Source organism: Eleutherodactylus coqui, chromosome 1 (assembly GCF_035609145.1).
Source record: "Eleutherodactylus coqui strain aEleCoq1 chromosome 1, aEleCoq1.hap1, whole genome shotgun sequence".
NCBI lineage: Eukaryota > Metazoa > Chordata > Amphibia > Anura > Eleutherodactylidae > Eleutherodactylus > Eleutherodactylus coqui.
The window spans coordinates 315843659-315915747 of NC_089837.1; the positions used below are offsets into that span (position 1 = coordinate 315843659).

The window sequence follows — 72089 nt, forward strand, 5'->3', positions numbered from 1 at the left end:
AACAGACGAGCGTGACGGCCGCAAAACCTGAAGAAACTAAACCTTCATTTCAATAGTTTAGTTTTAATTAGCGTGATTCTCGCCGATATTACTACATACGAGAACAGATAGGTCTTGCCTGATCTTTCTCACACATAGATAACAGGACAGAACCTACCTTTCTGCTTTTTTTTTTAACCGCACGCAATAGCACGAAATTTAAAGGGTAAAGTAGAAAACTTTCCACTGGTTCATGGGTAAAGACTCTCCGCAGCGGCGAGCGTATTTCTGCATGCGCCTGTGTGTTTAAGCCCTCAGAAGCAGTAGCTGATATTTTTGTCCAGCACAATATGTCTAACCTGTCCGAAGCTACCCCGGCCGAGCACATGATGGAAAGTGAGTCTACTGATGTCATCCGAGGTTGTGCTGCCGGGGTGGGGTGGCCGAGCACCGATGTCTCCTACAAGGAACAGAAAAGGGACACATTAAGATTAATGGAAAATCTGCCATACAAGAGTCACGATGAGGAGAATTTGGGGGGAAATTTGCAGGCAGCTACAATAATAATATCACTGATGTAGAAGCATTGTAAACCCGGATTATTGGGATAAAGTGCCAGTTCAAGGGCTTATTCAGATGTCTGTATATCGCCCGGGTTTTCATGCCTGGCCGATATACACTGACCCTTTCTCCAGGGGTAGGAGGCGGGTCTGGAGCAATGCACTGAACTCTCACCCCTTTTCCACCCTTTTTCCACCCCTCGCCACTATTTGCAATGGGAGGGGGCGGGACAGGGGGGAACTTATCTCTGCCCCGTCCAGCCCTTCCATTGCAAACAGTGGCGAGGGGCGGAGAGCAGGTGGAAAGGGGGTGGGAGCTCAGTGCACTCTGCCTCCTCCCCCTGCAGAGAGGGACAGCGTATATCGATTCGAGCGTAAAAACCTGGCCGATATACGGACGTCTGAATACGCCCTTAGGTTTATACTGAGAAATGTTGGATAAAATACATAATACATTTTACTGATTAGGACACATACTTTGTTCCACAGGTCTTTTTCTTTTACATTTGATGAATCCTTAACCATTAAATATCCTTAAATATATGCCATGCAATCATAAAGGGTGTATAAAGCGGGATCAGAAGCCAAGTATGTGCCATACCTGCCAGCTATCAGCTGTTTTGGACAGCTGTCAACCATCACCAACTGTTTAGACCCACACTCAACTTTGATTGCAGCATCTAAATAGTTAATTACCAAAGCTGACCACGCACCCAAACAGTCAGCCAAAAGAAGGCCACCCTATCGTCTCCCCACCCCATGGAATGCAATCATTGGTACCAATGGGCTAGCATTGCAACATGGAGACCGTTAGTCTATACTGCAATACTGAAGTGATCATAAGTTCAAGTACCCTGTGGGGCTATATGAAATATAGAAAAAGGTTTGATAACATTTTTAAAACAGTAAAAAAAGGTTAAGGTTCAGAAAAAACTCTTTTTTAATTTTTCCAATAAAAATCTAAATAATAAAAAAAAAACAGTGCTGACAAGATTTTTCATGGCTTCATATGAGTGGAGTTTTAATTAGGGACCATTGCCCTGAACATATTCACCCCATACTCATCAGCCATGTAATATCTTCTGGCTTCACTGATACTGAAAACAAGCACAACATTTTGGTGGAATCTCCTGAAGACTGGCATCTTCTGCCCATCTTATGCCATCTTTAGCAGCAGTAAGCTGTAAAAAGATGTACCAGATTTATTAGTAAGTGAACGCGTCTTAATAACTTTGGTCCATCTTTGACTGTTCGCGCCCCAGAAATGCTAATTAAATTATTCTCCCTGCTAAACCAAGGCCCCGTTTTTGCTTTCCCCATTTAAAAAAATGCCAAAAGTGCAACTGTGTATCAAAAGCCTGTAACTGGCAAATGTATCAAATAGTAAACGGACAGGGTTATAGAGAAGAAAGCCAGTCTATAAGTAACAGTGGGGTAAAGCAGCTTCCCCTTGTAGTTAGTTGTGTCTGTGTATGTGCATCTATAGCTATTATGGCTCTCCATGCCCCCCAATCTGTATTCCTCTACCTGAGTCCCGGGGGTCTTCCTTCTTTTCCTCTTCTTTCTTGATTGCAGGGTTCTCCTCCTCACTTGAGTCCAAGATAAGGATCACCTCCGCTTCTCCACATCCTCCTCCTCTCCGGTCTCCATGATGTTTCTCCTGCCAGATGTTCTGTCCTGAGCCAATCCTCCTCTTCCTCCCATGGCTCTTCTTCAGAGACGTCTCCTCATCTTCCGATGAATCAATGACGTCTCTTCTCCGCTTCTCTCCTCTTACAATCTCCTCCATTTTTGATCGCTGCTGCATAAAGCTGCTGTGCATCCAGTCTCTGACAAGTGTCACCTGGACTGCCAACTGCCACTCAAGATTCCAACTGCCCGCATGCCGCTGGTCATGTGACTGATAACTGACCAATAGCATTCACTTATATGTGCTATATACTGTATACATCAGCCATCATTTCATCTCTACAGGAATTATAAACAGTCTTCATGTATTAATATAAACTTTATGGTCTTCATTTGTATTTCTCCATCCATTTGGTCTTCATTTCTATTTCATTATTGATTAAATCAGCTGGTGTTAGCAGAGACAAAACGAGTTGTTCATTCTTCTGCCCTTATTACTGACCTCTGATAAGATAACAAAATGAAAAACATTTCAGTAAAAAGGTATAAAAATAGCTCTATATGGGATGAAAAAAATGCTGCAAAAATAGGCCAGAAAACAAAATCGGGCCATAAAACCACCACATGGGTAAAATCGCTTAGATGTGTCAATTGGACACTTGTGCACATGTCAATGGGACTTTTGTAATGTTTAAATCGCATCGCACAAAAATCGCAATTTTGCGCTTTTGCGTTTTTTGTGCGATTTTAACATTAGAAAGTCCCATTGACATTTGCAGTTTAAGAAAATGCAGCGATATCGCAGCGTTAACAAAACGCTAGTGGGTAAAAGCCCTTCTGGTGACCTTCAAGGGGCCGATAGTAATTGTAAGACGGTATAGTGAGGGCCTGTTCACACAAGTGTATTTGCGTACATAATATGCAGTGAATAGAAGCCATTGGTTACAATGAGTTCTTTCACATGATGTATATTGTCACACAGCATGACCTATGTTTTTGCGTACTACGCACCGCAATAGGCCATTGAAGTGAATGGGTCGCGCAAATACATGGTGAATGCGTAGGAAACCTGTTGATTCACTGCATATTTGTGCACCATTTCAGTGTGCCCATCTGCATTCTTTTTTGCGCGCCCACATACGTAGGCATAAGCGATTTTTGATTGCGCAAATACGCATAGTATTTGTGCAACCAAATAACTATTACGCCTGTGTGAATGAGCCCTAATAGGGATCCCTATTGTGGTCGCAGTAGTAATAGTGTCCCTTATAATGGCCCCAGTAGTAACAGTGATTCTCATAGTGTCCCTACTAATAATATTGACCCCCATAATGGTCCCAGTAGTAACAGGGTACGCCATAGTGGCCCAATTAGTAATAGTGAACCCCACAGTGGTCCCAGTAGTAATAGCGACCCCCAGGGTGGCCCCAGTAGTAATAGCGACCCCCAGGGTGGCCTCAGTAATAATAGTGATGCCCACAGTGGCCCTAGTAGTAATAGCGACTTGCACAGTGGCCCCAATAGTAATAGTGACCTTCAAAGTGGCCACAGTTGTAATACTGACCCCACAATTGCCCCAGTAGTAATAGTGACCTCCACAGTAGCCCCAGTAATAATAGTGACCCCAAAGAGGCCCCAGCAGTAATAACAACCCCACAGAGAAGTTTGCTGTGGTCACTTGTGCAGTGTGAGTGGAGGCGTTGTCTTGTAGAAACAAGACTCCTTTGGACAGCTTCCCGCACCTTTTGGCCTTCAGAGCTGCCTTCAATTGGTCCAAAAGTTCAATGTAATACCTTGCATTGATGGTGGAACCATTGTGAAGGTCATCCACTAGCAGCACGGCCTCCTTATCCCAGAACACAAAGGCCATGGCCTTAGTGGCTGAACTTCTTTGGGTGAGGAGAACCACTGTGCCTCCACTGTTTTGACTGCTCCTTGGTTTCAGGGTCATGCAAATAAATCCAGGTCTTATCCATAGTGACCAGTCGATCCAGGAAGTTCTAATCAGTCCGGAAATGCTGACAAATGGACAGGGGAGTTTACTTTATACAAGTTTGGTATCTTAGTTATTGTACTGATCCATAGAATAAAGTTATCAGGGCATTTTTGTTGCAGTTTGTGCACCGTATAAACAAGACGCACTGAAAGATGGTGGAATGTTATTTTCTTTTCAGTTTACTCCACTCAGAATTTTGTAAAGGTTTCTCAGTACATTATATGGTACTTTAAATAGCACCATTGAAAAATACAACTCGTCCCGCAAAAAACAAGCCCTCATACAGCGACGTTGATGGATAAATAAAGGAGTTATGATTTTTTAAACGGGGGAAGGAAAAAAAGAAAAGGGGGAAAAAAGGGGGGGGCACGTCAATAAGGGGTTAAATAATGTACTAACTTCCTTCTCTGGGTCATAACGATGCAGGGATATCACATGTGTAATTTTGTTTTTAATTTTTTACAAAGTTAAAGGGAGAAAAGTGTTTTTCTTTTTTTTTTCTTTTTAAAAACCTTTTCTTCCTTTAGGAGACTTCCACAGAGACTCATCAACACCCCCTGATCACATTGCAAGAGTCCGATGGTGACAGCCCCATTACATGCTGCAGTCGGATAGACTGTGGCATGTAAAGGGTTAACACAGCAGAGATCAGAGGTTTTCTCCATTCTCTGCTCCCTCTGTCAGACATTTACATGCTGCGGTCTCTTGTAGATCGGAGGTTTTCTCTATTCTCTGCTGTAAGAGCAGGTGCCTGGCTATCCTCTGACAGCCAAGCACTAGCTCTCCCTGCCACAGAGACCATGGGCTGGCTTCTGACAAGCCGATGGTCTCCATGGCAACCTGTAAACAAAGCAGTGCAGGAGTTTGAAATTAGAAGCGGGAGATTGCCGGCAGATCGGAAATATCTTCTGCTTCTTATTTCAAAGTCCTGCACTGCTCTGTATGGGTCTGTGCAGGCAGAGCACACTGCTACAGCTTATAGCAATGTGCTCTGCAGGTCCCATAGTGAAACATAGCCCGGAAATTACTATGGGCAGTGGAACTCGTCCCGGAAAATTTCCGGGCGTGCCACTCAAGGGGTTAAATGGGCAATTTTTTACATGTGGATTGGAATAGCTTTAGGTCTTTAATAAATGCTAGATGCAGTAATAGGGGATGTCTATGTGGAGGGGTAGGAAGTCACGCCTTAGTAACACAATTGTAGGTTGTCACAGGGCACATATGATTCTGAGGTGTGTCAATGTTTATCACAGCCCACGCCTTTAGAGAAGTTGATTTAGTGGATTATAGACAAGTGAAGCAAGTTTATAATAGAAGAGAAAAACTGAAGCATTGTGATTAACATATAACCTATGACAGTTTTAGAAAGGAATTGTGTATTCAATGGGTGAAAATCGTGTATTGCACATGTAATTTTAAATGGACTAGAAACATAAAATTGATTACTTTATATGGTGATTCATCATATTGTAAAGCTTTTTTGATTATAAGTATATGCTCTTAAATAGCAAACTATGGATAAATCAAAAGTACTCGTGAAATAACCACAAATCAAAAGACTGAATTGCACACACTTCTTGAATTTGCAAAACGTCACCTTTCACACCTCACCATTATTCTCCAGTAGACTCAATCACCAGCCCCTTTACTTTAATCACTCTATGCCAGACTGATGTTTTCACACTTTGATTGGTAAAGACTAGACTTCCCGAAACGTTGCTTGGATTTACTGTGAATATCTGATACATCTACAAGGCTAAAGGCCCTTTTACATGCAAGGATTATCGCTAATAAATTTGTTCAAACGGCCAAAAGTGAGAGTTAATTGTTCTGTGTAAACATGGGCAGTCGTGCACTTTTCTTTCAACGATGGATTTCAGCCTGCACAAAATCCATCGTTGAAGCCACTGGTAGACTGTGCGAATATCTGCAATTATATGCATTTCTCTCCATCTTTCAAAAGACTCCATGATGGATTTGTTTATCTTGCATACACAATGAGTTCATTGATTATTATGAAAGGCAAATAGATGACTGCAGAGAACAATGGAATCTCGCTGGGCAGATAATCCCTCACAATAAAGGCCCATTTACCCGTAACGATTATCGCTCAAAATTTGCTCATAAGCCATCGTTTGAGCAATAATTGTTGTGTGGAAATGCTGCCTTCTTTCAATCTTCGTCTGAACAATGATATTTAGCTGAGCATAAAATCCATTGTGCAGCTGGAGAGAATATAACACAGATTGCATGCTGTGTTTACTTTACATGGTGCTGTATTCACCACAGGAGCGCTGATTACATTGTATTCAGCTTGCAGCCCCATGGCAGAACACAGGAGCTGAATGCAGAGAGCAGACCACCTGTTTTTATGCATACAGGTCCGGAGGAGGCTCATTTACATGCAAATGAAGGTGATAAGCTGCTAATGGACATAAGCATCCTTTAGCAGTTTATGCAAAGCAATCACTTAAAACCTATGTTTTGAATGATTATCTTTGTATGTAAATGGTCCTTAACCCCAAGTCCAGGCTGCTACTGAATTTACTTAGCCAATGAGAGTAATAGAGTGATAATGTGTGTGTAATTTTATGCAAAATCATTGCTAAATCTTTCAATCTTTTGTCAGTTTGAGCAATTATCTTTGCGTGTAAAAGGGCCTTTAACTTCACACAGGCGAGCGCGATATGGGGCTGTGAATCTTGCCCCCACATCACACTTGTCATTCATGTGAAATCTCTGGGCACTAGGTGAATCTGGACACTAGGTGCCAGTCAGTTCCCAGGGATGCATGGGAATTTCCACTGAGCACCAGGTGAGTGTATATCCATTTTTGCTTACTGCAATCGTTTAAACCTGACACAAGGCGCTGATAGAGGTCAACCTGTTTAGAGTGGGACACAGATACTCCTTTCCCAGTAACTGATGATGATCACACAGCTCCTGTCACACAGGTATAATAGAGGAGATCACAGCTCATCCTCCTGAGTGTATACTTATGGTCTGTAGCATATTTATGTGAATAATGGTATATCCCCTAGCTAATGCTGAGGTGATGCATCATGGGATAGATGTAAAAGTGAAAAAAATCTCACACTATCAAGATGGTGCATGATATCATCAGACAAGGAGCCACACTGCATGGAAGTGGCTGCAATAAACAGAGGAGACCTCCAGCATTTGACAAGCAATCAGGTGAGAGGCGTAGGGATGGAAAAACGTGTTTTCGCTGGAGTGACTCTTTAACAGTTTGTGAAATCAATGAGAGCCGTGCCTGCAGTTACAAACGCTGGCCACTACATATAGGTCGGTTCGGAGGCTTCCGCTCCAAATACACAAAGGGCCTTTTAGTGGCAGGTGCTTGTAACTGCAGGCACGGCTCTCTTTGATTTCATTGAGATCCATGCCTGAAGTTACAAGTGGTGGCCACTATACAGAGGTCGGCGTGGAGGCTTCCGTTCCAACCTCTGTGTTATTGTGGCACTGACAGTTTGTGCCCGCACAGCTGATCGGTCTGGGTCCCGGGCAACAGACCCCAGATGATCAATTGTTGATGACCTATCCGGATGATAGGTCATCAACAGTATTTCCATGGAAAACCCCTTTAATGTGTTACCATAGGGGCCATGGGCTGCTTCACTGCAATACGCAACATTGCTCCATCCATGTGCATGTGGCGGTGTTTAGCAGTGCAGAGATACAGTATCAGAAACTGGCAAAGGAGTGCCCCAGGGCCCTATCATGTGTCTTACTAAATATTGATCTTAAAGAATAATTACAGCTGCCTATACTATTGCTTAGTATTTATTACAATATTGTAATCTATATACTTTCATTGTCCCCACACATTACTTCAATATGCTGTGCTGATATATATATTTACATCTACGTTTATGCATGAGATTTGTAACTCTGTATCAGAAATAAATCAAGGCTACATATAAATTTAGTGGTTGTAGCTTTGATTTATTACTGATACAGAGTTACAAATCTCATGCGCAAACGTAAAAATTAGCATGTAAAGGCCCATTTACACGAAGCGATGATCACTAAAAAAATATTGCTAAAAGGCGATCGTTTTAGCGATAATTAGCATTGCGTCTAAATGCGCGCCCATCGTGCACTGCTAGCTGATCGTTCAATTCAGTTCAACCTAAAAATAGTTGTTCAGCCTTATCAGCAGTTCTCCACGGGGAGTGCTGATAGCATTGTTTCCCGCTGGAAAACAATGGAAAAAGGAATCTGAGCCCTCAGGCTATTAACTGCTTTCAGCTAAGGCTTCATTGGCACACTTAATTGCTCTTAAGTAGCTGAGTAGCTACTTAATAGTTTATGCAAAGCGATCCCTCAAAGCAGTCACTCAAACTGTCGTTTGAGCGATCATCGGGCCGTAAATGGGCCATAAGCTACCTGCAGCAACCACTAGGAAGATAAATAATTCTTGTTATTTGTATAGCACCAAATTATTCCACAGGACTTTCAGGTAATTATTACCCCCCCACCAAGCTGGGTACTTATTTTGCCCAACCTCAAGCCACCTACCTGAATCACGCAGGGATTGAACGCCGAACCTTCAGGTCATGAGCAAGAGCTTAGGACTGCATTCTGCTACCTTAACACTGCACCACACAGGAGCTTGCTGCATACCATCTCATGGACTTTAGTGTGCAATATCTTATAAACTATACCTATGCAAGGAATTTGGAACTGTGCACAAGAAAAACAAAGCACTAACCATTATAAGGTCGGGCTCACATGAGCGTAATTTCCCTGCGTATTAAGCGGTAAATGGATTTAGTGAAAGTACATTGATTTTCATTGACCCATTCACAATGATGGGTTCTTATTGCACATACTACACGTGTAAAAAAGAATGCAGCATGTTGCGCGCGATAGAGCCCTATTTTTCCCTATGAGCAAGTAATAAAGGCTGCACATATGCAGCGATTGTCAGCATACCGCTGGCTCACACAGCGGTAAAACGCTGCAGGTATAACTCCTGTGAGCCCGGCCTAAGGCCTCATGTCCACTAGGAAATTCGGGCCCTCTGTGGATTCTCCATGCAGAATCCCGCAGCGGGACCCTCTTTTCCCGGGGACATGAGGCCTGAAAATAGATTTTTCTTACCTGTCCGGACGTTGCTGGTTCCCGTTCGCTGCGGCCAGATCTTCTTTCTTTCTGCCAGGTGGACGCGCTCCGCATGCCGGAAGCGTGCCGCGCGCATGTGCCGTGCACTCACTTTTTATTTTTTATTTTTGAACTCCTGCTCTCCCGTGCCGGAGAGCAGAAATTCAGCTGCACTGAAGTGCTTTGCACACCATCTCCTGTATTGACTGAATGTGACTGTCGTGGTGGTAGACTATTTCAATATTTGGGGCGCTACTAATAATTTTACCCATGGCCGCACTTTGCCTAAAACCAGCCCTGATTACAGTTCCTCTTAAAGTAACAGTGATCAAAATTTCTTGTGCACTATTGTATTTGCAGTTTTAGGGCTTATTCAGATGAGCGTATATCGGCCGCATATTCATGCCGGCCGATATACGGCGTCCCTCTCTGCAGTGGGAGGAGGCTGGAAGAGCCGGGAGCAGTGCTCTGAGCTCCCGCCCCCTCTCCGCCCCTTGGCACTATTTGCAATGGGAGGGGTCTGGAGGAGGCAGAGCCAACTTAGCTCAGCCCCGCTCCCTCCCATTGCAAATAGTGCCGAGGGGCGGAGAGGGGGCGGGAGCTCAGTGCACTGCTCCCGGCTCTTCCAGCCTCCTCCCCCTGCAGAGAGGGATGCCGTATATCGGCCGGCATGAATACGCGGCCGATATACGGTCATGTGAATAAGCCCTAAAACTGCAAATAGAATAGTGCACAAGAAATTTTGATCACAGTTACTTTAAGAGGAACTGTAATCAGGGCTGGTTTTAGGCAAAGTGCGGCCATGGGTAAAATTATTAGTAGCGCCCCAAATATTGAAATAGTCTACCATCACAACAGTCACATTCAGTTAATACAGAAGATGGTGTGCAAAGCACTTCAGTGCTGACCTCTACCACATCCAGGGCCATTGCAGGGTTCCCAAGGCGTACTACATGCCTCCCCCGTCATACACACACAAATTATCCATATACAGTTATCAAATATTACCACTATACCAGGGCCAGATATTACCAACATACAGTGACTACATATTACCTCAAGGCCCCCTTCACACAAGCAGAAACGTATTTGCGTACACCTGAGCGCTGCGTATTTGCGGAATAAATGATGCTTTTTTGCACACGCATCAGCATATCTTACTGTACTTTTCCCGCCTGCAAGGCATGTCCACTTGTACGCGGCAAACAAAAACGCACTGATTGAAATGGCTAATTAGTCTAATGAGTTCCAGAGGTGTTCTTTTTCCTGTGCAATTAAACAGTGTTTCAGGCATCTCCTAGCGTATTGCATGCTTATTTGCACGTCCCCATTGACTTCTGTAGGATCCGTAAATGTGCAGGAAAAAAACAGCATGCTGCATTTTTTTTTTGCATGAAATAAATGCGTAGGAAAAATACACACGTGATTAACGTTATTGAACAAGAGGAGACCCCCAACTACAAGGAGGCATGGGCTCGGGAACTGGGGGAGGACATCACGGAGGAGGACTGGTGTAAAATCTGGGACCTAACTCACAAGCTATCTACAGCTGGTAAAATACAAAACCTCAATTATAAGATAGTCTCAAGGTGGTACAGGACCCCTGACCAACTACAGAAGATCTTCCCCCAGTCCTCCCCCGAGTGCTGGAGATGCGACGGGAGCCGAGGCACTATGACCCACATTTGGTGGGATTGCCGACCAGTCGCTCACCTATGGGACGAGGTGACAACCCTATATATTTACATCAACCATGCAGGGGTGAGAATGACCCTAGCTCTGCTCTCACTGTTCCAGGGCAGCAAGAAGGCTGCAAAAGTAAGTCTTCTAAAGCATTTCATATTTGCAGTGAGACGACTCGTCCCAAGGCTCTGGCGCTCGCCGACAGTCCCGACCTGGGGTATGTGGGTAGAGGAACTCCATACCCTCATGAGGTTTGACGAATTGGGGGCAGAAGACCCTATGTCGTGGGAAGCCTACTACAGGACATGGCAGCCTTGGGTTGCGTTCAGAGGGTCGGACGCCCTTAAACGCTGGGTAGAACGAGGCTCACCAAACTGATCCACCATCCGGGTCGGTACATGGTGGACCTCCCACTCAGAGTCAAACAGTTGCATATACCTCCCCTCCCCCATCAATGCTTGTCCCCCCCTCTCCCCCTCCCCCTCTCTCTCCTCCCCCCTCCTCTGTCTACGTCTGAGTTTTTGAGTTTTAGATAAGACAAGTTTTCACGAAGCGGAAGATGGACACACATTCCCACAAACGCAACCGAGTTCGGGGCAAGTCCCGCGTCTCGAACTCTAGATTGATGCTGGGGAGAAGAGTGGAGGACGGGTGCCGGAGCAAATCGTGAGTGTTAACCATTACCAGATTAAGATGGTGGCGACGGACACGTCCTCTACCCTAAACCCTCCCCTCTCCCATCTTCCCTCATCTGTTCTTCCTTCTATACAGTTTTCACTAAAAGATTTAATTTTACTGATGCAAGGATTGAAGCATAACCATTATCTGTTTGAATGTAATCAATAAAAAAATTATTTGAACCATAAAGTTATTGAACAAAACACTATATAAAGACCAATATTACCACTATACAAGGGTGAAATATTACTGCCACACCTCACTATACACTAAAGGCTCATTCACACAGACGTAGGTGATTTTTGGTCAGCCGTGACACGACCACAGCGCGACCGAAAATCACGTGAACGGGGGCACAAGTCTCCCATTTGTGCACCCGTTTAGACGGCCCGAGTGCTGCAAGTAAACGCCGAGCCCAGGATACCATCAGCCAGGGGGAGACAGTATAGCTCTGCTAAATTGCTTCCCCCTTTTAGTTCCCTCGCCGGCTGTCAGCAAGGAGAGGGGGCGGGAGTTAGTGTGCTAAGCCCCTGCCCCATCCTGCCCCCTCCAATGGTAAACAGCTGTCAAGGGGCGGAGAGGAAGAGGGAAGGGGGTGGGAGTTTAGCTGACCTCCCTTCTCTGGCAGCTACCATAGGCTTCCATAGGAGTCTATGAGAGCCGCCGCAGTATTCCAGCCAGAAGATAGTTCCTGAACTATTTTTCCTGGCCGGCATAAAAGCGCTCGGCTGAAATGCGCTCCTATGCACTATCTTGGCCAGCCGGGCGCTTTTACGTAGCGGCAAAACACCCATCTGAACTGATGCATTGTAAACCAATGCATCAGATGGGCAGTGTATATTGGTTGGCCATGAAAACGGGTCCGATATACGCTAATGTGAATGAAGCCTAGGGCTGCTTTCACATGGAGGAGAAAATCATGCAAGATCTGTGCGTTGTGAGACGCACAAATATGATCCCCATTCTTTTGGGGTCATACACATGAGCGATGCTTTCCTGCATGCGATGCTATGCGAGAAACAAATCGCAGCATACTCTATCTTTCTGCGTGCTCTTGCATCGCAGCACCATTGTTGTCAATGTGGCCGGTGGCAGCATCTTGTGGTCTCCCATTGAAAGCAATGGGGAAAACTCTGCAATTCTCATGCCGCATCTGTGACAGCCGCGACAGAAGGATTGCTTCTTCCCTGAAGGGATGCAAAGCTGTCTTGTTTTGCATAAAAACGCCCCGCATTATCTGTAAATTCATATGCTGGGGAGTGTGATATGGGGGCGGGATTCACGGCTCCATATTGCACTCGTCAGTGTGAAGTTAGCCTAAGGCCTCCTGCACACGGGCGGATTTGCATTGCAAAGTGGGATTCCGCCTCCGGATCCTGCAGCAAATCAAGCCCATAGCATACTATGAAAAAATGTGATTTCCAGCGCACGAGCGGAAATCAATTGCGATTTTCCACTTGTGGGGGAGAAATCGCAGCATGCTGTGATTTTGTGCTGGCTACGCACAGCCGGCTTTAATTAAAGTCAATGGAGGCCGTCCGTCCAACGGCCATTGTGCAATCATCATCATATGCTCCAACCGGTACATTCGCAGCAGAGGAGAAGACTGGGGGAGCGGTTAGCTGGGGGTCACCAGCCGGGCACCGGGTCAAACTCCGCTGCGGTAATCCCGCATGCGGGGTCCGACCCACCCGTGTGCAGGCGGCCTAATACTGTGAGAACATAACGGGGATGGGGATATAGAAGAAAACAAAAGCAGCTCGATGGATTCAAAAGAAAGCGTTTGTTTTCAAGTCACAATTTAACTTTGTAGTCGGTCACACGCATACTAATTAACGTTAAGAAATTAGGGAACCTACCGTAGTAATACAAATGCAGTAAGCCTCTTTCACCACTAGATGGTAGTATTTGATCAATAAAACATGCCTTGCCAATTTCCAGCTGTATTTTTTCAGTTCATATGCAGCTAAGGCCGCATTCAGATGGACGTAATTCGCTGTGTGCCGCCGTCGGGAGCCATGTTCGCGGTACGCAGCAAGTATGCAATGACATTGCTTTAAACTTCATGCACTATTTTGGCTTGTATGCGTGTGTAATACTCTCCAAGATAGTGCATGCTGCCATTTTCCTTTGCACAATTCGTGTAAGCGGCAACATGGCTGCCTATCGGAGATTAGTACCGCGTATTTCTTGCGCAAAACACGTGAGACCGCCCTAAAGAGGCACACAAAGTGTTTTCATACAGTGACTATTTGTGTATGTTTCCACTAAATAAAGAACAGAAGTAGCCAGTATTTACACACAACCATGTAAAAAGGCAACTAAGGAAGACAAGGATACACAGATTAGAAATGTCAACTAAGGGCCCTTTTACACGGGACGACCTGTCCGGCTCATCCCTGCGATAATCGTTCTTGTAGTATTACACAGGAACAAGCATTGCTTAGTGAATGGAGATACAGTGGGCTGAGGATCGTTCCGGCCCGTCCGTCTGTTAACACGGGCCGATCTGTTGTTCAGTTTTCTGGATGCATTTACACTGAAAGATGATTGTTCAGATTCCCGCTGAGCCCTAAAGCAAAGCCTCTGCTAAAAAGGGAGTAGAAAAATCTAATGTAAGAGCTTCTTATTTGGTGAATGATAAAAGATGTTTTTTGAGTTACCTTGTACCAACTCAGGCCGGTTCGACATCTGCAATGGAAGCAGATGTGGACGGCCATGCAGCTGGGCCGATAGCGGGCGGACTCCATTATAGTCAATGTGGTCCGTCCGGTGCTGTTTGGCTCTGTCCAGAGACAGAAATGATCGGTGGAGCAAAATGGAGCAGGAAAGCGGATTCTCTGCCACGGATGTGAAACCACTTATAGCCTGTTAGTGTTCATCCGCATGAACATGGGATCATTTCCACTGCAAATATCTGTAATGATATCTGCATGTTTTACAAGCGGTGATATCCTCAGTGAAAATTTTCAGAAAGAATTGACATGCGACGGATTTAGAATCCAAAGTATGCCAGTCTCCACGCAGATATTTTACTACAGCGTGTGGATGAGTTTTGCTGCTTCCGTATTGTTTTACATGTTACAGAATTTGTACAAACCCAGACAGAAAATCCAATGTGTATGTGACGCCTGCGGACATACTGTGTCATTAGGCTTGCCTCACACGGCCGCTTAGCAATGACGCGGATACCCGTGGCACATACGCAATGTTAATTGCATACGGGCTGCGCGTTGTATCGCCTCCATTGGCTTTAATGGAGGCCGTCCGTGCGGAATCCGCTGCAAAAAAGAGCATGCTGGGATTTTTCCTCCTCTCGCAGAATACGCAATAAGTATACAAGAGTGTGAAGGAAGAATCAAAAGTTCATGCCTTTAAATGCCCGAGTTTTGCCGTGGATCCTCCTTGCGGTTTCCACAATTGGAACACACCCGTGTGAAGCCGGCCTTACAGTTAGATAACCAACACTTGGCAGGAAAGTAAAAAGTGTCGTCTATATAGCATGATTAATGCCAGTGCCTGACCGCTAACATACAGTTATCACTGCATCACCGTACCTGGTGCTTGTCAGGTGAACTGCATATTTCTCCCTTGTCACCATAATGAGGTGTAATGAATAGAGATGAGCGAACGTACTTGTCCGAGCTTGATACTCGTTCAAGTATTAGCGTGTTCGAGATGCTCGTTACTTGTAACGAGTACCACGCGATGTTCGGGTTACTTTCACTTTCCTCTCTGAGATGTTAGCGCGCTTTTCTGGCCAATTGAAAGACAGGGAAGGCATTAGAACTTCCCCCTGCGACGTTCAAGCCCTATACCACCCCCCTGCAGTGAGTGGCTGGCGAGATCAAGTGTCACCCGAGTATATAAATCGGCCCCTCCCGCGGCTCGCCACAGATGCGTTGTGAGATAGCTGATGGATAGTGGTATCGTGTTGGAGCTGCTGTAGGGAGAGTGTTAGGAGTTAGTGTAGGCTTCAAGAACCCCAACGGTCCTTCTTAGGGCCACATCTAACCATGTGCAGTAGTGTGGAGGCTGCTTTTAGCAGTGTTGCACATTTTTTTTATTTTGGTATATCGGCCGTGCAGAGCATTGCGCCCTGCAGTAATAGTCCAGGGACAGAAGTGTGGAGGCAGGGAGAGTGTTAGGAGTTAGTGTAGGCTTCAAGAACCCCAACGGTCCTTCTTAGGGCCACATCTAACCGTGTGCAGTACTGTGGAGGCTGCTTTTAGCAGTGTTGCACATTTTATTTTTTTTGGTATATCGGCCGTGCAGAGCATTGCGCCCTGCAGTAATACTACAGGGATAGAATTGTGTAGGCAGGGCCAGAAGACATATATTATAGATTGAATATACGCAGTGGTCCTTTTGAAAAAAATATTGGAAAAAAATCTATTTGGCCTGCCTGTCACTGTGCTCAGTGTTCTGGGTCCATGTCTGCTGGGGGTAGTATTTCTCCAAATAAATACGCAGCCAGCTAAGTGTTACAGCAGGCTTGCGCCAAATTATTTCCTGGTTCTGAAATCACCGGTCTGTTGCAGTTAATAACAGTGCAACACTGCAGTTCCGTGACACACACATCAGGGACAGAATTGTGTAGGCAGGGCCAGAAGACATATATTATAGATTGAATATACGCAGTGGTCCTTTTGAAAAAAATATTGGAAAAAAATCTATTTGGCCTGCCTGTCACTCTGCTCAGTGTTCTGGGTCCGTGTCTGCTGGGGGTAGTATTTCTCCAAATAAATACGCAGCCAGCTAAGTGTTACAGCAGGCTTGCGCCAAATTATTTCCTGGGGTTCCGTAAACGAAGTGAGCCTCCAACCACAGGCCAATAAGTGGCACATTTAATTACAGCGTTGTGTTTCTGCATTCCTGGTAATACAGCATGTTGAGGGGTAGGGGTAGGCCTAGAGGACGTGGGCGCGGCCGAGGACGCGGAGGCCCTAGTCCGGGTGTGGGCACAGGCCGAGCTCCTGATCCAGGTGTATCGCAGCCGATTGCTGCGGGATTAGGAGAGAGGCACGTTTCTGGCGTCCCCACATTCATAGCACATTTAATGGGTCCACGCGGTAGACCTTTATTAGAAAATGAGCAGTGTGAGCAGGTCCTGTCGTGGATGGCAGAAAGTGCTTCCAGCAACCTATCGTCCACCCAGAGTTCTGCGCCGTCCACTGCTGCAACTCAGAATCCTCTGGCTGCTGCTCCTCCTTCCTCCCAGCCTCCTCACTCCATGAAAATGAGACATTCTGAGGAGCGGGCAGACTCCCAGGAACTGTTCTCGGGCCCCTGCTCAGATTGGGCAGCAGTGGTTCCTCTCCCACCAGAGGAGTTTATCGTGACTGATGCCCAACCATTGCAAAGTTCCCGGGGTCCGGGGGATGAGGCTGGGGACTTCCGGCAACTGTCTCAAGACCTTTCAGTGGGTGAGGAGGCCGATGACGATGAGACACAGTTGTCTATCAGTGAGGTAGTAGTAAGGGCATTAAGTCCGAGGGAGGAGCACACCGAGGATTCTGAGGAAGAGCAGCAGGACAATGAGGTGACTGACCCCACCTGGTTTGCTACGCCTACTGAGGACAGGTCTTCAGAGGGGGAGGCAAGGGCAGCAGCAGGGCAGGTTGCAAGAGGCAGTGCGGTGGCCAGGGGTAGAGGCAGGGCCAGACCGAATAATCCACCAACTGTTTCCCAAAGCGCCCCCTCGCGCCATGCCACCCTGCAGAGGCCGAGGTGCTCAAAGGTCTGGCAGTTTTTCACTGAGAGTGCAGACGACCGACGAACAGTGGTGTGCAACCTTTGTCGCGCCAAGATCAGCCGGGGAGCCACCACCAGCAGCCTCACCACCACCAGCATGCGCAGACATATGATGGCCAAGCACCCCACAAGGTGGGACGAAGGCCGTTCACCGCCTCCGGTTTGCACCGCTGCCTCTCCCCCTGTGCCCCAACCTGCCACTGAGATCCAAGCCCGCTCTGAGGACACAGGCACTACCGTCTCCTGGCCTGCACCCACTCCCTCACCTCCGCTGTCCTCGGCCCCATTCACCAATGTCTCTCAGCGCAGCGTCCAGCCGTCGCTAGCGCAAGTGTTTGAGCGCAAGTACGCCGCTACGCACCCGCACGCTCAAGCGTTAAACGTGCACGTAGCCAAATTTATCAGCCTGGAGATGCTGCCGTATAGGGTTGTGGAAACGGAGTCCTTCAAAAGTATGATGGCGGCGGCGGCCCCGCGCTACTCAGTTCCCAGTCGCCACTACTTTTCCCGATGTGCCGTCCCAGCCCTGCACGACCACGTCTCCCGCAACATTGTACGCGCCCTCACCAACGCGGTTACTGCCAAGGTCCACTTAACAACGGACACGTGGACAAGCACAGGCGGGCAGGGCCACTATATCTCCCTGACGGCACATTGGGTGAATTTAGTGGAGGCTGGGACAGAGTCAGAGCCTGGGACCGCTCACGTCCTACCCACCCCCAGAATTGCGGGCCACAGCTCGGTGGTGGTATCTGCGGCAGTGTATGCTTCCTCCACTAAAGCACCCTCCTCCTCCTCCTCCAACGCAACCTCTGTCTCGCAATCAAGATGTGTCAGCAGCAGCAGCACGTCGCCAGCAGTCGGTGTCACGCGGCGTGGCAGCACAGCGGTGGGCAAGCGTCAGCAGGCCGTGCTGAAACTACTCAGCTTAGGAGATAAGAGGCACACGGCCCACGAACTGCTGCAGGGTCTGACAGAGCAGACCGACCGCTGGCTTGCGCCGCTGAGCCTCCAACCGGGCATGGTCGTGTGTGACAACGGCCGTAACCTGGTGGCGGCTCTGCAGCTCGGCAGCCTCACGCACGTGCCATGCCTGGCCCACGTCTTTAATTTGGTGGTTCAGCGCTTTCTGAAAAGCTACCCATGCTTGTCAGACCTGCTCGGAAAGGTGCGCCGGCTCTGCGCACATTTCCGCAAGTCCCACACGGACGCTGCCACCCTGCGCACCCTGCAACATCGGTTTAATCTGCCAGTGCACCGACTGCTGTGCGACGTGCCCACACGGTGGAACTCTACGCTCCACATGTTGGCCAGGCTCTATGAACAGCGTAGAGCTATAGTGGAATACCAACTCCAACATGGGCGGCGCAGTGGGAGTCAGCCTCCTCAATAATTTTCAAAAGAGTGGGCCTGGTTGGCAGACATCTGCCAGGTCCTTGGAAACTTTGAGGAGTCTACCCAGGTGGTGAGCGGCGATGCTGCAATCATTAGCGTCACCATTCCTCTGCTATGCCTCTTGAGAAGTTCCCTGCAAAGCATAAAGGCAGACGCTTTGCACTCGGGAACAGAGACGGGGGAAGACAGTATGTCGCTGGATAGTCAGAGCACCCTCCTGTCTATATCTCAGCGCGGTGAGGAGGAGGAGGAGGAGGAAGATGAGGAGGAGGGGGAAGAGACAGCTTGGCCCACTGGTGAGGGTACACATGCTGCTGGGCTGTCATCCTTTCAGCGTGTATGGCCTGAAGAGGAGGAGGAGGAGGAGGAGGAGGAGGAGGAGGATCCTGAAAGTGATCTTGCTAGTGAGGACAGCCATGTGTTGCGTACAGGTACCCTGGCACACATGGCTGACTTCATGTTGGGATGCCTTTCTCGTGACCCTCGTGTTACACGCATTCTGGCCACTACAGATTACTGGGTGTACACACTGCTCGACCCACGGTATAAGGAGAACCTTTCCACTCTCATACCCGAAGAGGAAAGGGGTTCGAGAGTGTTGCTATAGCACAGAACCCTGGCGGACAAACTGATGGTAAAATTCCCATACGACAGCGCTAGTGGCCGAAGGCGCAGTTCCGAGGGCCAGGTAGCAGGGGAGGCGCGGAGATCAGGCAGCATGTACAGCACAGGCAGGGCAACACTCTTTAAGGCCCTTGACTGCTTTATGGCTCCCCAGCAAGACTGTGTCACCGCTCCCCAGTCAAGGCTGAGTCGGCGGGAGCACTGTAAAAGGATGGTGAGGGAGTACGTAGCCGATCGCACGACCGTCCTCCGTGATGCCTCTGCCCCCTACAACTACTGGGTGTCGAAGCTGGACACGTGGCCTGAACTCGCGCTGTATGCCCTGGAGGTGCTTGCTTGTCCTGCGGCTAGCGTCTTGTCAGAGAGGGTGTTTAGTGCGGCTGGGGGAATCATCACAGATAAGCGTACCCACCTGTCAACCGACAGTGCCGACAGGCTAACAATCATCAAGATGAACAAAGCCTGGATTTCCCCAGACTTCTCTTCTCCACCAGCGGACAGCAGCGATACCAAAGCAATACGTAGGCTGCACCCGCGGATGGAAGCATCGTTCTGTATCCCCATCAAAAACGGGGACCTTTTCGCTTCATCTATCTGTGTATATTATTCCTCCTCCTCCGCCTGCTCCTCCTCCTGAAACCTCACATAATCACGCCGGACGGGCAATTTTTCTTAGGCCGACAAGGCTCAGTCATATAATTTTTCTAAACAATTTTTATACGTTTCAATGCTCATTAAAGCGTTGAAACTTTCACCTCAACCAATTTTTATTTTAACTGGGCTGCCTCCTGGCCTAGTTACCAATTAAGCCACATTAACCAAAGTGATTAATGGGTTTCACCTGCCCTCTTGGTTGGGCACGGGCAATTTTTCTGAGGTACATTAGTACTGTTGATACAGCAATTTTTGTGGGCCCTCGCCTACAGTGTAATCAAATTAATTTTTAGCCCACCTGCATTACAGCTGACGTTACATCAGCTGTGTTGGGCAATGCAATGGGATATATTTATGTACCGCCGCTGGCTTCCTGGCACCCACCCATGCTGTGGGTCCACAGGGAGTTGTAAATGCATCTGTTTCCACTTCTAAAGAACCCCAGTCTGACTGGGGCATGCAGTGTATGCCGAAGCCCACCTGCATTAAACATGACATTACTACCTCAGCTGTGTTGGGCAATGCAATGGGATATATTTATGTACCGCCGGTGGGTTCCAGGGAGCCACCCATGCTGTGGGTGCACACGGAATTCCCATTGCGGAGTTGTACCTGCCTGTGACTATATATAAAAAAACGCGGTCTGACTGGGGCATGCAGACACCTTGACAGAATGACTAGTGTGTGGCACATAGGTTCCCCATTGCTATGCCCACGTGTGCAGCTCCAGATGGAGGTGGCACAGGATTGGATTTCTCATTGCTTCTGTACAGCATTGTGGGCTATTGCCCCGCCACTTTTAAAGAGGGTCACTGCCTAGCCATGCCAACCCTCTGCAGTGTGGGCCTGCTTTTCCTGTGGCAGACGCACTTATAAATAGACATGAGGGTGGCGTGGCATGAGGGCAGCTGAAGGCTGAGCAGGGACAGTTTGGTGTGCGCTGTGGACACTGGGTCGTGGGGGGGGGGGGATTTGGCAGCATGTAACTGAGGAGAAGTGGCAGCGGTGTGTCCCGCAGGCAGTGATTGTGCTTTGTTGGAGGTAATGTGGTGCTTAGCTAAGGTATGCATTGCTAATGAGGCCTTTTCAGATGTAAAAGTTGTTGGGGGGGGCACTCTTGCTGCTATTGTGGCTTAATAGTGGGACCTGTGAACTTGAGATGCAGCCCAACATGTAGCCCCTCGCCTGCCCTATCCGTTGCTGTGTCGTTCCCATCACTTGCTTGAATTGCCCCGATTTTCACAAATGAAAACCTTAGCGAGCATCGGCGATATACAAAAATGCTCGGGTCGCCCATTGACTTCAATGGGGTTCGTTACTCGAAACGAACCCTCGAGCATCGCGAAAAATTTGTCTCGAGTAACGAGCACCTGAGCATTTTGGTGCTCGCTCATCTCTAGTAATGAACATTGCGCTCACTAATGTAGTCAAACAGGTTCATCAAGGGAAATAGTCAACATTCCGATCACATTCTCTGTAATGAAGACCATTATGGGGTGACACTGGGGTCGGCCACAGCATTTGTTTAACATGATTAGATAAAAACACATTGACGTTAAGCTTTGGGATGTCGTTGTGGAGTATGACTAGTATTACTGGCAAACAATGGCTTTAACATGAGCCCCCCCAATCTTCTATCAGCTAGATCCCCTGTTTTCACCCTAAGAGAGTGAATGTGTGGTAACCTGTTTACATCGTTGCACAGACTGATGCCACCACCAGGAGTAGCGTATAAACCTATGCGCCACTCCACCCCCCTTTTTGCAAAAACAACAAAGCCTTCTCAATGCTGGCTTGAAGAAAAACCCAACCCAATGTCAGTTAAATGAAGGCCATTGTGTGCAATGGGGACATATTGACCCCTTCTAACTGATAATGCCAACAAAAACCCCACCTTCTGCCCGGACAATTGAGGACACCTTGGTGTTAAGCATGCATCTGGACCTCATGAACACCAAACCTTTTTGCCCAAGGAACCACCTCCAAAAACACCAAGATGACTTTTTGGAAAAAGAAAGAAAGGTCTAGTTCAGATTTCATAACCAGCAGTAGTTCTCCTAGACAAACCTGACAAAAGTCACTTCCACCCGCACAGACAACCCGAACCGCAGGGTCTGAGGTTCGTTGACTAGTATTCACCACCACGGACCTGTAATTGCTGCAGACCCCAGGTACCAAGCCAAAAGACATCTGCTTCCTTGAGATCTGCCGCGTGGCAAGGTAATTGTCAGCCATTCTGCCCTATATAGGTAACTGGCTGATCAACCATACCGAGGGACAAGTACCTGGGGAGTAAGACAGATAAAAAAAAAAAACTATACAAGTGTCAACTTCCAGACGAATCATATCCGCCTGACATCCGCCAAGTTCATTTGCAGTAGTGGAAGCTCCAATCCTAAATGACAGGGTGCCGAAATTGGATGAAGGGAGGTCAAGCCATGTCAGCAAATGCCAAAAAATTTTGAGGAACCAAAACACGTGTTAAAGACTTGCTAACATGGTGTATTAAAATATTGGTCCAAGTGCGCGTAATCACCGAAGTGAAAAGGCAATCGCCGAGCAGGAGGAGCCTCCATGGGGATGTAAGAGTATCCACTGTAACCAAAGACATCCGTTTTTGAACCATACATCGACAGACTAAGCCCATTGGCTGAAGAGCTGATGACTACCGGCCAATGCTAAGCCAGATGCGCCTTGGCTGTGAAAAAGGTGAGGTAATCTACTGTGACGGCATAGCGTGTACCCGTTGAATTCACCATAGCCCTAGAACCTGTTAGCCCGACCAAATCACTACATGCTTCACTTCGAGACATTTATGTACAGCCGGTGGGTTCCAGGGAGCCACCCATGCTGTGGGTGCACATGGAATTCCCATTGTGGAGTTGTACCTGCCTGTGACTATAAAAAACCCCGGTCTGACTGGGGCATGCAGACACCTTGACAGAATGAATAGTGTGTGGCACATGGGTTCCCCATTGCTATGCCCACGTGTGCAGTTCCTGACGGAGGTGGCACAGGATTGGATTTCTCATTGCTTCTGTACAGCATTGTGGGCTATCGCCCCGCCACTTTTAAAGAGGGTCACTGCCTAGCCGTGCCAACCCTCTGCAGTGTGGGCCTGCTTTTCCTGTGGCAGACGCACTTATAAATAGACATGAGGGTGGCGTGGCATGAGGGCAGCTGAAGGCTGGGCAGGGACAGTTTGGTGTGCGCTGCGGACACTGGGTCGTGGGGGGGGGGGTTGGGCAGCATGTAACCCAGGAGAAGTGGCAGCGGAGTGTCATGCAGGCAGTGATTGTGCTTTGTTGGAGGTAGTGTGGTGCTTAGCTAAGGTATGCATTGCTAATGAGGGCTTTTCAGATGTAAAAGTTGTTGGGGGGTGGGCCACTCTTGCTGCTATTGTGGCTTAATAGTGGGACCTGTGAACTTGAGATGCAGCCCAACATGTAGCCCCTCGCCTGCCCTATCCGTTGCTGTGTCGTTCCCATCACTTTCTTGAATTGCCCCGATTTTCACAAATGAAAACCTTAGCGAGCATCGTCGATATACAAAAATGCTCGGGTCGCCCATTGACTTCAATGGGGTTCGTTACTCGAAACGAACCCTTTAGCATCGCGAAAAGTTCGTCTCGAGTAACGAGCACCCGAGCATTTTGGTGCTCGCTCATCTCTACAAATATGTCATTTTAAAGACATATTTTTTTCTATAGTGCACATAAAAATGAGGATTGACACCCAAAATGGATACCCCTGTTTGTGCTGTTTTCAGAAACATACCCATTGTGGCCCTAATGTTATATCTGAGTCCACAAAGGGGCCCAAAATGAAAGGAGCAGTTGGTGGCTTTCAGAACAGAAATTTTGCTTGAAGGCCTTTTATGCCCCATAGCACACTTGTAGCGGCTAAAACCATAGAGAACCCCCACAAATGACCCCATTCGTAACTCGAACGTTCACAAGTTGGGGACTATCTGTATATAGACACTGAGGTCTTAAGGCTCAGTGGGAGATCTGGCTTTGTTTCCCTCTGCTCTCTCCTTTCCTGCACCTTGTTATCAGCTAATTTAGGACCATAAAACATTAGCTGATGGGCTGGGGGGAATTGCTGCGGACTTTCCGTGCGGACTTTCCACATACATTCTTAAACCTAAGACTGAACAGCAAAATGGACGGGATTTGCAAAAATCTAATTCACACGAAGCCACAGGGAAACTGACTTTCGGTGCGGAATTCAAATCCGCGTCATGTCAGTTTTGGCGCAGTTTCCACTGCGGGCTCTTTTCTCTCTATGTGGAGAGATTTCTGCAGCAGCATGCAGGCTGAAAAATCACTTTATATCTGCACCAAATGACGCGGGGTTTGAAGCAGCCTTTATGCTGTGGAAATCTTGCAGAATGTCCATGTGGTTCCACTGCAGACGTTCCACAAGACTTCCATCCCGATGGAACCCAGCCATGAGGTGTAATAGAGAGCAGAGGGAATCTAAGGGTTCTTTTACACGGGACGATATGTTGGGCAACAGATGCCCAGCAGGGTGTCCCAGTGCTGATGCCAGAGCATTGTTGGCTAAATGGAGGAGGAGCTGGTGGTTGTTCATGCCCACCCACTTCCATTCACATGGAACGATATGTCATTCAGTCCCTGCATACATTTACACTGAATGATAATTGTTCAGATTCTCGCTAGATTGCAGGAATCTGAGCAATAATCATTTTCGTGTAAAGACATCTTAGGCTGTCAGTCCAGCCTAACGGACAGACCTCCTACTGAGACTTAAGGCCCATTTACATGGGATAATTGTCGGGCAAACGATGCCCGACACTCGTTCCCGCAAGTACCCACTTTTGCATGGGAGCTAGTATTGTTGCTTCACAGCGGGGCGGCTGGAGGAGATTTCCTCCCGCTCCCCCCAACCTCTCCATTCACTTAACATAGCAGCAGTTCAGTTCTGAATGTTCGCTATTTACACTGAACGATGAGCGAAGAGGATTTTAAGCTGCATAAACGATGGACGTTGAGCGATGAGTGTAAATAGCAGCCGTTCAGTACTGAACGGCAGCTGTGTTAAGTGAATGGAGAGGGGCAGGGGAGAGCAAGAAGAGAAATCTCATGCAGCCGCTCCGCTGTGAAGCAACGCTACTCGCTCCTGTGTAAAAGCATGCAGGGACGAGTGTTGGGCATCAGCTGCCTGACATTCGTCCTGTCTAAATGGGCCTTAAAGGGGTTGTCCCGCGGCAGCAAGTGGGGTTATACACTTCTGTATGGCCATATTAATGCACTTTGTAATATACATCCTGCATTAAATATGAGCCATACAGAAGTTATACACTTACCCCCTCCGGTGCTGGCGTCCCCGTCTCCATGGCGCCGACTAAAGCTGTCTTCTCCTTCCATTAGACGCGCTTGCGCTGTCCGGTCTTCTGTTCTGTTGAATGGGGCCGCTCCGGCGTGCTCACGGAGAGCTAGTCTGTGCATGCGCAGAAGACATGTAATACGCAGATCAATCAAATGCATTAGATTACACAATTCCGCTTACATTAGCGGGTCAGAATTACGTAATCCACTCACAGAAAAGAGAACGCAGCAGGTTCTATTTTACTGTAGATATCTGCAACATAGAGCCCATTGTGCTCCATGGTCGCGGATATACCCGCAGCTTATACGTAACTTCATCAAGCTGTGTGACCCCCGCGTTATTCAGACCACTACCTGTAATACGTAATTTACAAGAGGCCCCGGGAACGCTCGCCTTCCTGCAGCTCAAGGAGCAGCTTGTTAAGCGCCTTCTGTGTGAGACCGCACACCTCCGCAAAATTACGAAACCTCACAGTGCGCCACTTTACACCCCATCCCTGCCACTGAGGTCAAAAAACTCCCCAAAAAGCAAGAGAGGAGAGGGAGACCCGACTTTATTGCCCCATGTACCCATCCCAACCAGGCCCCCGTAATTATCCCTGTCTTCAGAAATACCACACAGTTCAATTTATGGAACTGGAATTTATTCAGTTGTGCCCTGCAATCCAACGGTGTTCCCTCCATTATAGGCCTTGTCATGTGTCCTGTAAGTAGATTAGGGCCACAACGGGAATGTTCCTGAACACGGGACAAACGGTGATATCCATTTTGGAGTGAATGTCTTCATTCCTATGTACACTGCACAAAAAACCCTGTTTTTAAATTGGCACAATTGCCCAAAAAATAAAAATCGTAAATTTTTCCTACTGCTTTGCTCAGATTAATTCAAAAATTGTAAAGTTAAAATACCTCCGGTTCCTCCTCATGGCAGACACACTTACAAATAGACATGAGGGTGGTGTGGCTATGAGGCCAGCGTGTGGCATGAGGGCAGCTGAAGGCTGGGCAGGGACACTTTGGTGTGCGCTGTGGACACTGGGTCGTGGCGGGGGGGAAATTGGCAGCATGTAACCCAGGAGAAGTGGCAGCGGAGTGTCATGCAGGCAGTGATTGCGCTTTGTTGGAGGTAGTGTGGTGCTTAGCTATGGTATGCCTTGCTAATGAGGGTTTGTCCGAAGTAAAAATTATTAGGGGGGGCACTTTTGCCGCTATTGTGGCTTAATAGTGAGACCTGGGAACCTGAAATGTGGCCCAGCATGTTGCCCCTCGCCTGCCCTATCCGTTTCTGTGTCGTTTCTATCACTGGTTTTGCAGGTTTTGCAGATTTTCACAAATGAAAACCTTAGCGAGCATCGGCGATATACAAAAATGCTCGTGTCGCCCATTGACTTCAATGGGGTTCGTTACTCGAAACGAACCCTCGAGCATCGCGGAAAGTTCGACTCGAATAACGAGCACCCGAGCATTTTGGTGCTCGCTCATCTCTACAAATATGTCATTTTAAAGACATATTTTTTTCTATAGTGCACATAAAAATGAGGATTGACACCCAAAATGGATACCCCTGTTTGTGCTGTTTTCAGAAACATACCCATTGTGGCCCTAATGTTATATCTGAGTCCACAAAGGGGCCCAAAATGAAAGGAGCAGTTGGTGGCTTTCAGAACAGAAATTTTGCTTGAAGGCCTTTTATGCCCCATAGCACACTTGTAGCGGCTAAAACCATAGAGAACCCCCACAAATGACCCCATTCGTAACTCGAACGTTCGCACGTTGGGGACTATCTGTATATATAAACGGAGGTCTTAAGGCTCAGTGGGAGATCCGGCTTTGTTTCGCTCTGCTCTCTCCTTTCCTGCACCTTGTTATCAGCTAATTTAGGACCATACAAAATTAGCTGCTGGGCGGAATTGCTGCGGACTTTCCGTGCGGACTTTCCCCATACATTCTTAAACCTAAGACTGAACAGCAAAATGGACGAGATTTGCAAAAATCTCATTCACACGAAGCCAAAGGGAAACTGACTTTCGGCACGGAATTCAAATCCGCATCATGTCAGTTTTGGCGCAGTTTCCACTGCGGGCTCTTTTCTCTCTATGTGGAGAGATTTCTGCAGCAGCATGCAGGCTGAAAGATCACAATATATCTGCGCCAAATGACGCGGGGTTTGAAGCAGCCTTTACGCTGCGGAAATCTTGCAGAATGTCCGTGTGGTTGCACTGCAGACGTTCCACGAGACTTCCATCCCGATGGAACCCAGCCATGAGGTGTAATAGAGAGCAGAGGGAATCTAAGGGATCTTTTACACGGGACGATATGTTGGCCGACAGATGCCCAGCAGGGTGTCCCAGCGCTGATGCCAGGGCATTGTTGGCTAAATGGAGGTGGAGCTGGTGATTGTTCATGCCCACCGACTTCCATTCACATGGAACGATATGTCGTTCAGTCCCTGCATACATTTACACTGAATTATAATTGTTCAGATTCTCGCTGGATTGCAGGAATCTAAACGATAATCATTCCATGTAAAGACATCTTAAGCTGTCAGTCCAGCCTAACGGACAGATCTCCTACTGAGACTTAAGGCCCATTTACATGGGATAATTGTCGGGTAAACGATGCCCGACACTCGTTCCCACAAGTACCCACTTTTGCATAGGAGCTAGTATTGTTGTTTCACAGCGGGGCGGCTGGAGGAGATTTCTCGCCTCCCGCTCCCCCCCCTCTCCATTCACTTAACATAGCAGCAGTTCAGTTCTGAACTTTCGCTATTTACACTGAACGATGAGCGAACAGGATTTTAAGCTGCATAAACGATGGACGTTGAGCGATGAGTGTAAATAGCAGCCGTTCAGTACTGAACGGCAGCTGTGTTAAGTGAGTGGAGAGGGGCAGGGGAGAGCAAGAAGAGAAATCTCATGCAGCCGCTCCGCTGTGAAGCAACGCTACTCGCTCCTGTGTAAAAGCATGCAGGGACGAGTGTTGGGCATCAGTTGCCTGACATTCATCCTGTTTAAATGGGCCTTAAAGGGGTTGTCCGCGGCAACAAGTGGGGTTATACACTTCTGTATGGCCATATTAATGCACTTTGTAATATACATCGTACATTAAAGGGGTTGTCCCGCGCCGAAACAGGGTTTTTTTTTTTTCAATAGCCCCCCCGTTCGGCGTGAGACAAACCCGATGCAGGGGTTAAAAAAGAAAACCGGATAGTGCTTACCTGAATCCCCGCGCTCCGATGACTTCTTACTTACCTGGTGAAGATGGCCGCCAGGATCTTCACCCTCGGTGGACCGCAGGGCTTCTGTGCGGTCCATTGCCGATTCCAGCCTCCTGATTGGCTGGAATCGGCACGTGACGGGGCGGAGCTACAAGGAGCTGCTCTCCGGCACGAGCGGCCCCATTTAGAAAAGAAGAAGACCGGACTGCGCAAGCGCGTCTAATCCGGCGATTAGACGCTGAAAATTAGACGGCACCATGGAGACGAGGACGCCATCAACGGAACAGGTAAGTGAATAACTTCTGATAACTTCTGTATGGCTCATAATTAATGCACAATGTACATTACAAAGTGCATTAATATGGCCATACAGAAGTGTATAACCCCACTTTGTTTCGCGGGACAACCCCTTTAATTTTGAGCCATACAGAAGTTATACACTTACCCCCTCCGGTGCTGGCATCCCCGTCTCCATGGCGCCGACTAAAGCTGCCCTCTCCTTCCATTAGACGCGCTTTCGCTGTCCGGTCTTTTGTTCTGTTGAATGGGGCCGCTCTGGCGTGCTCGCGCCGCACATGTCTTCTGCGCATGCGCAGACTAGCTCTCCAGCGCGAGCACGCCGGAGCGGCCCCATTCAACAGAACAGAAGATCGGACAGCGCAAGCGCGTCTAATGGAAGGAGAGGGCAGCTTTAGTTGGCGCCATGGAGACGGGGACGCCAGCACCGGAGGGGGTAAGTGTATAACTTCTGTATGGCTCATATTTAATGCACGATGTACATTACAAAGTGCATTAATATGGCCATACAGAAGTGTATAGACCCACTTGCTGCCGCGGGACAACCCCTTTAAGTCTTAGTAGGAGGCACACACTGGCATACATTGATAAGTAGAAACTACAGAAGACAAAATGAAACTTTGTTGCAAAAAATGGTTGTCAGCCCAAAATACATGCAGTTAAGTGAAAAAAAAAATGCCTTTAACCCCTTAATGATTTAACCTATTTTGGGTGTTGCCGTATGAGGGCTTGTTTTATGCGTGGCAAACTGTAGTTTTTATTGGTGCCATTTTTGGGTAAATATACTATATTGTAAAACTTTTATTAATTTTTTTTGATAGAAGGGAGAGCAAAACATCAATTCAGTGGGCTATGGATGTGACAGCTCCATGCTGTCGGTGCCCGCAGGTAGCCGATAGACTGGACCAGTCAACCCGGGCTGCAGGGAGTCCTCCCCAGCAATGCGATCGGCATTATCCAGTGGACCAAAATGACAGACACATGCACAGGAGACAGGGAGCCCAGGAAACTTAAAACCTCCTTGCTCCCGTCAACCAACAGTTGCTGAGAGCCTGGAGCAGTGGCGTCGTTGGGTAGTCCCTGGTCCGCTCACGGGATAAAAAGGTAGCGATCTACCTTAGGCCGGTTTTACATGCCCGGATAGGAATTACGGATCCCGCATGCGTCTGATCCGCGGTAATACGCAGATCAATCAAATGCATTAGATTACACAATTCCGCTTACATTAGCGGGTCAGAATTACGTAATCCACTCGCAGAAAAGAGAACGCAGCAGGTTCTATTTTACCGTAGATATCTGCAACATAGAGGCCATTGTGCTCCATGGTCGCGGATATACCCGCAGCTTATACGTAACTTCATCAAGCTGTGTGACCCCCGCGTTATTCAGACCGCTACCTGTAATACGTAATTTACAAGAGGCCCCGGGAACGCTCGCCTTCCTGCAGCTCAAGGAGCAGCTTGTTAAGCGCCTTCTGTGTGAGACCGCCGCACCTCCGCAAAATTACGAAGCCTCACAGTGCGCCACTTTACACCCCATCCCTGCCACTGAGGTCAAAAAACTCCCCAAAAAGCAAGAGAGGAGGGGGAGACCCAATTTTATTGCCCCATGTACCCATCCCTACCAGCCCCCGTAATTATCCCTGTCTTCAGAAATACCACACAGTTCAATTTATGGAACTGGAATTTATTCAGTTGTGCCCTGCAATCCAACGGGTGTTCCCTGCATTATAGGCCTTGCCATGTGTCCTGTAAGTAGATTAGGGCCACAATGGGAATGTTCCTGAACACGGGACAAATGGTGATATCCATTCTGGAGTGAATGTCTTCATTCCTATGTACACTGCACAAAAAACCCTGTTTTTAAATTGGCACAATTGCCCAAAAAATAAAAATCGTAAATTTTTCCTACTGCTTTGCTCAGATTAATTCAAAAATTGTAGAGTTAAAATACCTCCGGCTCCTCCTCATGGCAGACGCACTTATAAATAGACATGAGGGTGGTGTGGCTATGAGGCCAGCGTGTGGCATGAGGGCAGCTGAAGGCTGCGCAGGGACACTTTGGTGTGCGCTGTGGATGCAGGGTCGTGGGGGGGGGGGGGGGGGGTTGGGCAGCATGTAACCCAGGAGAAGTGGCAGCGGAGTGTCATGCAGGCAGTGCTTGTGCTTTGTTGGAGGTAGTGTGGTGCTTAGCTATGGTATGCCTTGCTAATGAGGGTTTGTCCGAAGTAAAAATTATTAGGGGGGGCACTTTTGCCGCTATTGTGGCTTAATAGTGAGACCTGGGAATCTGAAATGTGGCCCAGCATGTTGCCCCTTGCCTGCCCTATCCGTTTCTGTGTCGTTTCTATCACTGGTTTTGCAGGTTTTGCAGATTTTCACAAATGAAAACCTTAGCGAGCATCGGCGATATACAAAAATGCTCGGGTCGCCCATTGACTTCAATGGGGTTCGTTACTCGAAACGAACCCTCGAGCATCGCGGAAAGTTCGACTCGAATAACGAGCACCCGAGCATTTTGGTGCTCGCTCATCTCTAAGCATAAACTATCTAATTCTAAACCTAACCTCTTACCATCACTGCCAGTTTTGGCGTTTCTATCACAGCAATTGCTTTCTCAGTTTTGCCGTCCATTACTGTTTTGTTATTTTTCCGTTGACGGTCCTATCAGGCTTTGGCCGCCTGCACACGGGCGGAAATCCCGCGGCGGGATTTCCGGCAGGATTTCCGCCGCTCAAAGCCTGCATAGGAGTGCAATACAATACGCACTCCTATGCAGACAGACGCGGTTTGGCCGCGCGAAATGTCACGCGGCAAACAAACCGCGGCATATCCTATTTTTGTGCGGGGCTCGCACAGCCTCGCGCAGATACGTCACTCACCCGGCCGCCGGCTCCGGTCTGCGCATGCGCCCGCTGACCGGCAGCCGGCACATGAAAGAGCCGGGGCCGCCGGGCGCGGGTGAGTACGCGCTCGTCTCTGCAGGCGCTCGGATCGGGTCCCGCGGCGAGAATTCTCGCCGCCGGCTCCGACCCGCTCGTCTGCAGGCGGCCTTAGTCTTTTGCAGAATCAAAAAATTCTATGAAGTCTTTCTTGGAGTGAAAACACAGCTCTTTTTTTCTAAATAAACACGTTCACGGTAGAAATGATGTAACTTATTTATTCAGCAAGCTGATACAATTATGGCGATACCAAATAGTAACATTTTTTATATTTTAATACCTGTGCATAATAAATGTACTTCCAAAAAATGTTTTTTTACATATTGCTATATCCAAAGACCGAAAACAGTTTTCTTTTTCCATTGACAGAGCTGTCTGGGGGTTTGTCTTTTGCAGTAGAAGCTGTAGTCTTCAGTCAGGGTTATAAATGACATTTTGATCTCTTGGTAATTAATTCTTTGGAGGTGACGGTAACAAAGCAAAAGAAAATAAAAACCAGCTATTCTACTGTTGTACTTTAGGTTGTTGTTTTTTTAGTCGCTGTGAGTTAGGCCTTATTCATGCGACCATGGGGCTAATTTAGCTGCATTAAAAAATGGCAAGCATCTGAAGCCTTGGATTCCAATGTAATCATTCAGATGAGCGAATTTTAGCCACATAGAAACATCAGGGCACCGGGAATAACAGGACATCGGCGACCGAAAACGGCTTCCGATTTTATACAGTGCGTGAATAGATAGGGCAAGACCTATCTTTTGCCGAGATATTCTGGAGGCTCTCATAGGCTTCTATGGAAGCTGGAAAAAAAGGGAGGGGGAGGGAGTTTTGTAACGTCCAACGCCGGGAAAAGAAAACAGCTGCCTCTAGTTAACCATTAAAAATCATTCACACTGCAGCGCATATTTTGGCTGATATGCTGCAGCTGCCTGTGTGAATGGACGAGAAAACGTTAATTTTGATTGGGACTTCATCACAACGTTTTTCTTTTCATGCAATTTTTGGCAGCGATGCAGTGAGTGTAAAAGTGCATACGGTCAAAGAGTCATAGAATGGTAGAGTTGGAAGAGACCTCCAGGGTCATCGTGCTTTGAGAATCTTATTTCACAATATTTCCCAACCTATTTAGTCATTTCTGTCTATAAGAACATCCAGCCATTGGATTCTTCTTTCCTCTTTCTGAGTTCAATAAAATCTGCCTTTCTAAAATCCAACCTTGAGGTCTGAGTTTTCTCAGGTCTTCATCCCCTTTTTATCCAAAATTCAATGATAACATGATCGCTGCCTCCTAAGGTCCCAGCCACCCTTACTTCCGCAACCATTCCCTCCCTGTTGGTAAGAATTAGGTCCAAGATAGCAGATCCCCTTGTTTTCTCTTCTACCTTTGGAAGATAAAGTTGTCAGCAAGAGTGGATAAGAATGTGTTGGATCCATTACTTTTACCTGAGAGATTCCCAACAAATGTCCGGATAGTTATAATCTTCCATGATCACTATGTCATGCTTTTTTTGAGAGCTTGGCCATCTGATGTAGAAAGAGTTCCTCCATATCTTCTGCTTGTCCAGGTGGCCTATAGTAAATGCCTACAATGGTGTCCTTTCTGTTGTTCTCTCCTTGTATTCTTACCCAAACAGTTTCTACAGAACTCCCATGTCTGAAGCTTGAATCTCTGTAGAGATGAATGTTTTCCTAACACACAATGCAACACCTCCTGCCCTTTTTAATAAGGTCTATTTCTTACTGGTCACGTGAAGGAGGCCTTATACAGTAAAGCCGGTGGCACACGGGTGTATTTGCACACACAATATACAGATTATAGAACCTATTGATTTCAATGGGTTTGTTCACCAGCATGTATTTTTCCTGAGGATTTTAGTTGAAGAATAAACCAGCGCACCGTGCTCTATTCTCCTGCACATGTGCACAGCAAGAGGTCTCATAGAAGTAACATAGAGGGTACATAAATGTACACGAAATATGCTAGGAGATGCGTGAAACACTGCGCAATTGTGCAGGAAAAAGAACACATCTGGAACGCGGGCAGAAAAAGCATCGTTCATTCTGCAGGAACACTACACTGGTGCACATAGGCTTATATGACGCTGGCATAAATGACATCTTCGCTGCATCCTGTGGTCAGTAGGATTACATTTGTATCCAATTTATATAGTTTTGTAACATTTTATTACTTTTGCACAATAAAAACAATTTAAAAATGGTGTCACTGCATTCAAAGATCCGGAACATTTGTGTTTTTCTGTCTACAGAGCTGAACCAATGACCGACTACTATAATTGGCCCAAATATAAAAGCAAACAATTACAATAAAAGGTCCGGCCTCCTCCACCCCTTAATAGCCGGCCATCTCTCACCTTATTTCCCTTTCGCTGGTGACGAAACCATGAGATGTCAGAGGAGAGGGAGAAGTATAAAATTTCCCTGAGCGGTAATCACCAGTAAATGTAATTGTATCCTTAATATCTTATGGAGTATAGATATAGTGTAACACTACACATGTAGTACCGTAGTATCTTATTCTGAGCATGTGGTGCGTCCGGTATGGTCCGGCACATCCTAATGCCAAACAGTTACATTCCTGGAAACAAATTTTATATTAAGTTAAAAAAAAGGCCCGGCCTCCTCCACCCCTTAATAGCCGGCCATCTCTCACCTTATTTCCCCGTCGCCGGTGACAAAACTAAACAATGTCATAGAAGAGGGAGAAATAAGGAACTGCCGGAGCCGAAAAACCCAGGGTGTAGGCGGGAGGCAGGCATGACGGGGTTAACGGGGAGTGAAAGGGTTAATTGTAGAAAGCTGGGAGTAAGAGAAGGAGGGGTGAGTGGGGAGAGAAAAGAGCGGCAAGAAAGAGGAAGGGGAGGGGTTAAAATTCAAAGAGGAGCAGTTGGAGCCGAGACGTGGAAGAGTGAAGAAGCAAGAAGAACAGCGACGACCAGACCAAGAGGGAAGAAAAAGGTAAAAAGGTGAAGAGGGAAGACCGGGAAGAAAAGGAGAAGACTAGGAAGGGAGAAGAGGGAAGACCAAGAAAGGTGAAGAGGGAAGACCAAGAAAGGTGAAGAGAGAAGACCAGGAGCCGGGAAGAGGCAGCGGGAAGTGAGAAGAGAAGCCATAGAAGAGGAGCGGAATATCGGCGGGGAGAGAAGAAAGGCAGCGGGGCGAAGACTGTAGAAGAAAGTCCCGACGTCCACTTACCGGGTGAAGAAATGGAAGAGATGCTGAGGAGGATCCGGGCTGAAGCGGAGGAGAGGGACCTCACCTGGCTGGTGAGGCTGATTGACGGACCCGCGGGAGAGGCTGCGCCGGCCCCGGCTGCAGCTCCGATGTTTCCAATGCCGGAGGAAAGCGGGAGAAGACCGAGGAGGGCTCGGGTGCCGGTCAGGTTGAGCCCGGAGCAGGCGCCTGCTCGGCGGCGCCGCGTGCGGAGCCCCTCCCCCGCCCCACCACGAGATGTTCCTCCTGCAACCCCTACGGGCAGGGGAAGGAGGCCGGGGGGGGCGGCTGCACGCCGGAACATCAGAGCAGCTCCGGATGTAAGGGAGCAGGAGAGGGCGAATGTGCAGCAAACAGCGGCAGCATCGGAGAGGAGGCAGGGAGCGGGGGGAGGTGCACCCGGACATGTGCCGGTCGGGGCACCCGCCAGACGCAGCAACAGGCCAGACAATGGGGGCAGCAGACAGCGCCCCATCAGGCAACAGCAGGCCGAAGATGGGGGCAGCAGGCAGCGCCCCAGCATCACAGAGGCGGCCAAGCGCGCATCGGCGCCACGAAAAGCGGCTGGGACCAGAACAGAGCGGTTTCAGCCAGGAGGAGAGCTACCAGCAGCAAGGATCGACGACCCGGAGGACGATGAGAGTCAGCAGCAGGACGTGGGAGCAGCGGCTGGTGGGTACACAGCCCCCTCGCAGCCAGGTGAGAGATCTATGTCGGTATTGTCCAATGCGCTCAGCCATGTGGCGCGTACGGGAGTTAGGTCAGGGGCGCAAGCAGGCGGTGGCGCAGCGACGCTTAACGTGCCGGGCGGGGGCGATATGGGAGCGTTGCTGGGTGTGTTGTGTGGGTTACTTATGCGTCAGGGGGGGGAGGGAGTAGGGCAAGCCACGCCGCCTGTGGCGGCGGACATAGCGCCGTGTAGAGCGTCATCCAGCGTCACGAGCGGCCCAAGCGGAAGCTCGTCTGGGGGGACTGGGGGTGAACAGGCGGTGTGGGGAGCCATAGAACAGCCCTCCCCTTCAGTGGTGTCAGCATGGAGCTCGGACATAGGCTCGCAGGGGGACAGGAGACAGGCAGCAAGCGGGGGTGCGGGCGTTAACCAGTCAGTAACGGTAGCGGTGCAGACGGAAAAAGATGGGGACGGGGTTAGATTGGATGATAGAGCCAGGGGGGAGGTGTACGTCTGCTTCGAGGGCCCCCTGGGGGCCCATCTGAAGAAAGAAGTTAGAGAGAAAATATGGAGGGATGAATATGTCGAAATATTCTCCCTCCTCCCCTTGGAGAAATTTAACCTTGACAAGGGGAAGAGAACCGAATTCAAAAAGGAGGAAGAGGAGAAGCGGAGGTGGCGTCTGATCCCACAGACGTTCACTAACTGGCTCCAAGCGTTCGCCATTCTGGCAAGCGTGATTGGGGAAAAAGCGCCGGAAAATTGTTCCGGCCTTTTTTGCTACCTAGACTCGATTGGCGAAGCCTATCGGGTTTACGGTGGACAGACCTGGCTGCGATACGACGAGCAGTTCAGGCAGCGTAAGGCGGTGCGTCCCTCCATTCGGTGGGACCAAAAAGATATCGGGCTGTGGCTGAGGGTGATGGCCCCGGCACGGCTAGGACATCCCTTTCAAGGAGGCGCCGGGTCTTCGGGCTCGGCCTCTACTTACGGATCAGGACAAGGAGGGCAGGCTGGAGGGAATCGGCCCGGATTTTGTTGGCAATTCAATGAAGGCCAATGTAAATTCGGGGCGACATGCAAGTTCAAACATGCATGTTCCCATTGTAGCGCCCAGTCCCACGGGGCGGTCAGATGTTTCAAAAAAGGTCGGGGTAGAGGTGCAGGGGGTGTTCCAAAAAGGGATGACCCCAGTGAGGGTGGCAGAGATGGCACCCTTTCTAAATAAATATCCAGATAGGGAAAAGGCGGAATTACTGTTGAACGGTTTTTTAGACGGTTTTGTTATCCCACCCCCGGCTCACGCGGTCCCCTTTTCGGTTAAAAATTTGCGTTCGGCGCGGGAGCACCCGGGGGTGGTGGGGAAGAAGCTCGCGAAGGAAGTGAGGCTAGGCCGCATGGCCGGCCCCTTTTCCGAACCCCCTGTTCCAGATTTGGTGGTGTCGCCACTTGGCGTGGTGCCGAAAAAAGAGCCGAATGAGTTTCGGCTAATTCACCACCTATCCTATCCAAAAGGGTCCTCGGTGAATGACGGAATTGACCCTGACATTTGTTCAGTAGTTTATACGTCATTCGATGCGGCCGTTCGGTGGGTTAGAAAATACGGTAGGGGGGCTTTGTTGGCAAAGGTCGATATTGAATCGGCCTTTCGCCTACTGCCGGTGGCACCTGAGAGCATTAGACTACTGGGGTGTTTTTGGGAGGGAGAATTCTTCGCGGATCGCTGTTTGCCTATGGGATGTTCCATCTCATGCGCATACTTCGAGGCCTTTAGCACATTCCTCGAATGGGTGGTAAGGGATACCGCGGCAGTACAATCGGTCATCCATTATCTGGATGACTTCTTGTGCGTTGGTCCCGGGGGGTCGCCACTTTGTGCGACCCTACTGGGTACGGTCCAGTGGGTGGCAGAGCGGTTTGGTGTACCGCTGGCCCCGGAAAAAACGGAGGGCCCCACAACCTGCCTTAGTTTTTTGGGCATTTCCATCGATACAGATGCAATGGAGTGCCGACTGCCGGAAAATAAATTGCGCGATTTGCAGGGGGAGGTGCAGTTTGCGCGTTCCGCCAAAAAAGTCACGTTGCGACGTTTGCAATCCTTGCTGGGCAAGCTTAACTTTGCCTGCAGAATCATGCCTATGGGCCGGGTCTTCTGCAGGCGGATGGCGGCAGCGACGGCAGGGGTGAGCGCTCCCCATCATTTTATTAGGTTAGGATCGGGACACAAAAACGATCTGGCGGTTTGGGACGCTTTTTTGAAGCGTTACAACGGCAGGTCGGTTATGATGGCCGAAGTCAGCGAAAACGCAGACTGGGAGCTGTTCACGGACGCAGCTGGGGGGGCAGGTTTTGGGGCCTATTTTCAGGGCAAGTGGTGTGTTGGCGAATGGCCAGAACAGTGGAAGCGAGAGGGCCTGGTTCGGAACCTGGTGCTATTGGAGCTATTTCCAATAGTTGTAGCGGTGGCGCTTTGGGGGGCTCACTTTCGGGATCGAAAGGTGAGGTTTCACTGCGACAACTTGGGGGTTGTGCAGGTCATCAATAATATGACGGCCTCATCTCCCCCAGTTGTTAATTTATTGCGGCACTTAGTACTTGAAGCGCTGGCACTGAACATCTGGATAGTAGCGGTTCACGTTCCAGGAGTCCATAATTCAATTGCGGATGCTCTCTCTCGCTTTCAGTGGGAGCGGTTCCGGACGCTGGCGCCGGGAGCGGAGCAGACGGGGAGGCGGTGCCCTCAACAGCTCTGGAACGTGGTAAGCGAGCAGTGGGGGACTTGATTTCACAATCACTGGCTCGGGGGACGAGAGCGGCGTATAGCGCTGCGTGGACGGAGTGGGAGGATTGGATGGAGCAATGTGGGGGGGCTTATTCGACGGATGATAGGGTAGGAATGTTATTGAGTTGGTTGGGAAGGGGTTCCAGGGAAGGGTGGACACTGGGGCGGGTTAACAGGTTTATGGCCGGGGTAGCATTTGGGTGTAAACTAAAAGGGGTAGTAGACGTGACAAAAAACTTTATTGTAAGACAGGCGTTAAAGGGTTTTAGGAGAGGGAAGGGGCGGCCAGATACGAGAAGGCCAGTGTCTTTTGGCATCTTAGAAAGGTTGGGGGGGGCCATAGACTCGGTTTGCGGGGAAAATTTTGAGCGTTTGTTGTTTAAAGCGGTTTTTTCCCTGGCGTTTTTTGGGGCTTTTCGGGTGGGAGAATTAGTTTCACCAAGCAAGGCGGTAGGGGGAGGAGTGCAGAGGGAGGACGTTAGGTTGGTGAAGGATCGACTGGAAATTTTTGTGCGACGGTCTAAGACAGATCAGGAGGGGAGGGGACAACTGGTACGGTTGGGAAAGGTCGCAGGGGCTGTTATGTGCCCGATTAGAGCTTTCAATAACTATAGTCAAGTTGCAGGGGGGGGTAGCGGTCCATTGTTTCGACACCGGGACGGGCAATTTTTGTCGCGTTTCCAATTCACGGCGGTTTTTAAGAGAGCGTTAGAGGAGGCGGGTTTTGATAGCTCGCAGTTTGGGTCCCATTCCTTCAGAATCGGGGCAGCGACGGAGGCCACGGTTCAGGGTATGGACGAGCAGGCGGTGAGAAGGATAGGGCGTTGGGATTCGGCACGATTTAGGTCATATGTACGACCACACCTGTTATAATTAAGAGTTGTAAGGTATTTAAAGAAATTAATATTAAAAAAAAAAAAAAAAAAAAAATATATATATATATATATAAAAAATATATAAATAAAAAAAAAAAAAAAAAAAAAATATATATATATATATAAAATATATAAATAAATTAAAAAAAAAAAATTTTTGTTTAATAATAAAAAAGTGGATTTATTTGTCTGTGATTGGTTCTGTTTTGTTTTCTTTCAGGTTGTCCTCAAGCTTTAGTGTGGATATTAGGACACTCTTTTGTTTTTTGGGGGGCTGAGCGGGCTAGGGTTAGGTCTAACGGGAGACAGCTTCGGTTTGCTAGGAGTGAGGCGTTACTCAGGTGGATTGGGATTAGGGGGATGCTGTGGGGTAGGGTGATAGAAGAAGTGGAAAGAGGAATAGAGTTGGATAGAGTGCCGGACGTACTGGTCCTGCACGCCGGGGGGAATGATTTGGGGCAGAGACCGTTTAGAGACTTATCTAGGGACATTAGGTATGACATACTTAGATTGATGTCGTCATACCCGGGATTAAAAATAGTCTGGTCGGAGATAGTCCCCAGAAAAACGTGGAGGGGGGTGAGATCAATTAAGGGGTTAGACAAAGCCAGAATCAAATTGAACAGGGAAGTTTCACGCTTCGTTGGGCAGCGAGGGGGTTTGGCCATTAGGCATATTGATTTGGAACGGGGTATAGGCAACTACTGGAGGTCGGATGGGGTCCATCTGAACGAGATAGGGACAGATTTATGGATGGAGGGGATTCAGGAAGGAATCGAGCGAGCGTTGTTGTTGTGGCGGGCGGCGCAGGCTTGAGGGGGTCAAGCCGTGCTGGCAGTGGAGGGGTCCCGTGGAGTCAGAAAGTGGGGGTAGTAGGGGGTAACAGGGAGCTGGATAGCTTCCGTTCCCCTCGGTAAACTGTTTGTTAGAACTGTCGCCTATGGGAGTAGCAAGGCGGTGCCTTGCAGTGGTTTTGGGATGGGTTAGCCAGGTTATGGCTAGCCGTCCTCAGGGTCCGGATGAGGCGACCTGAGACGAAGTGGAGAGTGCCGGGCCCCCGTGTCTGTCGACTTGCGGCCGGGGCACTTGTAGGGAAGTAGTGTTGCCCGAGTCCGCCATGCGACGGGTGACAGGCACAACTACTTCCAGTTTTTCTGGTAAGGCGACAGTCCGGGGGTAGGGCTCCATGGGATCCCTTCCCAGGTTATCTGCGGTTAAAAATTGGTTATTTTACTGTTGATGTTTGTTGTTTAAATAAATGTGGCTGCTGTGGCCATTAATTAATCCAATATTGGTGTTGCGTGGTTTGTAAGGTATGGAGGTAAAGGGAGGTGGGGATAGGTCACAGTGCCCGGCGACTCCGTAATACCCTAGTCAAGGAACTGCCGGAGCCGAAAAACCCAGGGTGTAGGCGGGAGGCAGGCATGACGGGGTTAACGGGGAGTGAAAGGGTTAATTGTAGAAAGCTGGGAGTAAGAGAAGGAGGGGTGAGTGGGGAGAGAAAAGAGCGGCAAGAAAGAGGAAGGGGAGGGGTTAAAATTCAAAGAGGAGCAGTTGGAGCCGAGACGTGGAAGAGTCCCACCCGCCCGCCCTGGAAGATAGGGGTTGGGGAAGGGGGGGGGCAAACTGTCATGGCAGCAGGGGGATGGAGGGGTCCCGTGGAGTCAGAAAGTGGGGGTAGTAGGGGGTAACAGGGAGCTGGATAGCTTCCGTTCCCCTCGGTAAACTGTTTGTTAGAACTGTCGCCTATGGGAGTAGCAAGGCGGTGCCTTGCAGTGGTTTTGGGATGGGTTAGCCAGGTTATGGCTAGCCGTCCTCAGGGTCCGGATGAGGCGACCTGAGACGAAGTGGAGAGTGCCGGGCCCCCGTGTCTGTCGACTTGCGGCCGGGGCACTTGTAGGGAAGTAGTGTTGCCCGAGTCCGCCATGCGACGGGTGACAGGCACAACTACTTCCAGTTTTTCTGGTAAGGCGACAGTCCGGGGGTAGGGCTCCATGGGATCCCTTCCCAGGTTATCTGCGGTTAAAAATTGGTTATTTTACTGTTGATGTTTGTTGTTTAAATAAATGTGGCTGCTGTGGCCATTAATTAATCCAATATTGGTGTTGCGTGGTTTGTAAGGTATGGAGGTAAAGGGAGGTGGGGATAGGTCACAGTGCCCGGCGACTCCGTAATACCCTAGTCATGAAATTACACTCACCGGTAGTCAGCGGTAAATGTAATTGCAGCATTAATATCTTATGAAGTATATGCATACGGTGACACTATACATATAGTATCATAATATCATCCTATATTGGGCATGTGGTGCGTCTGACATGGTCAGGCACATCCTAATACCATACATAAAAAGAAGAAAAAAAAAGGGTCCGGCCTCCTCCACCCCTTAATAGCCGGCCAGCTCTCTCCTTATTTCCCCGTCATCAATGACAATACTAATATATGTCATAGAGGAGGGGGAAATATAAAATTACACTCACCAGTAGTCACTGGTAAATGTAATTGTATTTTTAGTCATTTATGGAGTATATATAAAGTGTAACACTATATATATAGTACCATAATATCAACGCACTCTGCGCATGCGGTGCGCCTGACATGGTCAGGCACATCCTCACACCATACATATTAAAAGAAAAACAAAGGTATACCACCTGTATGCCAGATGTAGACATGGCAGTAATCATCCAGCTCGGTCTGATGGAATTGCTGGGCTGCTCCTGATGACATCATCGGTGTTCTTCTGCTTCTCTTGATGGTCTTCTTGGGGCTTATGAGATCTGGCTCTGATGATCTTAAAGAGCCGGTGTGCTGTCCAGGGTTTTCCAGTTAGTGCTGACAAATGAAAACCCTGTGAATAAGGCCTGGTGGTCTGCCGATATGGCCGAGTGGTGGGCTTCTGCTGCCTCCATCCTCTTGAGATTAAATGGTCTTGAGCCGTGCCGGATGTTGTTTGACTATAAGAAGAGGAAGCATAGGGATTTAGCTGGTATGATAACTTCTCATGACAGCACTGGATTACAGTTCAAAAAAACAAACTAATTCCTGTATAAAAATTTATCACCCTAAGGGCAAAGTCAGACGAGCGTTTTTTTTTTTGCTTGCGCCTATGTGCGCAAAAAAAGGCATGTCTGATAGAGCCAGTGGCTCCCTTTGATTTGTTCACATGTCCGTCTTTTACAGGCGCAAAATACTCATACTTGTAAAAGATAGGACATCCGTGCCCTGGGTGGGTCCGTGCGACGCAGAAAGATTCCCCACGGAGAGTCCCCTTATCACTGAACACTGTGACAGCACTGTCACAGTGTTCAGTGACAAGGGGACTCCCTGTGGGGATGAAGCTGTCACAACTGTGGCAAAGGACCATGATGCCATCCCATTGCTTTCAATGGGGCCGTTGCTACTGCCGCTGGCCCCATTGAAAGCAGTGCGATGCAGTCAACCCCCACAGTGACTTTCGGGGTAGGGCTTGAAACAGAAGCTGCTGTAAAAAAAAATGTGTATGTGTATATATATATATATATATATATATATATATATATATACACACATCACCTCTCTGCTGCTGTGCAGCTCTGGTGCATGTTCTCGCTGACTGCCGGCACTGCTCTGAAGCACTTTCAGCTGGCCGGGGATTTAAAAATCCCCGCCTCCTAAAAGAGCTGTGTCTGATTGACTGAGCGCTCAGCCAATCACAGGCAGTGCTCAGCCATTCATTGAATGACAGCTGAGTACTGCCTGTGAGTGGTCACAGCGTTCAGCCAATCAGAGGCAGCGTCATTGAAAGCAATGGGCATGGAGCTACAGTCAGGTGCATTTTGCACATGCATGCAACACTTTTTTTTACGCAAAAAGGACGCTCGTCTGACTGAGCCCTAAGGCCAAATGCAGACGGCCGGGGAGGAATCTGACTGTGAGATCTCGTAATGGAATCAGACCTTGTTCCCCAGCGGTGACCCCTGGCTTACCTGTCTGCTGTCTTCTTTCTTCGCTGTAGATGTGCCGGCTGGTGCGCAGCCACACATGCGCAGTGCAGAGCTGTTGCAGCGGCGATGATGCAGATGTGTGGCAACTCGCTGCGGGATGGGCAGCTTCCATTGACTACAATGGAATTTGCCCGTGCGAGCCTCACACTAGAATAGGACATGCTGCGATTTTTCCCCCGGCAGCAGAAAATCGCAGTTTCTTTCCGCTCGTGGGCATGGAAAAGTGTTTTGCTTAGCATGTCCTATGGGCAGTATTTGCTCCAGATCCCGCAATGCAAATACGCCCGTGGGCATTGGGCCTAAGACTACTCGCACACGGACAAACTTAAACTTGTGTCTAAGATTCTTACATGGAACTCACATCAGCCGGCACACAGACACACCATCCATGCGCTGTCCGATGTGCCGGACATCACACATTATCATGTGCTATTCTTGTTCAAAAACGAGGCAGGAATGGGACATGCTGTAAATTCTATTTTCCATGAACTATTCATACGAGTAGAAAAAAGTCCCCTGTAAATATACCCATTCTAATGAATCCGTTTCATTTTTGTCCAACTTTCTAACCAAAAAAATCTGTTCGAAAGTCAGATGGAAAAATCTCCTGTATGAAAGTGGCCTAAATCAGGTTATTGTACGTTATCACTGATAGTCACAGAAATTCAAGTGTTCTTCCTAAACAATATTACAACCTAAACATTCAGGACATATACAGTATATACACCAAGGAAGCTGATAAAGGTGATATTAGGGCTACAGCCCACGTCTAGCACCATAGTGAGGCATAGACATATACAGTATATACACCAAGGAAGCTGATAAAGGTGATATTAGGGCTATAGCCCACGTCTAGCACCATAGTCAGGCATAGACATATACAGTATATAGACCAAGGAAGCTGATAAAGGTGATATTAGGGCTACAGCCCACATCTAGCACCATAGTGAGGCTTAGACATATACAGTATATACACCAAGGAAGCTGATAAAGGTGATATTAGGGCTACAGCCCACGTCTAGCACCATACTGAGGCATAGACATATACAGTATATAGACCAAGGAAGCTCATAAAGGTGATATTAGGGCTACAGCCCACGTCTAGCACCATAGTAAGGCATAGACATATACAGTATATACACCAAGGAAGCTCATAAAGGTGTTATTAGGGCTACAGCCCATATCTAGCTCCATAGTGAGGCATAGACATATACAGTATATACACCAAGGAAGCTCATAAAGGTGATATTAGGGCTACAGCCCATGTCTAGCACCATAGTGAGGCTTAGACATATACAGTATATACACCAAGGAAGCTCATAGAGGTGATATTAGGGCTACAGACCATGTCTAGCACCATAGTGAGGCATAGACATATACAGTATATACACCAAGGAAGCTCATAAAGGTGATATTAGGGCTACAGCCCATGTCTAGCACCATAGTGAGGCATAGACATCTCCCATTAGTACTACTATGACGTTATAACATACCAAGCCGAACCAATACAATTTCTGCTTATACTCACTGGTACAGGAATGTGTGGTGGTCGCATCTGCAGGGCTTCTACCAAATCCCAATTGATATGCCGGAAAAACCTCTGGGCTCTGATGTCACCGTGGACCCCTAAGCGCGTCGTAGGATCTTCCCGGAGGAGCTAAAAAGGAAAAAAATATAATCTAGTGCTTTGAACTATTATTACTGTCCTGGTCTAGTATAACACGTACTACATAGAGAATATATTCACCTTCTTGATGATGTTCTTCGCCTCGATGTTGGAGGCATTAAATCGTCCTCGATGATACTTGGACCTGCTGGTAACCATGATATTAAGAATGATACCTAAGGCATACCAGTCGATGGCAGCATTGTACTCCTCCCCGCTCAGCATCTCAGGAGCCATGAAGTCCGGTGTTCCAGCATATCCGGAGGCTGTGCGGTCTCCATAGATGTCCTCGAGGGCCAACCCGAAGTCGGCGATCTTTAGATGGCCCGCTGAAGTCACCAGGATGTTATCCGGCTTGAGATCTCTGTGAAGTAGAGGAAACAATGGTTTATTCCCATTCATACTGCTAAGAGAGAATCTGTCCCATTAGCTGATTTACTTTATAAGTATATGAAGATGTTACCTAATGTGCGCACAAACATCCAGAATTAATATACCTAAGTATGTTTTATATCAGATTCCAAACCATCTACTATAATATAATCTGGGATTACAGACCCGGCCTGAGTCCATCACACCTAAAAAAGACAAGAATATATTTACCGGTGGACGATGCCCTTCGCATGCAGGTGTTGGATACCGCATACAAGTTCCGCTGCGTAGAAACTGGCACGAAGGGGAGAGAAGAGAATTAGTATCCGGAGGCTGACAGAAAGCTCTGAAGAACACATAGTACAGAAGAGCAGAATATCCACCATGTGAGGTTATTACTATAGACTGCAGGGATCACACATCTCATTCTTCATGCTACATGTTCTCTAATCCTATCTTATTCTGCATACTACAAACATGGGGATAAGGACTCCTGCACAGGGCAGCGCCATATGTGTTTGTGTTATAGATCAGTGGGCTCTCTGTGCGACACCCTATAGAGCCTTGAGAAGATATATCATCCACCGGAGCAATGCAATATAATGTTACATGCGGTGGAGCATGGAACTATTTTTTTTCTTTTTGCAGATTAATGGCCGCCAAACAGTGCCGATATACAAGAACAGCCATTTCCCTGCTTTAGGTGCAGTCCTATGCAAGCACTGTGTGACTTAGAGTTATGTATAAGAGATGCTGCTATTACAATGTGAGATACATGATCTACAGGTTCAGACCATATAGAGAGTAATAAGCCTAGAATTGGATAAAAGTCTTTTAACAAAGTGTTTCAGTACTAACATCCACTGGCGTAACTATATATTCTCTTCTCCATATAGGGAGTCCAGTACTATGAATAAAGCATTACAGTTGGGGGCCCTGTTACAGGTTTTACATTGGGGCCCAGGAGCTTTAAGTTACGCCTCTGCGTTAAGCAGTTAAGAGAAGTTGGGTGGCCCAAGATAAGCTTTTGCACCCGGGCCCATGAGGCTTTAGCTACGCCCCTGCTAACATCCTATAAATGGAGAATATAGTTGCAGCTTCTGAGTATAACACTCTATTCTATGTACAGTCCCTTAATGAATGGAGTCCATCATTGGAGCTTGTATGTGGGCAGTAAGGCTAACAATCTAAAGGTTCCTTTACACAGGACTACTATAGGTTACATAAGCGCCCAACAGCCATTCCATGAAGAGCCGCCCAACTATCGCCCCTGTGCTTTACAAGCAGTGATAGTCGTCCTGTGAATGGAGGCTGAGTGGTTGAAGATCATGCTGACCCGCCGCCTCCATTCACAGTAAACAGGCAGTCATGCATTGTTGAACGATTGCCGGTTTACACGGCCGATAGTCGCTTGGTTTTTAGTTCTGCTAAGTGACTCTGACCAGTGAGCGATTTCTCGCTCCATACCCAGTACACGGGACGGCTATTGCCTGAATTTGCTGCTTCCAGCGATAATTGCCCCGTGTAAGGGTAACTTCACTCATGTACTGTCCTCTTCATGTATAACCTACAGGGAGATGTTTATTAGCTTACGACTACATTACCGTGCACAGGGGCTGTCGAGACACCCCTTCCGCTGTAGAAGTTCATCGAAGTCTCCGCAGTTGATGTATTCCATTCCGAGCAGCACCAGGTCCTGCCATACAGAAGACCGATACAAGAATGTGAATGTCTAGGATCAAGTTACCAAATGATTGCGGTGTCTTCATTCTATACAGACAGGAACTATCAGAGGTTGATCCAGGGATTATTCTGACCGCCATTATGGAGTCGGGAAGGAATTTTCCCCCCGAAAGGGATAATTGGTTTCTGCCTCTTGGGATTATTTGCCTTCCTCTGGATCAACAAAGCTGACCTAGATGGAGATTGTCTTCATTCAGCCTCACATACTATGTTACTATGCTATACAGAGGCCATTCTCAGTTATTTCTCCATCATAGATGTAGACTATATGACGATGGGGGGGATGGGACAGTTACATGTATGATGGATCAGTAAGCTCAGTACTGGTGATAATAAGGCTGCAGCCCGGCCCCAGACACAGGAGAGGTGTAGCTTATACCTCATACAGTAGCCGTTCTCCATCTAGTTTCACTAATAATGTACATATAAGGTTTTCATGTTTGCATCATAGAGAAGACGCCATCTCAGTCGCAGTGGCATCCATAGACTATTTACAAACTGTTTGTCTACATTCACAGATTTTTTACACAAAACCCTTTTCCCTTTAACCCCTGAAGGACCGCCCACTTTTCATGTTTTTATTCTCACTTCTTCATCCCTATTTTCAATACATACATTTTTTTCGCCATATGAGGGCTTCTTATTTTGCGAGACGGGTTGTGTTTTTAATGGTATCATTTAGTCTACTATATAATGTATCAGAACATTTTTACATTTGTAAGTGTGGTGAAATGATAAAACGCACTGATGCCATTATCCTGCAGATCTTACTGTGACATAACGTTATTCTGTGGGTCGGTACGATAATGGCGATTAGCAAACTTATATAGATTTTATTAAGTTTTACTACTTTTAACCTGGAATATTAAATTTTCAAAATTCTTGGCACCAGAGGGATATTAATTTAATTTCTTTTATGGCAACCAAACTGTACTGAGCTTTCATTGGCTGCAGTTATCATGTGGTTTCCTGTGACATCATCTGTCACAAGCATCACCGGGAATGCAGCGGGCTCAAGGGCTGGATCCCGGAGGCTGCAGAGGGGTAAGTATATCAAAATTTATTGTTTTAATACAGGGGGTCTTATTGAAGAGGAGTTGTCCAGTAACTGGGCAACCCCTTTAATTTCAAGTCACACAAGCTGCCATTCAGCATGCTATGTGAGAGACAGTTACAAACTAATTACAATGAGAGCAGCCTGTATTGTGGAGAGGGGGGTCTGCAGACCACCAGCTTAGGAGCCTGGTTGCAAATAGTAACTATTCAATACCATGATGCTCTGAAAATAAGACCCTGTCTTATAATAATTTTTGCCCCAAAAGAGGCACAGGGTTTTCTTTTTGGGGGATGTCTTATTAATACTAAGCTAGTAGCCATGGTCCGGGTTCCTCCCGATAGTCTGCGAAGTTCCGTAGCTCCGCCGGGCTTCCTGCTCTCCTTGGCCGCTGACAGATCATCACTTCCTGTTTGCAGCGTTCATAAATCCCGCCTCCAGGAAGCGATGGCTCTGATTAGCCAGCGAGCACTGCTGTCAGCCAATCACTGCCGTACTTGCTGAACCAACGTGACGGCTGGTGAGTTCAGACGCTGTGGAGTTTCAGCTACAGAATGTGCACCGACATTCTCCAACAATGTGCAGTACATGTAAATGAGAGGGCTTTTAACAAACCCCATTCACTAACAATGGAAACAACCTGCAGTGGAGGATAGTCATGCAGCATGCGTCATCTGTCACAGGAAAGTCATGGGTCTTCATTGTGGATTTCATTCAAGGCAATGAGTGACGTCCGCAGTGAAAATCAGCAGATTGGCCCCCGATGTTTGCACATACCCCTGTGGTTCGCTTCTATGTTTGTATTAGGTTTTAAGTGGTTCAATTTGTGTCTCTAGAACTTTGATTAGAGTTCTTGCACATGTGTAGCACCCAGTTTTTGGTATTTTCGGTTGTGCTTGTTACTGTTGTTCACCTCGACATCCATAGACTCACGGCTCCTATATCCCTGTACAGATATACTAGGACATTAATAAGCATAGCATTGTACACCTACAAACTGAATAGTGGGCATTCATTATAATAAAGGTATTGTATATCTAACGGACCCTCAGTGGAAAGTGGGGCCCATTGTGACTATTGCTATGTCAGCCCAAGATCTCTGTGGATGGAAATGTCTTACTGTTGCACGGCTCGCAGATACTTTGTATCACTACAGCATCAGGTACATATACTGGTATTTGTTCATTTGGAAGTAGTCATAAATGTACCTTTGTCTGGAAAGCAAATTGTCCATGTAGAAAAAAGGGGCTGCCAGATGCAAGTTGTAGCACCCGCCACTCCACCATCACGCAGTCCTCTCCTTCGGTAAGCAGGCTTCTCTTGGCGACGACTTTCACAGCAAACTTCTGCCGAGTAGAGTTGTCTTCTGCCAGCACCACCTAGAAAAACAGTCATTTATGAAGAGGACAAATAGAGCAAAAATCCGAAACTAATCTGAAGGTTGGATTCACACTGCAGGTTTGCAGTGCGGATTCTTCAGCGCAGCTCCATAGCAATCTACAGTACAATGCATCTGGATGGAGATCTGTGTAACAGTCGGGAATTACATGTTTATGTTCTGCGGTGCAACAAACTACTGATGTCCCTTCTGTGCCTTCCCTTTCCCCTGAATGTCCGACTAGCAGGTGCAGCATAAATCCCTTTGTAACCTGCTGGTAGGGGGCGCTGCTCTCTCAGGCTTCTTATACATAGCTGAGCGCGATATCAAGTCATGAAACCCAGACTGATATTGCACTCAGCAGCGTGTGATTTACTCAAGGACCCGAGGCGGTTTTCTTTGGAAACGCCACCCATCACTTCAGGTAGAGTGCAGGAAGGAGGTGGAGAGGAGAAGGCGGCTTCTACACTGACGGATCAGGATCAGCAGGAATGTAAGTTCCAGACTTGTGAAGGGGAAGGGATGTCCGCAGACGTAACCGCTCATCTCTGGTTATAAATATTAGTGGAAAAACGGGTAAATCAGAAATGGTCAAGAGAAATCACACTGGCACGTTCATGTGAGGAATGCCAACCACACTTTATAGATATGTTGTAGTGTGATTCATATAGAACCATTGCAGTGGTAGGTGTATATTAATACTTACCAACTGGCCTGAAATGTTCGGTAGAATCTAGGAAGAGAAGGCAAATCACCCGGGCACCGAACCTATGAATTACACTCGCCTCTCTCCCTCTGCACCCCTCTTCATTGTTGGGCATTGCTGGCAAGTAAAATGAAGTGCAAAGAAGGAGAGAAGAAAATAATGACTGGTCCGGGGCTTGTATTCAGGTCTGTATAAGGTCTGTGTGATGTCAGAATAAAGCAGGGGAAGTGTGACGGCTAGTCTGGGGGTCTGTATAGAAAAACAGAAGACCACATGGTCCATGTCTACCATTGTAATATTTCCTTATCATTACTCTTTAAATGGGTCCTATAGACTGTATTAAGTCAGTTCTGCTCTGGGGTTTGTACTAAGTAGGGTCTGATCTGATATTTGTATTCATTCCCTAAAGGGTTTTCTGCTCTTTTTTGACTGATGACCTTTTCCCTAGATAGGTCATCAGTACTGTAGTTGATGTATGGGTATCCGACGATCAGGATCCCTGTCCATCAGCCGATCGTCCGGCCCACTGTCTGGTGTAGTAGGCTGGATGTTGTGATCACTGGTCAGAGGAGGAAGTCTGATCTCCGAACATGAAGTGTAGGAGCAGCGTGGTGCCATTGATTTCAAGCCAGCGCTCGGACTACGACCATTTTACTGGTGATGAACTATCCAGAGGATGGGTCATCAGTTAAAAAAGTGCAGAAAACCCCTTTAGTGACGAGTCCCTTTAAAGCCATAATGACAAACCATTTCCAATTCTTTTCATTGCCCATTCCTAGAGCCATAACATTCAAATGTCTCCATCCCCATAGCCGTACTAGGGCTTGTTTTATTGCATACATGTATTATATAACTTTTATTAACATTTTTTGGGGGAGGGTTGAGAAAAAAATCAGACATTTCACCATTGTCTTTTGGATTTCACTTTTCAGGTCAAGCATGCAGAATAAATATTGTGATACATTATTCTCTGGGTCCGCACGATTCTGGCAATACCAGAATTTTTTTGTGTTTTGCTATATTTGTACAGTATAAAGTCTTTCACGTTTCTGTCGGCACCTCCCAAGAGCTATAGTGTTTTTATTTTACCACCAACCGAGCTCTATGAGAGCTTATTCTTTTGCAGAGGATCTTTAGGGCTCAGTCAGACGGCGTATTTTGCTGCGCATCTTATTTGCATTTGCGATCTGCATCTATTAGAACCAATGCTTTTCAATGGCAGCAGTCACATGTCTGTTTTTTACCAGCGCACAAAAATGTGCAGCGGTAAATCTAGGGCAGCGGATCTTAAAAAGCAAATAACTACGGTATTCAGGATTTTTTGGATGTGAAACTCTTGAATGATGTATCCAGGGGTTTCACCTGTGGTCAATGGGGCCAGCGGCGGCCCCACTGACACACAGATAAGATCGCAATCCTCTGTTATAGCTGTGACAGCTGTGGTTGAGGATTTCTTCGTCATCACTGAACACTGTGACAGCTGTGGCAGAGGACCGCAATGCTATCCCAATGCTGTCACAGTGTTCAGTGATGAGGGGACTCCCTGCGAGGATGAACAAATCCTCGGCCACAGCTGTCACAGGACTGCCATCTTCTCTGTATGTCAGTGGGGCTGCTGCTGCTGACCCCATTGACCACAATGGGAAACCTCTGGATGTGACAGCATCCAGGGGTTTCACATCCAAGGAATCCCCTGCTGCAGCTGTCGCAGCCGCAGCAGGGGATAGCGGGCAGCGCACTTTAGTTGCGCATAAATGCAGCCAAGTGCATTTTCTCAGCGTGATGCCCGCTTTGGTCACGCAAATATTTGTGCATTTGGGTTTTGCGCAAAACAATGCGCAGCAAACAAACGCCCGTCTGACTGAGCCCTCAGTCTTCATTTATCTCATTTTTGGGAAAGATAATCACTTTTTATTACGCCTTTTCTAGAATTTTAATTAATAAAATCTGCAATTCTTCTTTTTTTTTAAGCTCTTCACAATATGTCAAACCCTTATATTGTGCAAAAATAATGCTATTTTCAATAAATCCCTGTGTGTATTACTTATTGGTGAGAGTCAATATGCAATATGTGTGTCATACTAAATGCATACAGAATGTGGGTGCCAATCATTCAATATGATGATAGTTGAACATGCATATAGTATAATTATCACGTGGGTAAGGTACCATGTCATATTCCGTTATTGTACAGTGGAAAAACAAGATCATTTTCCCCATGGCGGTGAGTGTAGTTGCGCATACAGCCGGGTGAAGCCGCCCTAATAGTGCTTCTAAAATCCAACCCGCAAAGATGAAATATGCTTGAACACCACAAAGATGCTAATAAAACTCTATAAGACCCTAGGTAATCATGTCAAACCCATACCCTCAGGAGAGATCACATTATAAGAGCACGGTGTCGGCATTAGGAGTCACTTACATCACACAATCCAAATTACATAGATACACATCGCCAAAAAACTAACATGCCAAAACATTTAAAGAGGGTCCAGAGATGACTAAATACAAGAGTCATGCAAAACAAGATAATACAAATGGGAGTCCAAGATAGCAGAGAAAAAAATATTTACTTATCATTTAAACCCCGCCCCCTCCATCACCCCCCTCCCCCCACAGAGCAAAGTAGAGTCCAGACACGATCTTAGGCAAAAGATCTAAAAGTCCTGAGGACAGTCATAGTGCAAATCTGAACTGCCAATATAGACCAAGGAATTTTCTTCAGAGCCCATAAAGGTCATGATCACGAAGTTCCATCAGTCCAACGGACAATCCGCCAATGATTCCAAGATGTGACAAAGTAGGGCCAAAAAGAAGCCAGAACTCCAGCGGTCAAGGAGTATTACCAACGGGATCCCAAAGAGGCAGCCCCCAAATAGGTAACCCGAGGGAGAACACAGAGAGGAGACCTATAACAAAAAAATATACAGAAGTGTCAAAACAAATGTATCAAACAAACAATTAAACAAGGAATCCTGTAAATAAGAGATCTTCATGGATCCTTTATGGGCCAACGATTTGTAACCGAAATATCCACCTGGGATTCATACTCCTTTATATCGGTCATTATGAATGTAGCAATAGTAAGGGTGTGGGGGGTGTATGGGGGGGGGGGGTGTCACATGGATGGATTCTAATTGTGGAAACCATGATCGCCCTTAGAACATGCTGAAATAGGATTGCTGAAGAGGGAATATTCTTTTAGGAGATCTGGTCTGTGGTTTCAATTAGTTTAGGGGTCTCAAGGAATTTGTATCTATTTAGGGGGTATATATTTAAGGGATTTAAGGTGGTCTGTATTTGCTTAGGGGGTTGGTCTTGAAATCTGTATATATACATATGCCCTTGTTTTGGAACATTTGTAGCACAAATACAACTACATGGATATATATTTTTTTATTTTGCCCCCATTTTTTGTTTTATTATCATTATTTGGACTGTTGGCTAATTATTTTATATTAGTAAATGATACAGAATACATTTTTGGGAGCAAAACATATTTCTGACTGCAAACTGCCGCAATTTTAGCATACATAGTAGTGTCATGCAGGAATTGACCCATTTTGACAGTAAACTGTCAGAAAAAGTAAAAAAAAAAAAGGTTAACTCACCTAGAAGAGCTGTCCGTGGCCAATCAGAGGCAGTGCCCAGCTGTTATTGAATGACAGCTGAGTACTGCCTCTGATTGGCTGAGCGCTCAGCAAATCAGAGGCAGCACTTTCTGGAGGCGGGGAGAAGAAGACTACTGGGACTGGAGAGAAGAGCCAGACGGCTCTTCTAGGTGACTTAATCTTTTTTTTAATTTATTTCGAGAGCTTGCTATGATTATCAGGGAAGGGCTTATATTTCAAGCCCCTCCCCCAAAATCATCACTGCAAACCTACTGCTTTCAATGGGGCCGCAGCAGTGCTGGCCCCATTGAAAGAAATGGGAAAGCATCATGAACTTCTGCCACAGCTGTGACAGCTGTGGCAGAGGATTTCTTCATCCCTGCGGTCCCCGCGGGGGTGAAGGAATCCCCTGCCATAGCTGTCACAGCTGTGTCAGGGGAGCAGAATGTTTTCCCTATGTTTTCGATGGGGCTAGCGCTGCTGCCACTGGCCCCATTGAAAACAATGGGCGATATCGCAGATTCTTCTTTGCGATGCGAGATTACAGTGAAAACATCGCAAATGAGAATGAAACCGTTGAAAATCATTGGTTTCATTATCATGCGTTTTCACTCTCTCTTACATCGCAAGGCGATTGCATAGCAAGTGGGTGTCCCCCCTACGGGTGCCAACAGTCATGCCATAGAGGCTGCAGAATCTCAGCAGTATATTTTACTTTAGGGCTCCTACTCTCTTGTGTTTTTGTAACGCTGCGATATCGCTGCGTTTTCTAATGCGATTGTCAATGGGACTTTCTAATGTTAAAAACGCATCACAAGTTTGTGCTTTGTGATTTTTGTGCGATGCGTTTTTAACATTAGAAAGTCCCATTGACAATCGCATTTAACAAACGCAGCGATATCGCAGTGTTATAAAACCGCAGCTGTGTGGGCGCCTTTACAGCGCAAATGATGTGGAAGACATTCAAAAATCTCATCCATATGAAATAGAGAATTTCCGCACAGAATCTGCAGAGTATTTGAAATACATGCCGGCTCTAAATCCAAAGTCCGTCTAGGCTGCTGATTGTGATGGCGGATTTCAACCTTTCAAATATAAAGCTTGAAGCCAGTAAAGAATCTGCATTAAAAACCTGGATCAGAAAGCCTGCAGCAAAAATGGAGTAAGTGAAGACACCCTTAAAGTGGTACTGAAGGTATGACCCGTCTCTAGGGTACACTAACTTACTGCTCATACACGGCACTGAGAAAGCTATATAAGAACAATAAGACAAATCAGACAGAGGAAGTGTAGGAGGATTTCTTTTTGGGTGAGCGTGGCTGTCATTTCAGTCCATATCAAGCACAGCGCCATACTTGGTTTATTGGCTTTTCTTGGTATTGCAGCTCAGTCCCATTCCATTGAATGGGACTGATTTGCTCCCAGGCCATGTGACCGATAAAGATAATATCACTGGCCGGGGGAAGAGGCTGCAGCGCTCACCCGAGTGCATGCCCTCTTCAATCAACTGATCGGTGGAGAGTCCAAGCAACAGACCCCACTGATCTGATATTGATAACCTATCCTGGGGATAGTCATCAATATTGTAGTCCCGGAAAAGCAGTTTAAATATGTTGCCCCATTTGGAAAATGCCTCAATCTTCATGACTAAATCAACATCGCTGTTCCTTAGTTTGCCTGGGTGCCAGGCACTACAACATCATCTCTGCATGGACACATGAGTGGCTGTAATAAGCATCCTCCCGCAGTATCAGCTGGCCATTGGCGCAGAAAGGTTCTACATACGAAATGTCCAGATGGGTGAATGTAGGCAGCAGAGTCTTAGGGCTCAAACAGACAAGCGTGACGGCCGCAAAACCAGAAGAAACTAAACCATTCATTTCAATAGTTTAGTTTTAATTAGCGTGATTCTCGCCGATATTACTACATACGAGAACAAATAGGTCCTGCCTGATCTTTCTCACACATAGATAACAGGACAGAACCTATCTTTCTGCTTTTTTTTTTAACCGCACGCAATAGCACGAAATTTAAAGGGTAAAGTAGAAAACTTTCCACTGGTTCATGGGTAAAGACTCTCCGTAGCGGCGAGCGTATTTCTGCATGCGCCTGTGTGTTTAAGCCCTCAGAAGCAGTAGCTGATATTTTTGTCCAGCACAATATGTCTAACCTGTCCGAAGCTACCCCGGCCGAGCACATGATGGAAAGTGAGTCTACTGATGTCATCCGAGGTTGTGCTGCCGGGGTGGGGTGGCCGAGCACCGATGTCTCCTACAAGGAACAGAAAAGGGACACATTAAGATTAATGGAAAATCTGCCATACAAGAGTCACGATGAGGAGAATTTGGGGGAAATTTGCAGGTAGCTACAATAATAATATCACTGATGTAGAAGCATTGTAAACCCGGATTATTGGGATAAAGTGCCAGTTCAAGGGCTTATTCAGATGTTCGTATATCGCCCGGGTTTTCATGCCTGGTCGATATACACTGACCCTTTCTCCAGGGGTAGAAGGCGGGCCGGGAGCAATGCACTGAGCTCCCACCCCCTTTCCACCCTCTTTCCACCCCTCGCCACTATTTGCAATGGGAGGGGGCGGGATGGGGTAGAACTTATCTCTGCCCCGTCCAGCCCTTCCATTGCAAATAGTGGCGAGGGGTGGAGAGGGGGCGGGAGCTCAGTGCACTCTGCCTCCTCCCCCTGCAGAGAGGGACAGCGTATATTGATTCGAGCGTAAAAACCTGGCCAATATACGGACGTCTGAATACGCCCTCAGGATTATACTGAGAAATGTTGGATACAAATACATAATACATTTTACTGATGAGGACACATACTTTGTTCCACAGGTCTTTTTCTTTTACATTTGATGAATCCTTAACCCTTAAATATCCTTAAATATGCCATGCAATCATGAAGGGTGTATAAAGCGGGATCAGAAGCCAAGTATGTGCCATATCTACCAGCTATCAGCTGTTTTGGACAGCTGTCAACCATCACCAACTGTTTAGACCCACATTCAACTTTGATTGCAGCATCTAAATAGTTAATTACCAAAGTTGACCACGCACCCAAACAGTCAGCCAAAAGAAGGCCACCCTATCGTCTCCCCACCCCCATGGAATGCAATCATTGGTACCAATGGGCTAGCATTGCAACATGGAAACCGTTAGTCTATACTGCAATACTGAAGTGATCATAAGTTCGAGTACCCTGTGGGGCTATATGAAATATAGAAAAAAGTTTGATAACAATTTTAAAACAGTAAAAAAAAAGGTTAAGTTTCAGAATAAAAAAACAAACAGATTTTTGGTATCACTGGGTTTGTAAAATACCGAACTATTAAAATATTGCAGTATTTGTCCTGGTGAACACTGAAAAAAAAAGTACAGAATGACAGAATTATTTTTTTGTTACTTCGGCTCCCACCAAAAATAGTGCTGACAAGATTTTTCATGGCTTCATATGAGTGGAGTTTTCATTAGGGACCATTGCCATGAACATATTCACCCCATACTCATCAGCCATGTAATATCTTCTGGCTTCACTGATACTGAAAACAAGCACAACATTTTGGTGGAATCTCCTGAAGACTGGCATCTTCTGCCCATCTTATGCCATCTTTAGCAGCAGTAAGCTGTAAAAAGATGTACCAGATTTATTAGTAAGTGAACGCGTCTTAATAAATTTGGTCCATCTTTGACTGTTCGTGCGCCAGAAATGCAAATTAAATTATTCTCCCCTGCTAAACCAAGGCCCCGTTTTTGCTTTCCCCTTTTGAAAAATGCCAAAAGTGCAACTGTGTATCAAAAGCCTGTAACTGGCAAATGTATCAAATAGTAAACGGACAGGGTTATAGAGAAGAAAAGCCAGTCTATAAGTAACAGTGGGGTAAAGCAGCTTCCCCTTGTAGTTAGTTGTGTCTGTGTATGTGCATCTATAGGTGTTATGGCTCTCCATGCCCCCCAATCTGTATTCCTCTACCTGAGTCCCGGGGGTCTTCTTTCTTTTCCTCTTCTTTCTTGATTGCAGGGTTCTCCTCCTCACTTGAGTCCAAGATAAGGATCACCTCCGCTTCTCCACATCCTCCTCCTCTCTGGTCTCCATGATGTTTCTCCTGCCAGATGTTCTGTCCTGAGCCAATCCTCCTCTTCCTCCCATGGCTCTTCTTCAGAGACGTCTCCTCATCTTCCGATGAATCAATGACGTCTCTTCTCCGCTTCCCTCCTCTTCTTACAATCTCCTCCATTTTTGATCGCTGCTGCATAAAGCTGCTGTGCATCCAGTCTCTGACAAGTGTCACCTGGACTGCCAACTGCCACTCAAGATTCCAACTGCCCGCATGCCGCTGGTCATGTGACTGATAACTGACCAATAGCATTCACTTATATGTGCTATATACTGTATACATGAGCCATCATTTCATCTCTACAGGAATTATATACAGTCTTCATGTATTAATATAATCTTTATTGGTGTTTATTTGTATTTCTCCATCCATTTGGTCTTCATTTCTATTTCATTATTGATTAAATCAGCTGGTGTTAGCAGAGACAAAACGAGTTGTTCCTTTCTATGCCCTTATTACTGACCTCTGATAAGATAACAAAATGAAAAACATTTCAGTAAAAAAGGTATAAAAAATAGCTCTATATGGGATGAAAAAAATGCTGCAAAAACAGGCCAGAAAACAAAATCGGGCCATAAAACCGCCACATGGGTAAAATCGCTTAGATGTGTCAATTGGACACATGTGCACATGTCAATGGGACTTTTGTAATGTTTAAATCGCATCGCACAAAAATCGCAATTTTGCGCTTCTGCGTTGTTTGTGCGATTTTAACATTAGAAAGTCCCATTGACATTTGCAGTAAAAAAAATGCAGCGATATCGCAGCGTTAACAAGAGGCTAGTGGGTAAAAGCCCTTCTGGTGACCTTCAAGGGGCCGATAGTAATTGTAAGATGGTATAGTGAGGGCCTGTTCACACAAGTGTATTTGCGTACATAATATGCAGTGAATAGAAGCCATTGATGTCAGTGAGTTCATTCACATGATGTATATTGTCACACAGCATGACCTATGTTTTTGCGTACTATGCACCGCAATAGGCCATTGAAGTGAATGGGCCGCGCAAATACATGGTGAATGCGTAGGAAACCTGTTGATTCACTGCATATTTGTGCACCATTTCAGTGGGCCCATCTGCATTCTTTTTTGCGTGCCCACATACGTAGGCATAAGCGATTTTTGATTGCGCAAATACGCATAGTATTTGTGCAACCAAATAACTATTACGCCTGTGTGAATGAGCCCTAATAGGGATCCCTATTGTGGTCGCAGTAGTAATAGTGTCTCTTATAATGGCCCCAGTAGTAACAGTGATTCTCATAGTGTCCCTAGTAATATTGACCCCCATAGTGGTCCCAGTAGTAACAGGGTACGCCATAGTGGCCCAATTAGTAATAGTGAACCCCACAGTGGCCCCAGTAGTAATAGCGACCCCCAGGGTGGCCTCAGTAGTAATAGTGACGCCCACAGTGGCCCTAGTAGTAATAGCGACTTGCACAGTGGCCCCAGTAGTAATAGTGACCTTCAAAGTGGCCACAGTAGTAATACTGACCCCACAATTGCCCCAGTAGTAATAGTGACCTCCACAATAGCCCCAGTAATAATAGTGACCCCACAGAGGCCCCAGTAGTAATAGCGACCCCCACAGTGGCCCCAGCAGTAATAGCAACCCCACAGAGAAGTTTGCCGCAATCGCTTGTGCAGTGAGTGGAGGCGTTGTCTTGTAGGAACAAGATTCCTTTGGACAGCTTCCCGCGCCTTTTGGCCTTCAGAGCTGCCTTCAATTGGTCCAAAAGTTCAATGTAATACCTCGCATTGATGGTGGGACCATTGTGAAGGTAGTCCACTAGCAGCACGCTCTCCTTATCCCAGAACACAGACGCCATCACCTTAGTGGCTGACCTTCTTTGGGCGAGGAGAACCACTGTGCCACCACTCTTTTGACTGCTCCTTGGTTTCAGGGTCATACAAATAAATCCAGGTCTCATCCATAGTGACCAGTCAATCCAGGAAGTTCTAATCAGTCCGGAAATGCTGACAAATGCACAAGGAAGTTTTCACTCACATGATTTTCTGATCATATAAGCTTATGTATTATTTCCTGCCATGGAGGAACAGTTTAAAAAAAAAATTTCTTGGACAACCCCTTTAACCCCTTGAGCGGCGGGTTTCTTACCACCCTGTCAGACCCACCAGGGCAGGTTTTTTAAATGGGCCAATCCTTTAGTTTCCACTAATTTTTCAGTCGCATTCCAAGAGCCATAACGTTTTCATTTTTCTATTGACACGGCCATATGAGGGCTTGTTTTTTGTGGGACAAGGCATTATTTTGGGGTATAATGTATTGCATAACTTTTGTAAAAAAAATTGTAGGGAGATTGGGGGAAAAAAAAGAAATTCTGCCATTTGTTTTTTTTTTATTTCATTTTTACTTCGTTCAGCGTGCAGAATAAATACGATTCCGGCAATACCAGGTTTATACAGTTTTTTATGTTTTGCTATTTTTGTATACTTAAAACATTTCTTTTTTAAAGGTTTCCTTTTGTGTCGCCACATTCCAAGAGCCTTATTAATGTTATTTTTCCATTACCAGGGCTCTAGAAGGTCGTGTTTTTTGCCGGATGAACTCCAGTCTTCAGTTATCTATTTTTTAGGAACATGTAAAATTTTGATCGTATTTTATTCCATTTTTTCTAGTGGCAAAATTAACTAAATCTTATTTTTATTTTTCACTGCATTCTCTGAGCAGTATTAATGATATATTAAAGTAATTCTACAGGACAGTACGATTATGCCAATACCAAATTGTAATAGTTTTTTTCTTTTTCACAATTTTTTAAAAAGAAAAGTAATAAAAGTTTAAATCACCCTCCTTTTTCCATATCTATAATAAAAAAATCTAAATCATAAAACAAAAATACATATTTGGTATCACTGTGTCTGTAAAAGTCTGATCTGTCAAAGTAGTGCATTATTTGCCCCACACGGTGAACGTAGTCCGAAAAAAAAAAAGAACGCCAGAAATGCACTTTTTCAGTCACCTTGTCTCCCAGAAAAAGTGCAATAAAAAAGCGATCAAAAAGTCATATGTATTCCAAATTAGTGCTAACATAAACTATTTGGCATCCCATAAAAAGTGAGCCCTTGCTAAACTACGGCGACAGAAAAATAAAAAAGTTATTGCGTGCAGAAGATGCAGCAGAAAATAATTTTTAAAAATTAAATGTCTTTGAAAAAAAATACAAGTAGTACAGCAAAAAGAAAAACTATACAAGTTTGGTATCGTAGTAATCGTACCAACCCATAGAATAAAGTTATCAGGGCATTTTTGTTGCAGTTTGTGCGCCGTAGAAACAAGACGCACTGAAAGATGGTGGAATGTTATTTTCTTTTCAGTTTACTCCACTCAGAATTTTGTAAAGGTTTTTCAGTACATTATATGGTACTTTAAATAGCACCATTGAAAATACAACTCGTCCCGCAAAAAACAAGCCCTCAAACAGCGACGTCGATGGATAAATAAAGAAGTTATGATTTTTTAAACGGGGGAAGGAATAAAAGAAAAGGGGGAAAAAAAGAGGGGGGGGCGCATCAATAAGGGGTTAAATAATGTACTAACTTCCTTCTCTGGGTCATAACGATGCAGGGATATCACATGTGTAATTTTGTTTTTAATTTTTTACAAAGTTAAAGGGAGAAAAGTGTTTTTCTTTTTTTTTCTTTTAAAAAACTTTTTCTTCCTTTAGGGGACTTCCACAGAGACTCATCAGGACCCCCTGATCACATTGCAAGAGTCCGATGGTGACAGCCCCATTACATGCTGCAGTCGGATAGACTGCGGCATGTAAAGGGTTAACACAGCAGAGATCAGAGGTTTTCTCCATTCTCTGCTGTGTCAGAGCTGGTGCCCAGCTATCCTCCGAGAGAGGGAGCCACCTCCCTCTGTCAGCCATTTACATGCTGCGGTCTCTTGTAGATCGGAGATTTTCTCTATTCTCTGCTGTAAGAGCAGGTGCCTGGCTATCCTCTGACAGCCAAGCACTAGCTCTCTCTGCCACAGAGACCATGGGCTGGCTTCTGACATGTCGATGGTCTCCATAGGCAACCTGTAAACAAAAGCAGTGCAGGAGTTTGAAATTAGAAGCGGGAGATTGCCGGCAGATCGGAAATATCTTCTGCTTCTTATTTCAAAGTCCTGCACTGCTCTGTGTGGGTCTGTGCAGGCAGAGCACACTGCTACAGCTTATAGCAATGTGCTCTGCAGGTCCCATAGTGAAACATAGCCCGGAAATTACTATGGGCAGTGGAACTCGTCCTGGAAAATTTCCGGGCGTGCCACTCAAGGGGTTAAATGGGCAATTTTTTACACGTGGATTGGAATAGCTTTAGGTCTTTAATAAATGCTAGATGCAGTAATAGGGGATGTCTATGTGGAGGGGAGTGAAGTCACGCCTTAGTAACACAATTGTAGGTTGTCACAGGGCACATATGATTCTGAGGTGTGTCAATGTTTATCACAGCCCACGCCTTTAGAGAAGTTGATTTAGTGGATTATAGACAAGTGAAGCAAGCTTATAATAGAAGAGAAAAACTGAAGTATTGTGATTAACATATAACCTATGACAGTTTTAGAAAGGAATTGTGTATTCAATGGGTAAAAATCGTGTATTGCACATATAATTTTAAATGGACTAGAAACATAAAATTGATTACTTTATATGGTGATTCATCATATTGTAAAGCTTTTTTGATTAGAAGTATATGCTCTTAAATAGCATTATTCTCCAGTAGATTCAATCACCAGCCCCTTTACTTTAATCACTCTATGCCAGACTGATGTTTTCACACTTTGCTTTGTAAAGACTAGACTTCCCGAAACGTTGCTTGGATTTACTGTGAATATCTGATACATCTACAAGGCTAAAGGCCCTTTTACATGCAAGGATTATCGCTAATAAATTTGTTCAAACGGCCAAAAGTGAGAGTTAATTGTTCTGTGTAAACATGGGCAGTCGTGCACTTTTCTTTCAACGATGGATTTCAGCCTGCACAAAATCCATCGTTGAAGCCACTGGTAGACTGTGCGAATATCTTCATTTATATGCATTTCTCTCCATCTTTCAAAAGACTCCATGATGGATTTGTTTATCTTGCATACACAATGAGTTCATTGATTATTATGAAAGGCAAATAGATGACTGGGGAGAACAATGGAATCTCGCTGGACAGATAATCCCTCACAATAAAGGCCCATTTACCCGTAACGATTATCGCTCAAAATTTGCTCATAAGCCATCGTTTGAGCGATAATTGTTGTGTGGAAATGCTGCCTTCTTTCACTCTTCGTCTGAACAATGATTTTTAGCTGAGCATAAAATCCATTGTGCAGCTGGAGAGAATATAACACAGATTGTGTGCTGTGTTTACTTTACATGGTGCTGTATTCACCACAGGAGCGCTGATTACATTGTATTCAGCTTGCAGCCCCATGGCAGAACACAGGAGCTGAATGCAGAGAGCAGACCACCTGTTTTTATGCATACAGGTCCGGAGGAGGCTCATTTACATGCAAATGAAGGTGATAAGCTGCTAAGGGACATAAGCGTCCATTAGCAGTTTATGCAAAGCAATCACTTAAAACCTATGTTTTAAATGATTATCTTTGAATGTAAATGGTCCTTAACCCCAAGTCCAGGCTGCTACTGAGTTTACTTAGCTAATGAGAGAAATGGAGTGATTATATGTGTGTAATTTTATGCAAAATCATTGCTAAATCTTTCAATCTTTTGTCAGTTTGAGCAATTATCTTTGTGTGTAAATGGACCTTTAACTTCACACAGGCGAGCGCGATATGGGGCTGTGAATCTTGCCCCCACATCACACTTGTCATCCATGTGAAATCTCTGGGCACTAGGTGAATCTGGACACTAGGTGCCAGTCAGTTCCTAGGGATGCATGGGAATTTCCACTGAGCACCAGGTGAGTGTATATCCATTTTTGCTTACTGCAATTGTTTAAACCTGACACAAGGCGCTGATAGAGGTCAACCTGTTTAGAGTGGGACACAGATACTCCTATCCCAGTAACTGATGATGATCACACAGCTCCTGTCACACAGGTATAATAGAGGAGATCACAGCTCATCCTCCTGAGTGTATACTTATGGTCTGTAGCATATTTATGTGAATAATGGTATATCCCCTAGCTAATGCTGAGGTGATGCATCATGGGATAGATGTAAAAGTGAAAAAAAATCTCACACTATCAAGATGGTGCCTGATATCATCAGACAAGGAGCCACACTGCATGGAAGTGGCTGCAATAAACAGAGGAGACCTCCAGCATTTGACAAGCAATCAGGTGAGAGGCGTAGGGATGGAAAAACATGTTTTCACTGGAGTGACTCTTTAACAGTTTGTGAAATCAATGAGAGCCGTGCCTGCAGTTACAAACGCTGGCCACTACATATAGGTCGGTTCGGAGGCTTCCGCTCCAAATACACAAAGGGCCTTTTAGTGGCCGGTGCTTGTAACTTCAGGCACGGCTCTCTTTGATTTCATTGAGATCCATGCCTGAAGTTACAAGTGGTGGCCACTACACAGAGGTCGGCGTGGAGGCTTCCGTTCCAAACTCTGTGTTATTGCGGCGCTGACAGCTTGCGCCCGCACAGCTGATCGGTCTGGGTCCCGGGCAACAGACCCCAGATGATCAATTGTTGATGACCTATCCTGATGATAGGTCATCAACAGTATTTCCATGGAAAACCCCTTTAATGTGTTACCATAGGGGCCATGGGCTGCTTCACTGCAATACGCAACATTGCTCCATCCATGTGCATGTGGCGGTGTTTAGCAGTGCAGAGATACAGTATCAGAAACTGGCAAAGGAGTGCCCCAGGGCCCTATCATGTGTCTTACTAAATATTGATCTTAAAGAATAATTACAGCTGCCTATACTATTGCTTAGTATTTATTACAATATTGTAATCTATATACTTTCATTGTCCCCACACATTACTTCAATATGCTGTGCTGATATATATATTTACATCTACGTTTATGCATGAGATTTGTAACTCTGTATCAGAAATAAATCAAGGCTACATATAAATTTAGTGGTTGTAGCTTTGATTTATTACTGATACAGAGTTACAAATCTCATGCGCAAACGTAAAAATTAGCATGTAAAGGCCCATTTACACGAAGCGATGATCACTAAAAAAACATTGCTAAAAGGCGATCGTTTTAGCGATAATTAGCATTGCGTCTAAATGCGCGCCCATCGTGCACTGCTAGCTGATCGTTCAATTCAGTTCAACCTAAAAATAGTTGTTCAGCCTTATCAGCAGTTCTCCACGGGGAGTGCTGATAGCATTGTTTCCCGCTGGAAAACAATGGAAAAAAGGATCTGAGCCCTCAGGCTATTAACTGCTTTCAGCTAAGGCTTCATTGGCACACTTAATTGCTCTTAAGTAGCTGAGTAGCTACTTAATAGTTTATGAAAAGCGATCCCTCAAACTGTCGTTTGAGCGATCATCGGGCCGTAAATGGGCCATAAGCTACCAGCAGCAACCACTAGGAAGATAAATAATTCTTATTTGTATAGCACCAAATTATTCCACAGCACTTTCAGGTAATTATTTTTATTACCCCGCCCCAAGCTGGGTACTTATTTTGCCCAACCTCAAGCCACCTACCTGAATCATGCAGGGATTGAACGCAGAACCTTCAGGTCATGAGCAAGAGCTTAGGACTGCATTCTGCTACCTTAACACTCTGCACCACACAGGAGTTTGCTGCATACCATCTCATGGACTTTAGTGGGCAATATCTTATAAACTATACCTATGCAAGGAATTTGGAACTCTGCACAAGAAAAACAAAGCACTAACCATTATAAGGTCGGGCTCACATGAGCGTAATTTCCCTGCGTATTAAGCGGTAAATGGATTTAGTGAAAGTACATTGATTTTCATTGACCCATTCACAATGATGGGTTCTTATTGCACATACTACACGTGTAAAAAAGAATGCAGCATGTTGCGCGCGATAGAGCCCTATTTTTCCCTATGAGCAAGTAATAAAGGCTGCACATATGCAGGGCTTGTCAGCATACCGCTGGCTCACACAGCGGTAAAACGCTGCAGGTATAACTCCTGTGAGCCCGACCTAAGGCCTCATGTCCACTAGGAAATTCGGGCCCGCGCGGATTCTCCATGCAGAATCCCGCAGCGGGACCCTCTTTTCCCGGGGACATGAGGCCCGAAAATAGATTTTTCTTACCTGTCCGGACGTTGCTGGTTTCCGTTCGCTGCAGCCAGATCTTCTTTCTCTCTGCCCGGCGGACGCGCTCCGCATGCTGGAAGAGTGCCGCGCGCATGTGCCGTGCACTCCTTTTTTTTTTTTTCTTTTTGAACTCCTGCTCTTCCGCGCTCCCGCGCCAGAGAGCAGAGATTCAGCTGCGGGTGTACCGTGGGACCAAACGGCTTCCATAGGCTTCTATGGAAACCTGCGGGAGACCCGCAGAACATGGAGCATGCTGCGTTTTCTTTCATGTGCGGGAGAAAACGCAAATCCATTAAAATGCCATCCGTGGGTGCAAATTACAATTTAAGTGCCCGCGGATGGCTAATGGATTCCTATGGGCAAAATTGAATGCGGATTCCGCAGCGGAATCCGCAATTCAATTTTGCCAGTGGACATGAGGCCTAAGGGTGCTTTTACACGGATCAATTATCATTCGGACTCCCGCGATCCAGCGAACATTTGAATGATTAGTGTGTAGTGTGAATGCATCGACTGCACAACGAACGAGGAGTGCAGGTTGTGCTACATATTTGGATGGAGATTTGCTGAAGATTTCATCTTTTTTTTGCTAAGGGTGACTACCCACTACAGTTTTTTTTTCACTGTGAAATTCGCAGCGTTTTTTTTTTCTGCAGGGGTCTATGGGACTTGTAATGTTAAAATCGCGATTTTGTGCGATCATGATTTTAACATTACAAGTCCCATAGACCCCTGCAGAAAAAAAAAAACGCTGCGAATTTTGCAATCTATCGCTGGATTGCTGGCTTCTCGTTCCATGTAAATGAGAAGCCAGCGAGAAACCCGCGATCCAGCGGCAAAGTCTGTCAGTCTAAACGCTCTGCATGAGCGCCATCGACCTCAGCAGTGACTGTTGTCCCGTGTAAATGGGCCATTAGAGGATAACATGCTGCGCTGGATAACTGGTTTATACTGGAACCCCTCAGCTAGGGTTAAAGTGCACGGTCATTTGTCCTCCCCATTTCAATAGAATCTCCAATAGAACTCGTCAGCGATAAGTCTTTCAGTGTAAACACTGAGGAGGAGCGCTAACAACCTTGATTACACTTAAGGCAACATTAGAAGAGAGCAAAGAAGTATTGCAAACAGCGAACGCTAGGGATGCTATGAAAAGTTGTATGAAAATTATTCTGACTATGCTGATTTATGTTTGTACGTATGGTAGGATATCGTCCGATGATGAGTTTCCCCATTAAGAAAGACAAAAGTCACAATGCAAATAATATTGTACATTCTGATGTTGCTGGTTAAGCTCTTATTCAGACGAACGTATATCGGCCGCGTCTTCACGCCGGCCGATATACGGCGTCCCTCTCTGCAGGGGGAGGAGGCTGGAAGAGCCGGGAGCAGTGCACTGAGATCCTGCCCCCTCTCCGCCCCTCGGCACTATTTGCAATGGGAGGGGGCGGGGCTGAGCTAAGTTGGCTCTGCCTCCTCCAGACCCCTCCCATTGCAAATAGTGCCAAGGGGCGAAGAGGGGGCGGGAGCTCAGAGCACTGCTCCTGTCTCTTCCAGCCTCCTCCCCATGCAGAGAGGGACACCGTATATCGGCCGGCATGAATACGCGGCCGATATACGGTCATCTGAATAAGCCCTAAAACTGCAAATACAATAGTGCACAAGAAATTTTGATCACTGTTACTTTAAGAGGAGCTGTAATCAGGGCTGGTTTTAGGCAAAGTGCGGCCATGGGTAAAATTATTAGTAGCGTCCCAAATATTGAAATAGTCTACCACCACGACAGTCACATTCAGTCAATACAGGAGATGGAGTGCAAAGCACTTCAGTGCTGACCTCTACCACATCCAGGGCCATTGCAGGGTTCCCAAGGCGTACTACATGCCTCCCCCGTCATACACACGCAAATTATCCATATACAGTTATCAAATATTACCACTATACCAGGGCCAGATATTACCAACATACAGTGACTACATATTACCTCAAGGCCCCCTTCACACAAGCAGAAACGTATTTGCGTACACCTGAGCACTGCGTATTTGTGCAATAAATGATGCTTTTTTGCACACGCATCAGCATATCTTACTGTACTTTTCCCACATGCAAGGCATGTCCACTTGTACGAGGCAAACAAAAACGCACTGATTGAAATGGCTAATTAGTCTAATGAGTTCCAGAGGTGTTCTTTTTCCTGTGCATCTCCTAGCGTATTGCATGCTTATTTGCACGTCCCCATTGACTTCTGTGGGATCCGTAATTTTTTTTTTTTGCATGAAATAAATGCGTAGGAAAAATACACACATAATTAATGTTATTGAATAAAACACTATATAAAGACCAATATTACCACTATACAAGGGTGAAATATTACTGCCACACCTCACTATAGACCACATGTGTCAAACACAAGGCCCGCGGTCCAAATCCTGCCCGCTGCCTCGTGTTATGTGGCCCGCGGCGTGCCGACGCCGCTCACCATTAAAGCGATTACCAGCTGGGGTGCCGCAGCTCCCCGCTGGTAATCGCGCTGTTGCCACTGATCCCGGCGCACACTGAAGTCAGCGTGCAGCCTGGATCCTCCTCCCCGAGTCCCCTGCTCATCAGTTCCGCAGGAGAGGACTCGAGGAAGACGCGTCCTGGGCTACACACTGAATTCAGTGTGCATCCGGGCTCAGGGCAAGCAGAGAGGGAGCGATGCTGACAGGAAGAGGTAAGTATATGGGTTCCCCCCAACCCATATACTTGCTTATTACTGAGGGGTGGGGGCTGCTTATTACTGGGGGGTGGTCTGCTTATTACAGAGGGGGGGGGGCTGCCTATTACTGGGGGAGGGGCTGCTTATTATTACTGAGGTGGGGGATCATTACTGGGGGGAAGGCTGCTTATTATTATTCCTAGGTGGGTGCTTATTACTGAGGGGGCTTATTGTTACTGAGGGGGGGGGCTTATAATTATAACGTTGCTATGGGGGTTAATATTACTAATTGGGCCACTGTGGGGTCGTTATTTTTACTGGGGCACTATCAGGGTCACTATTAGGGCTCGTTCACACGGGTGTAATTGTATTTTGGTTGCACAAATACGCTGTGTATTTGCGCAATCGAAAATCGCTTATGCCTGTATATTTGGACACGTAAAAAGGAACGCAGATGGGCCCACTGAGATGGTGCGCAAATATGCAGTGAATACAAAGGTCTCCTGTACATTTACCACGTATTTGCGCCCTTACGGTACTGTCTTAGGCCCCCTGCACACGGGTGGAAATTCCGCGGCGGGATTTCCCGCAGAATTTCTGCCCATGGAAGCTGCCGTAGGATTGTGGTAGAAAATGCAATCTTATGCAGAGCGATGCGATTTGTCTGCTTGAAATCTCGCACAGAAAACAAATCGCGGCATGCTCTATTACTGTGCGGTGCAGCCGGCACATCACAGAGTTGGAGCCGCGGGAGCAGGTGAGTGCCGCGATGGTTCCTGCAGGGGCTCGGGTCGGGTCCCGCTGCGAGAATTCTCACAGCGGGATCCGACCCGGCCGTCTGCAGGCGGCCTTACAATAGGCCCTTTGAAGGTCACCATAAGCCTCATGCGGCCGTTGGTGAAAATGAGTTTGACACCCCTGCTATAGACTAAGGGATCATTCACACAGGTGTAGGCGATTTTCGGTCAGCCGTGACACAGCTACAGCGCAACCGAAAATCACGTGAACGGGGGCACAAGTCTCCCATTTGTGCACCCGTTCAGACGGCCCAAGTGCTGCAAGTATACGCCGAGCCCAGGATACTGTCAGGGAAGGGGAGACAGTATAGCTCTGCTAAATTGCCTCCCCCTTTCAGTTCCCTCGCCGGCTCTCAACAAGGGAAGGGGGCAGGAATTAGTGTGCTAAGCCCCTGCCCCATCCTGCCCCCTCCAATTGCAAACAGCTGTCAAGGGGCGGAGAGGAAGAGGGAATGGGCTGGGAGTTTAGCTGACCTCCCTTCTCTGGCAGCTACCATAGGCTTCCATAGGAGTCTATGAGAGCCGCCGCAGTATTCCAGCCAGAAGATAGTTCCTGAACTATTTTTCCTGGCCGGCATAAAAGCGCTCGGCTGAAATGCGCTCCTATGCACTATCTTGGCCAGCCGGGCGCTTTTACGTAGCGGCAAAACACCCATCTGAACTGATGCATTGTAAATAGAGATGAGCGAGCACCAAAATGGTCGGGTGCTCGTTACTCGAGACAAATTTTTCGCGATGCTCGAGGGTTCGTTTCGAGTAACGAACCCCATTGAAGTCAATGGGCGACTCGAGCATTTTTGTATATCGCCAATGCTCGCTAAGGTTTTCATTTGTGAAAATCGGGGCAATTCAAGAAAGTGATGGGAACGACACAGAAACGGATAGGGCAGGCGAGGGGCTACATGTTGGGCTGCATCTCAAGTTCACAGGTCCCACTATTAAGCCACAATAGCGGCAAGAGTGGGCCCCCCCCCTCCCAACAATTTTTACTTCTGAAAAGCCCTCATTAGCAATGCATACCTTAGCTAAGCACCACACTACCTCCAACAAAGCACATTCACTGCCTGCATGACACTCCGCTGCCACTTTTCCTGGGTTACATGCTGCCAATTCCCCCCCCCCCCCACGACCCAGTGTCCACAGCGCACACCAAACTGTCCCTGCCCAGCCTTCAGCTGCCCTCATGCCACGCCACCCTCATGTCCATTTATAAGGGCGTCTGCCACAGGAAAAGCAGGTACACACTGCAGAGGGTTGGCACGGCTAGGCAGCGACCCTCTTTAAAAGGGGCGGGACGATAGCCCACAATGCTGTACAGAAGCAATGAGAAATCCAATCCTGTGCCACCTCCATCTGGAGCTGCACACGTGGGCATTGCAATGGGGAACCTATGTGCCACACACTATTCATTCTGTCAAGGTGTCTGCACGCCCCAGTCAGACCGCGTTTTTTTATAAATAGTCACAGGCAGGTACAACTCCGCAATGGGAATTCCGTGTGCACCCACAGCATGGGTGGCTCCCTGGAACCCACCCGCTGTACATAAATGTATCCCATTGCAGTGCCCATCACAGCTGAGGTAGTAATGTCGTGCTTAATGCAGGTGGGCTTCGGCCCACACTGCATGCCCCAGTCAGACTGGAGTTCTTTAGAAGTGGAAACAGATGCATTTACAACTCCCTGTGGACCGACAGCATGGGTGGCTCCCTGGAACCCACCCGCTGTACATAAAAATATCCCATTGCATTGCCCAACACAGCTGAGGTAGTAATGTCGTGCTTAATGCAGGTGGGCTTCGGCCCACACTGCATGCCCCAGTCAGACTGGGGTTCTTTAGAAGTGGAAACAGATGCATTTACAACTCCCTGTGGACCGACAGCATGGGTGGGTGCCAGGAAGCCACCGGCGGTACATAAAAATATCCCATTGCATTGCCCAACACAGCGGATGTAACGTCAGCTGTAATGCAGGTGGGCTAAAAATTCATTTGATTACACTGTACACGAGGGCCCACAAAAATTGCTGTATCAACAGTACTAATGTACATCAAAACAATTGGCCATGGCCAACCAAGAGGGCAGGTGAAACCCATTAATCGCTTTGGTTAATGTGGCTTAATTGGTAACTAGGCCAGGAGGCAGCCCAGTTAAAATAAAAATTGTTGGAGGTGAAAGTTTCAACGCTTTAATGAGCATTGAAACGTATAAAAATTGTTTAGAAAAATTATATGACTGAGCCTTGTGGGCCTAAGAAAAATTGCCCGTTCGGCGTGATTATGTGA

At 46.8% G+C, this 72089-nt stretch overlaps 1 protein-coding gene across 1 annotated transcript; it reads right to left on the reverse strand.

Moving 5' to 3' along the window:
- Positions 1 to 45901: 45901 nt before the first annotated feature.
- Positions 45902 to 50080, reverse strand: LOC136574679 (calcium-dependent protein kinase C-like). Its single transcript, XM_066575030.1, has 3 exons — positions 49814 to 50080; positions 49475 to 49645; positions 45902 to 47165 (listed from the first exon to the last, which is right to left on the reverse strand). The coding sequence occupies exons 1-3, from the start codon at positions 49898 to 49900 to the stop codon at positions 47070 to 47072; spliced, it is 354 nt and encodes a 117-aa protein (XP_066431127.1). The 5' UTR covers positions 49901 to 50080; the 3' UTR covers positions 45902 to 47069.
- Between the last annotated feature and the right edge of the window lie 22009 nt (positions 50081 to 72089).

Coding starts and splice junctions, on each gene's coding strand:
- LOC136574679 (XM_066575030.1), bottom strand. CDS start 49,900: ATGCTGCACCTGCTAGTCGGACATTCAGGGGAAAGGGAAGGCACAGAA. Junction 49,646..49,813: donor GCACCGCAGAACATAAACAT/GTAATTCCCGAC, acceptor CTGTTTTTCTAG/GTGGTGCTGGCAGAAGACAA. Junction 47,166..49,474: donor AATTTGCTTTCCAGACAAAG/GTACATTTATGA, acceptor TCTGTATGGCAG/GACCTGGTGCTGCTCGGAAT.